The sequence below is a fragment of the Clarias gariepinus genome, chromosome 10 (assembly GCF_024256425.1).
Source record: "Clarias gariepinus isolate MV-2021 ecotype Netherlands chromosome 10, CGAR_prim_01v2, whole genome shotgun sequence".
NCBI classification, from domain to species: domain Eukaryota; kingdom Metazoa; phylum Chordata; class Actinopteri; order Siluriformes; family Clariidae; genus Clarias; species Clarias gariepinus.
Genome location: NC_071109.1, coordinates 11,043,982 through 11,115,625, shown reverse-complemented (window position 1 = coordinate 11,115,625; position 71,644 = coordinate 11,043,982). Strand labels below are relative to the sequence as shown.

General features: G+C 38.2%; 3 protein-coding genes, 1 long non-coding RNA gene and 2 other non-coding genes across 8 annotated transcripts; 3 read left to right on the top strand and 3 right to left on the bottom strand.

Moving 5' to 3' along the window:
• Window positions 1–14,025: 14,025 nt before the first annotated feature.
• On the top strand, window positions 14,026–31,230 carry fhdc2 (FH2 domain containing 2). Its single transcript, XM_053505074.1, has 12 exons — window positions 14,026–14,159; window positions 17,545–18,045; window positions 18,258–18,319; window positions 21,016–21,118; window positions 21,981–22,066; window positions 22,300–22,400; window positions 22,735–22,805; window positions 22,978–23,085; window positions 26,032–26,102; window positions 27,079–27,196; window positions 27,325–27,489; window positions 29,580–31,230. The coding sequence occupies exons 2-12, from the start codon at window positions 17,611–17,613 to the stop codon at window positions 31,059–31,061; spliced, it is 2,802 nt and encodes a 933-aa protein (XP_053361049.1). The 5' UTR covers window positions 14,026–14,159; window positions 17,545–17,610; the 3' UTR covers window positions 31,062–31,230.
• Window positions 31,231–35,766: 4,536 nt separating this feature from the next.
• On the bottom strand, window positions 35,767–38,111 carry LOC128532078 (uncharacterized). Its single transcript, XR_008361261.1, has 6 exons — window positions 38,013–38,111; window positions 36,921–36,991; window positions 36,561–36,608; window positions 36,419–36,464; window positions 36,217–36,246; window positions 35,767–35,967 (listed from the first exon to the last, which is right to left on the bottom strand). It is a non-coding gene; the product is annotated as an uncharacterized LOC128532078 (long non-coding RNA).
• LOC128532398 (small nucleolar RNA SNORD63) lies at window positions 36,310–36,379 on the bottom strand. Its single transcript, XR_008361305.1, has one exon. It is a non-coding gene; the product is annotated as a small nucleolar RNA SNORD63 (small nucleolar RNA).
• On the bottom strand, window positions 36,676–36,878 carry LOC128532397 (small nucleolar RNA SNORA74). Its single transcript, XR_008361304.1, has one exon. It is a non-coding gene; the product is annotated as a small nucleolar RNA SNORA74 (small nucleolar RNA).
• Window positions 38,112–40,130: 2,019 nt separating the features above from the next.
• On the top strand, window positions 40,131–44,567 carry slbp (stem-loop binding protein). 2 transcript variants are annotated; one of them, XM_053506082.1, is made up of 8 exons: window positions 40,131–40,275; window positions 42,146–42,265; window positions 42,773–42,877; window positions 42,966–43,028; window positions 43,109–43,249; window positions 43,360–43,509; window positions 43,940–44,045; window positions 44,159–44,567. In XM_053506082.1, exons 1-8 carry the CDS (start codon window positions 40,220–40,222, stop codon window positions 44,210–44,212), a joined length of 795 nt encoding a protein of 264 aa, XP_053362057.1. In that variant the 5' UTR covers window positions 40,131–40,219; the 3' UTR covers window positions 44,213–44,567. The 2 variants fall into 2 exon arrangements, with proteins under 2 accessions (XP_053362057.1, XP_053362056.1); XM_053506081.1 differs by having other exon boundaries at window positions 40,132–40,275; window positions 42,972–43,028.
• A 1,893-nt stretch (window positions 44,568–46,460) lies between these two features.
• Window positions 46,461–56,398, top strand: ccdc142 (coiled-coil domain containing 142). Of its 2 annotated transcripts, none has more exons than XM_053506635.1 (13): window positions 46,461–46,597; window positions 46,727–46,847; window positions 48,147–48,217; window positions 48,416–48,479; window positions 49,042–50,604; window positions 50,700–50,786; window positions 52,087–52,248; window positions 52,375–52,535; window positions 52,631–52,753; window positions 54,123–54,237; window positions 54,368–54,545; window positions 54,674–54,885; window positions 55,954–56,398. In XM_053506635.1, exons 2-13 carry the CDS (start codon window positions 46,769–46,771, stop codon window positions 56,202–56,204), a joined length of 3,066 nt encoding a protein of 1,021 aa, XP_053362610.1. In that variant the 5' UTR covers window positions 46,461–46,597; window positions 46,727–46,768; the 3' UTR covers window positions 56,205–56,398. The 2 variants fall into 2 exon arrangements, with proteins under 2 accessions (XP_053362610.1, XP_053362609.1); XM_053506634.1 differs by having other exon boundaries at window positions 52,372–52,535.
• The last annotated feature ends 15,246 nt before the right edge of the window (window positions 56,399–71,644 follow it).

Below are 71,644 nucleotides of genomic sequence, written 5' to 3'. Positions count from 1 at the left end.
TCCTGGGATGGCCTTTATGAGAGCCAGTTTCATTACGGTGCTTGACGGATTTTGCAAATGCACTTGACAATACTGTTCTTGCAAGAACTATTACAGAAAGGCTGACCTCTGTGTCTTAAAATAACAACTAACTGTTGTTTTTCTTGTTGTTACGTAATTACCTAATCCCATATGTGTTATTTTATAGTTTTGAAATCCCCAGTATTGTTGTAGAATGTAGAAAATAAATCACTAAACGAAAAAAAGAAATTAGCAAGTGTTCTAAAACTTTTGAACGGTAGTGTATGTAGAGAGAGAGATAGAGAGAGAGAAGGTCTATATTAACACATACAGTCGGGCAAAAAAGTATTTAGTCAGCAACCAATTGTGCAGGTTCTCCCACTTAAAAAGATGAGAGAGGCCTGTAATTTACATCAAAGTTATACCTCAACTATGAGAGACAAAATAAGAAAGAAAAAAACCCGGAAAATCACATTGTCGGATTTTAAAAGGATTAATTGGTAAATTCTTCAGTAAAATAAGTATTTGGTTACTTACAAACAAGCCAGATTTCTGTCTCTCACAGACCTGTAACTTCTTCTTTAAGAGGCTCCTCTATCCTCCACTCGTTACATGTATTTATGGCATCTGTTTGAACTCGTTATCAGTATAAAAGACACCTGTCCATAATCTCAAACCTCAAATTATAGGCCTGCACCAGGCTGAGAAGACTGAATCTGCAATAGGTAAGGAGCTTGGTGTGAAGGAATCTACTGTGAGATCAATTATTAGAAAACAAAAGACATACAAGACCACTGATAATCTAAGGCTCCACTCAAGATCGCACCCTGTGGGGTCAAAAAGATCACATGGAGTGTGAGCAAAAATTCCAGAACCACACAGGGGGACCTAGCGAATGACCTACAGAGAGCTAGGACCAAAGTAACAAAGGCTACCGTCAGTAACACACAGCGCCGCCGGGGACTCAAATCCTGCAGTGCCAGACGTGTTCCCCTGCTCCTGTTTACTAGAGAGGATTTAGATGATCCAGAAGAGGATTGGGAGAATGTCATATGGTCAGATGAAACCAAAATGAAAGTTTTTGGTAAAAACTCAACTTGTCGTGTTTGGAGGAGAAAGGATGATGAGTTGAATCTACAGAACACCATACCTACTGTGAAGCATGGGGGTGGAAACATCATGCTTTAGGGCTGTTTTTCTGCAAAGAGACCATGACGACTGATCCGTGTAAAGAAAAGAATGAATGGGGCCAGGTATCATGAGATTTTAAGTGAAAACCTCTTTCCATCAGCAAGGGCATTGAAGATGAAACGTGGCTGGGTCTTTCTGCATGACAAAGATCCTAAACACACCGCCCGGGCAACGAAGGAGTGGCTTTGTAAGAAGCATTTTAAGGTCCTGGAGTGGCCTAGCCAGTCTTCAGATCTCAACCCCATAGAAAATCTTTGATGGGAGATGAAAGTCAGTGTTGCCCAACGACAGCCCCAAAACATCACTGCCCCAAAGGAGATCTGATGGAGGAATGGGCCAAAATACCAGCAACAGTGTGTAAAAATCTTGTAAAGACTACAAAAAGTATAGTAGTAAGACTATAACAAAGTATTAAGATAAAAATTTGTTATTAACAAAATACTTATTTTTCACCATAATTTGCAAATAAATTCTTTAAAAATCCTACAATGTGATTTTCTGATTTTTTCTCCCTTATTTTGTCTCTCATAGTTGAGGTGTACCTATGATGAAAATTACAAGCCTCTCTCATCTTTTTAAGTGGGAGAACTTGCGCAATTGGTGGCTGATCAATACTTTTTTGCCCCACTGTATCAGTACAGTAAGGTTGTAATCTGTGTTTCTGACAACTGGCAGACTCAATAATAATTTATCATTCTCCTGTATGACTAAATTGGAGATTAAACGGTGGTGTTTGGCAGTCTCTACTCCAGAAATCTTCTGCATTAGGAGCTTGTTGTTAGAAATGGCATAATATTCACTGGGACATGTTCAAACAATATCCTTCTAATTAACTCATCATAGTTACTTAATCACATCAGTGGATGCCTGTGGCACTGCTGCAATCTTCTTAGTGTTGTTATTGGCAGCATTATTCTAGATTAAGGTGCTGACTACAGCCAGAAATAGCAACCAAATTCAAGACAAGCAACAACAGTTTTTTTTTTTTTACCAGTCCACCATTAAGCACTTTAGAGTTCAGAATTTAAGAACATCAAAAAATGAATAGGAGATAAGTAGAACATGCAATGAGTGATATTTTGGAAAGTTCGAACACAGAGGAAAGTGTCCATTCCAGAGGAATCCATTTCAAAATGACCAGTGCAGGTAATATTTAAGTCTCTTTGAGGAAGAATAACAGAACACACTTATAGGAGTACAAACTCGCTTTACATGACACTGTTACACTGATGCTCTTATCCCAGCATTTCACTAGTGCTTGGATACAAGTGCTTGGATCAAAGTAGAAAAATTTTTTCAGTATGCTGGAGTCATGATCGTACTCGCTGCTTCATGTCTGAAACGCTGGTTTCCCAAGAACTCCTTCAATGGCACAAACATGTGGAAGTCACTGGAGCAAGGTCAGGACTGTACAGGGGATGAGGCAATAACTCATAGCCAAGTTCCAGTAATGAGCAAGAGGTGCAGTGGATAGTACAGGGTTAACAGAAAACCTTTATAGATTAAATCATTAAAGGAAAGGGTGGGAGCGCAGGGTCAGCCATTTTTACGGCGCCCCTGGAGCAGACAGGATTAAGGGCCTTGCTCAAGGGCCCACAACAGCAACCTGGCGAAGCTGGCGCTCGAACCACGGATCTTCTGATCTGTAAATCAGAGCCTTAACACGCTGACCCACCACAGTATGTGTATGTGTGTGTGCCTTGTGATGGACAAAATTGATATCGTTGCTGCTAGCCAACCTACCAAAGTAGGTTTCCAAAGTATAGCCCATTTAATGATCAGAAATCTTATGCTTTTTTTTTTTTTTTGCATTCAAAAAAATATTTTTTTCCTCATCAACATCTATATTTAACAGGGTTTTTCCAAACATACACATGCATATCTATGTGGTGTTTCATGATGCATCGAATAGGGCTGACCAATATACGTATTCCTTAAGGAAATGTCCTCCGAATATCAGGTTTATGTAAATACGAACATGTGACAATGCCTAGGCTGTGTTTGGGAAAGGATTTGCATTGAAGGACCAACATGAAAGGGCTTTTGCAGAGTGCATCCCCTTTGGTGTTACTCATTAAACCCTGCCCTGTGGTAATGCCTGCATTGTAATAGGAATATAAGGGAGTACTCGAGCATGATTCAAGCCTTGCCTATGTCTCCATACTGTAAGGCACGCCTTAAAATGTTGTATATGTTGTCCAATTTTTATTTGAGTTGCTTGTGACTGAAATGTTCCCATACAAGAACTTCCTGATCTAATCAAACATAGGCATCTCTTTATACTGTGTGAAGTTGTCTGAGCCGTGATTTGGTATTAAAATACAGGGAAGTCAAAATTCCTACATTCATAGTGTTAGTGGGTACTTATTATAGCACCAATGACCATTAATCCTGTTTTGGAAATTAACTAAACTTAATGTTTAAACAAAATTTTTTTTGTTTTACATTTTATATTTTCACCCAATGCATTTCTGTGAAAGTTCTAATCTTGTGTTACTGGTCCCCATTTTATATAACAATGTTGTCACCCTGGGTGAAACATGTAGACAATTCCTCCTGTCTGCCACCACATCAGAGGGCATACCTTTGTTTTATAGGTCATGTTTATCATGCCAAGTGTGCTTGAATATTTTGTTAATTGGCGATCTAGCAATATAACTAAAGAAATGTCTAGACATATTTTATTACAAGTGATAATTAAAGACATATGCACCTAAAAATGACGGTGGTGAAAGGAGATACAGTGACTCAGATAATCACTACAGAATGATAACTTTGCAAAGCCTATTTTTGACCATCTGCTGCCAGATGAAGTGGTTTCCATTCACTACATCTGTAACCGGCACTGTTTTGCATCACTAGACAAACAAAATCCTTTATGCATTACCAATATACCACATTGTAACCATACTAAACAGAACTGTCTCTTTTTACTATGAACAGACAGGTGTGGGACATCAACAACAGGATGACTGTGATCAACGCCTCCCATGTCTCCTGCTGACTTCCTCTGTGTGACGCATCCAGAGAACACCCATGCAGGAGGGAGGCAGGCCCTGCTGGGTCTATTCCTGGTTAAAGAGCATCAAGAATAATATTTACATGACACCAATAGTTGGGCTCGATAAATGACCACTCTGATGATGTAGGCCATTGGAGATAACCTGAAACTTCTCAGAGTTAATCTTTGACCCTGCTTCAGCCTTGGAATGCTTCATTTTTTTTTAAGCTAAGCTTAACCAGAGCTGGATCTTTGCTAACCTCTTGAATCTGATTTTGCTTGACCAGCGCTAGCTTTTCAGATCAGATAACTGTAAGTGTATTGTGTGCACTCATGTAAATAAGGACACAGGGAATTGTTTAAAGTGATACCAGATGGGGCAACCTTGCCTCATTCTGATAACATGATACAATCCACACGTTGACCCTCTTTCCTCTTTATATGACAATGAAACACTGTGCAATTGTATTTCAGGACCTCACGTTTTTATTTTTTTTGTCTGGGAAAATTACATTTGGCATTCTTTTGGTTCTAGATAGTCCATCTTATGTGTCTATATATTATTATTCTGACAAAACAAGCTAAGGGACTTTTTTTCTACTCCACATCCTGACAAAGAGAAACAGCACGAGAGTAAGAGTGGTGTTGATGTATTTGAACGGGGGGCCAGATGAACGTGAGGCCACAACCTGCGGGAGGGGCTCTGCTCTGGTTTCACTTTTTTCACATATTTTTTTCCACCGTCAGGGGCCACACTACGAGTAGACTGAAAACAGATAGGAATATCGTGTGGGGATGGAATGAAAGCAAACTGAAGGCAAAATATAGACCAGTTGTTTTTTTTTCCCCTGACGAGAAAGAGACTCAGTATATGTCTCAAGTGTACTTTTTCCTGATGTTACCATTATGTACTTTTCCCCAAAGTAATTTCATCATGACATGTAAGTCATCAAAATACGAATATATATATATATATATATATATATATATATATATATATATATATAGGTACTGTATATTAATACATATATTCCATTTTTTTATGTAAAACATAATGAAATCATCTGATTGTAGGGAGTCCTAGTATTAGGCAAATGTAGACGAACAACTGTGCCTTTATTTATCTAACCAAAATGAAGACAAAAAAGGTGAAGAAAAATAATGTATGGAACACTAAGTTCTCTCTTACTGCTTCCACAAAATTTTTGGTTGCAGGCAGAATTAAAAGGGGGGCACTTACTTTTACACATGCTGTATAGTTTTACAGCATGCAAAACTGGTCCTCATAAATTTACAGCCCTTCAGAAAGTAATAAGTGTGTGTGTGTGTGTGTGTGTGTGGAGGTTAATAGCTGATAAGTGCAATTTGAATGAGGTGGTGGCTTTATTGAGAGGGTTTTTTGTTAAACAGAGCATGGTCGCTTATTTACTCAAGCACAGACAAAGCAACCTGGCAACAACATGTCCAGTTTTCACTTCACGCTGACCATCGCTACCCTGCCAACACTGGTCAACCCTCCCATTCTGCATTTTCCCTTTCTGGCTGTGCCAAGCACATTGGAGCTCTTTTTTGGTGCAGAAAGAATGTCTACACACACTCACAAAGTAGAATAACTTGACCCAAACCCCACTCCCAGCACTGTCACTGATTTTATTGACTCAAACAGCACAACATTGTTGTAAACCCATTTCCTTTCCTAATATATCATGTTGGCTATGTAAATGCGTCACCAAACTGTGTCGCTAAAATGTGCTAAAGATTCGTGTATGGACATTTTTAAATTGCCAATTGCCACTTTTTCGTAATATAGAATTCTACAGTATGTACAGGTATCAGTTTCCCATCAGATACTGGCACTGGTTACTCACTGGTTATAACCTTGGACTTCTGATGAAAAGGTTGAGATAACAGACCCTAAACCTTCAACTACTGGTCCTCTCAGTAAATTTACCACTCTTATCATGCTGCACTCTAGAGAAGTGTTAATCATCATTTGAAATTGAAAGAGACTTGGCTTAGTTCCTTTTTTTAAATTGCCGTATTATATAGCAGCATAACACACAATGTGCACGATGTGCCAGCACAAGCTGATGAAGCAGCACAGACACATAAGGGCTTGTTTAACCAACATGTGGTGGCTCAGGCCAAAGGCAAACTGTATTGTTATGCAACATTTTAGTGCTTGTGCATGGAGAATGGATAGTACTAGTTGAATGGAGGGCCCTGGAGGCAAGAAAAAACAAGGAAGCCTGAATGGGTTTAGACCAGCAGTGGCCCATCCAAGCCCTGCCTTACATTTCTTTTGTATCTCATTCAATCTTAAGCTTGGTGGAACTCCCAAAAATGGAGCAGGGTGAGCTAGTGGGTTTCTAATTTCTGATTTCCCAAATCTTGTTGAATCATAGACACTGGTGACAATTATTGGCCTCCCACAATGCCCTGCTGTGGCCCTTCTCCAGGATGACCCCCAACCGCCCCCCCTCCCCCCCAATATGCCTCAATACAAAGCATCTTGCCAATGGCACCATGAAGTATGACATCACCACTTGGCATGCAAAGACTGTTGATTGAAAAAGAGGAGTAATGAGGTCAAAATGGCCATGGCAGCGGAGTGTACGTGTGAATGACTGTGTTAGATGAGGCGACAGATCAAACATGAATGCGAGGCTAGGCTTTATGTGTAAAAGAGCACAAAGATTTCCCCAACCTCCTAAATTAGGGACTTGTTTGTGTTTTGGTGCTTTTTTTAAATGAATGTGTAGAAAAGAGAGCATTGGACCATAACATCCATTTTTTTCAAAGGGTTTAACGGCCTAGCAATTCAGTTAAATGGAAATGCATGCAGATAACATATTGTGTGTGTGCACACATATAAAATCCATTTTGGATTTTCAAGTTTGATATTATAAGCCAACAGAGCCGAACAGTAGTCAGGTAACACAGTGTCAGATACAAACTGCCAGATCCAGTGCTGTAGTCATTTCAACAGGCTTATTATTGACCATTTTATTAGGCATGTTAAATCACTAAACAGTGCCATGGGATACTTTTTGCAGTATCTACAGGCTTGAACAAATTTCCCACTCAGAATATTAATCTTATTCCAGTGCTTCGATGGAGAGCATGCACCATTTCTGGGTGTACACTCTGCTAATTGTATGCATGCTGATAGACCACTTCCACCCTTTCTTCATATTGTCATATACTTCATTTTAAAACCTTTTCCCCTGCAGTTTTTATTTAACACCAACAATCTTCATATAAAGCCCACTATTATATCACACGAGGGGCTTTTTCTTTTCATAATGTATTACTTCTGAATAGAGAAACTAATAGAGGGGCCCAGTAAATATATAATATAAAAACAATATTTTCTATTGACTATAAACACATAGGATTCACATCATCTGGTAATTACAGGGTGTCCATAAACTATCCATATATAAAGCAAATTAATTCCATTTTACTTCTTTTTTTTAATCTAAAATGTAACTTTTCTGACCACACAACCTCAATGTGATTGCAATATATTTGTCTCTCCCACTTATGGTGATCATGTTTAAATGCTTTTGGTGTTATGCAGGCAATTGCATTTTCAGTGCATTTCTTCAACGATCATTGATCCAGCCATTAGAATGATTTCAGTGCTTTCTTCTTTTTTTTTAAAGGCATTCTTAAACATGAGAAGAAAATATATACAGTAATACTGTATATGAAACGTATGAAACATTTCAAAGGGTATTTTGCTAAAAATTTTGAGACTTATGTGAGTTATGTTTAATTATTCAACTAGGTTAGATTTTCTTAACTCATTTTTGTGCATTTTTTTCTGCTATCTTTGTTCTTTGTTGTTTGCTATCTTAGTGAACCCAACGTTAAGTATTAAGACCAAAACCAACGTTTTGTTCCTTATATCCTTCTAGTATTATACTGCCTAGTTTGGTTGTTGGCAAAGGCTGAATCTGGGAAAGGGGTGTGGCCAATGTAAACTAAACACCCCCCTCGCTAGACTGTATACATGTACCAAAGCCCTCTTTTTCTTTGCTATATACACAGCCTATTTAGTGATGTCTCATTGTGTGCTGGACACGCTTTGTCAGGTTCTTTTAGAAGACTTCCTTTACAAGGCCCTAGCCTTTGAATATTAACTGTGTGATCATTCTTGCCACACAAGGAGCCTCCATCGAGCCCTCAGTCAAAACTGGTAGACGTTGACTAGGAGCTCGGCTCTGCGCATTGTGCTGTCAGTGAAGATTGCATGGGTAATTATAAAGAAACTCGAGTAAATTTGATGGTCTGCAGCTTCAGTTTCGTTACCTACAAATGCAAAAAGTTCCCATCTTTATCATAGTAGATAATATACCATTGCATTAAATAGACACTGCCATTGACTTTTTAAAGTTTTGTTTGTATTAATATGGTGTAATCACTAGTTCTCTATATATGGTAGAGCAATTTAATAAGGAAACAATAATCTTTGTGGACCTTTTAACTGGTCATTTTTAGCTCTTAACATTACTATTAAAGGCAGCAGCATTTGGAGTGTGATCCTGTAAGACTCATAGAAAGGGATTATACTATCTACTATCTAAAATGATAAAATAAAGGGTGTTTAAAACATTTAACTGGCGTTGTCTTTTATCTTCTGTAGCTCTTTACCCTGATTATGAAAAAATCAAAGCGGAATTTTACTGTTATCATGATGCTTTTATGTGATCTTTCAAAATCAATTAAATTCCAAGGCAGCAGAAGCAGGAAGGCGACTTTTGGGTGGAGAAGTTTATTCTGGTGTTTTTTGGGGGTGTTTTTTTTAGTCTAATAAAACCTTTTTACTGGATTTCAGGAAATCCTAATTGCAATTGGAAGGGCCTTGTCAGAACAAGATATTCAAACACAAATCTAAGCCAAACTGAGGTTTATTGCATATTGGGGAAATCTGGATATAAAGAATATGAAAGCTGCTGTGTCACCTGCTTTCCTTATTGTTACAAACCCTTTTGTGTCACTATCTCAGGGGAAAAAAACATGTAAATGCTTGTATTAGAAATCCAATGAGCAGCAGGCGCCTTTGAGGTCTCCTGGTCACAAAGTACTCCTTTATTATATATAAGTGTAGGATACAAAGCCTCAAGGATACAAAGTCCCAAGGCTCTGGGCCAAGAACAACTTAGTGGAGTAATAACGGAGTGTGCAAAAAAAGAAAACAAACTTGTAGTTTCTGAGAACCGTTGATGAGCCATGCAGAATGATTTTTGTTAATGATTTTCTGCCCTGATGTTATGTGCACTAAGACTGCATCTAACAGTCATCTAACAGTCATCCTATTCACTAATCTCATCCTCTAAGAGGTCATTTTTACAGTCTCTTTGTCTCAAACTTTGCCTTAAAAGCAACTCTATCCTCAAATCAGGACACATGGGTTCTCTTAAAAAAACCGCGTTGGGCTTGCCTGTGATGTGGTACAGGTGTTCTGAAATTCCCTTTTTCATGATTCTGCATGAAGCCTCCAAAAGCCCCCTAGCAGAGAGGAAATGCAGCCAATGTTGGACTCCAAACAACACCTAAAAGATCAGCTGTTGTGCATTTCCCCCAGCTGGCAACCTGCTCATAATTGTAAACACTCAAACTCAAAAAAGATATTATTATAGATTAAGCCATGCATTCACTAGAATTAGTTTCGGTAAGGTTGTCATAGATGTGTATAAGAATCAGATCAGGATTTGGAACACACCGTTTTTTGTTTTTTTTGCTGATCTGATTACTGCAGCAGATGACAGCTCTTCCTTGTAAGTGCTTTTATGTTTTTGTTGCTGTTTCGCCTTGTTGATTTTTGGCAAAATCTATTTTTAAAATATGCAAACATAAAAAAGACTCATAACAGATGTTGTACAGTTAACACTGTATACTCCGTCTCTTGCCCACCCCTCTTTTTACTCATTTTATTCATATGAACATTGATTCTAGGGGACGTTCCTGACGCTCACTGTATATAACTCTCCCATGACTTCAAAGTGAGAATAAGATTTCAAAAGAACTGCTTCTGACTAATCCACCACGCCAGCCTCTGCCAAGCAGCCTCTCGGCACTACGCCATTAGCTACCAAGCCCCTATGTGCATACCTGGTGTCAGGAAGGAGGAATTCTTTTGTGAAATCACAGAAGTAGTCCCACTGGTTGTGACTCACTCCATCATTTCATCAGTGCAAAGCCTGCATTAATACTGTAATGTTGGGCTGTTGAATTACAGAAAATAGTTATCAAGAATTGATTTATCTGCAAGCTGAGATCATTTTACTACTCTCGATCTGTTGTGAGTACATACACATACCTACAACTCAACCATGTGCCAAATATTAGCCAATACTTAATGACCCACATTTGCGGACTGCTTTGGTTGTAGCTCAAGAAATTTTGCAAAAGTTCTCCCCGTCATGGCATTTCATTACATTTTAAAACACCACACAGAAAGCAAGGTTTCCTACTACAACTAAGGCTGTTGTGGTTCCTCGCGCCCTCAATATCCTCCATGGTAACCTAATCACAGAAATACAACCTATGGGGGCATAGCCTTCCTCACTTGACACACTTTTCACCAATTCGCATGAGTAGGTGGACTTGAAAGCAAAGCTATCATGGCATATCAGCACCTCTGGCACCTTCTGTGAAGTGATATTGTCGTGACTCAACATGCAAACTGCAATCTGATAGCCTTACTTGTCCACACATTTCTTGACTTCAGGGGTCTTGGCTTTCCCGGCTTTTTTCTTTCACATGGAAACACCAGAGTTTGAATGCTCCTCTCCCTGTTTCACATGATCTTGTGTGTTTGAAAGTTACCTGACTTTCGGCACTATGAAATCAAGGGTTTCTCCTTGGTCCGAGGTTCCACTGATAACGATTAAAAGAAGAACAAACTTCCAGAATACAGATGGACGACTAATGATCTCATCATTGGTTTCTCAAGTGGACAAAGTCCGGATTATGTCACACATTGGCTGTTTGAAGACTAACACATGTGGGTTGTTGGGATTGTTAAAGGAAGAAAAACCCACAGTGTTTACTGAAATCACTGAAAATGACAAAAAAAAATTAATAAATAAGGATGTAGTTAATGAACGTTGAACAATGAAAATCGGACATTGCTTTAAAGTAACCAAACTAATGAGACCAGCCTTGATGAAAATGATGGGATACGTAAGCTGCTATTTTGTTGCACAATTTTTTGAGGCAATCAAGCCAACTCTGTTGTTCTAAGTTAGACCTCTGCATTTCCTGATTTCCTGAGCAAACTGCTCCAGCTGTCTCGGGTTGAAAAGGTACATTCTCCAGACTACATGTTTCAGGTCTTTCCACAGATATTGACAGAATTTAGATCAGGGGTCATAAAAGGCCATATCAGAATAGTCCAGTGTTTTGTTCTTTGGGATTTTTTAAACTATGTGTTTGGGTCACTATGCTGTTGGAGGACCCATGACCAAACTTTCAAACACTGGGATGTATGTTGGCTCGATAGTCTTGAGATTTCATCATACCCTGCACAGATTTAAGACACCCTGTGCCAGATGCAGCAAAGCAGCCGCAGAACACAGCCAAGCCTCCTCCACAGCAGGTACAGTGTCACAGCAGGTACAGTGTTCTTTTCTTTGAAAACTTCGTTGTTGTTTTTTTGCATCTGTGAACATACAGCTGATGTGACTTGCCAAAAGGTCTAATTATGTCTCATTTCTCCAAAAGACATACATTCTCAGTTAAGCATTGTTGCTTGTCAGTGTGCATTTAGGCTTTTTATTATTTGCTTTAAATAGCGAAGTCTTTGTGGGTCATCTTGCATTACGTCCACTTTTGCTCAAACAGTGATGATTTTTGTGCAATCTAACACTGATGTACCTTGACTTTGTAGTTCAATAGTAGCTGAATCTTTTTGGAAGTTGTCCTTGGCTCTTCATGCACCATTCGTATTATCCTTCTGTTGTATTTGATGTCAATTTTACTCTTGTGGCCACATCCAGGGAGGTTCGTACAGTTTAGACCTTAAACTTCTTAATAATATTTGCAAACATAGTAAAAGGAATATGAAGCTGTTTGGAGATCTTGGAGGTCTTATAGCCTATACCTTTAACATGTTTGTCAAAAATACACACCATGATACCCAACAACAAAGAGGATACTCTTGACCATTTAAATAGGTTGGATAACAAGATTGAAGATACCTGTGATGCTAATTACAGGACACACTTTATTTAACAATTGAAATTCCACATTTTCTATTGTTTCTAGGGGTAACAATTAATTTGTCCCTGGCTGGTTTAAAAGGTTTTTATTAGTCAATGTCTAATAAAATTATTAGCTATTATTAATAACTATCTATCTTTTTTTTTAATGGAAGGGGACCAACAGTGTGTATAAAAGACATGATAATAGCACACAGGCTGATAGTAGCCGTGGTTAAATATCATAGAGATTATATAGAGATTAATGTGTTAAACATTCACAGGACCGGCATTGCAAAGTGACACCTTTTGTGGCTGGATTTCAATGCTTTGCACACTATATGGAGGAATGTTTAGTTTTCCCCTTCCTACAGTCTGCCACTTCAGTTGGAATAAGCTTTTCCTGTTTGGTCTGGGAAATTTATCAAAAATCTTGGCATGGCAGCCAGGTTTCCTGAAAGTTTTTAACACTTGTTTCATAACCAGGTAGATGACTATATAGTATGTATCTTGTTATCTGTAGTCATCAGGCTTAACTAGAACTGTCAAAGTACCTCATTTTATATCATGCAAAGATTAAATGACAGACTTTTTTCCCAGAGAAATTGAAATAGAAACAGTTACTGGAAACCTTTCCTGAATTTTGTCGTAGGTGCAATTGAGCTGCAAAGATTGGGAGAGATTTTGAGAAATATTGTGCATTAGCAAATCACCAATAATCTTGACTATCATTTGGCACAAGCCACAACTGCACAATATATGTGATAAATATTTATTTTTTTTATATTTGTGTTGTCTGTCCCAATGACACGGAGTATAAACTGTGTATGCTGGTTGTCCATTGACTTCTTGAAAATGATCATTATTGAAGGGAACATCTGGAAACCTACAAGTGTACACAGACACATGCTATGCCACCATGCCAAATAGATAGATAGATAGATAGATAGATAGATAGATAGATAGATAGATAGATAGATAGATAGATAGGCGGCAAAGTGGCTTAGTGGTTAGCACTGTCACCTTGCACCTCCATGATCCGGGTTCGCGTCCCCTGTCCAGGGTGTCCCCACACCTCATGCCATAAGTCTCATAAGATAGACTTCAAATATATCCTCTATATAGGACAAAACAGTATAGACGGTAAATAAATGAGTGAGTTAGATAAATATCTATCTACATACATACATACATACTTTATTGATCCTGAAGGAAATTCCAGATATTGAGCAGCAATAGAGACAGTAACACAAAGACATGTTTGTAGATGTGATTGCACACTGTATATCTTACATATCAGTAAGATATACAGTAGACACATAGACACATATTAATGAGAGAGCTGACCAAAGTTATTAGTACAATGCTAAAAACAAAAACAAAATACAAGATATTTAAAAAGCATATAAATAAAATATATAAGTCAAAATAATAAACAAAAGGCTGAATGAATACTAATAAGTGAAATGAAGTGCAACTTTGATGTGCAAACAAACAAATAATAAGCTACTCCACTATAATGAAAATCATCTCTACTGTACAACTGTCCTGGACTACAGTACAGTTACCTGGATGAGCGCGAGACCTGGAGTGCATACTGCGCATGCGCATGCAAGAAGCGTTCTTTACCGCTGGTTGCGTCCGACGCGCGCTTCACGCAGTCGGAGAGTCAGTCTGTGCGTGTCTCCAGAGTGACCGCACGGGGTGATTACACGGCGTGGACGGGCGAAAAAAAAAAATGTTTTTTACACTAAAACGTGAGTATTTTATTTTTAAGAGTTTTGACTAGTTTGTCATTAGGAGCTGGTGTGTTGGTATGCTTGCTAGCAGTTTGCTAAAACGGCTTTTTTTTTTAGAAGTACTCTGCAAACTTGTTTCTTTTCTAATAACATGATTCGTTTCTTTCTCAGGAAATTAGATAATTAGATTTTTTGACATTCTTTTCGGGGATTCCGTTTCTCAGGATCTCTTTCTTATCCAGAGAAAATTGTGTTAAGTGTAAAAGTGATGATAGGTTAGTTTTGCACGGATGGGATGACTCTATAGCATTTTACACTAACATCTTATGAGTTTTTGTACCATTTCTCTAAATTTCATTCAACTTAAGTAAAAAAGTAAAAAAAAAAAAAAGAGAAAATAAATATGGTGTGTGACATTTATCCTCGGAGTTTTAAAGTCACCAGCAGTGATTAGTCAGAGGGAGTTTCCACTCAGTGATCAGTCTATTATATATAAATATGACCTACTGATCATCTTGTAATGTAACATTAGATTGTTATTTTTGCACAATATATTCTGTTTGAGTGCAAAAACAATAACAATGCAATAACTTCTTTTCTTTTTTTATCATTTTAATTAAACCTAACCAGAATTATTATGCTAAGAACAGCGCCCTCGCGTGTTCTCTTTAGGAGTAACGTATCTGCCAATGATTTAGAATGACGTTCTCTCAGGTAGCTGACGTCACTCACCTACTCGTGAGGGGGAGACTAGAAGATACTAGGGTATCTTCAGTGGACTACGGTTTGGAAGGTTCCAGGTTTAAACTTTACAATCACCAAGTTGTCACTGTTGGGTCTTGAGCAAAGCCCTTAATCCTTAATTGTTCAGATGTATAATGAGATAAAAAAATTAAAGTCACGTTGGATAAGGGAATCTGCCAAATGCCATAAATGTAAATGTGCCAATCCATTGCAGCACACACACCTAAACACACTCGCACGCTCATTCGCACACTACAGGCAGTTTGGGAACACCAGTTAACTGAATCTGCATGTCTTTGGACTGTAGGCGGAAACTGTCATGATGTCGTGTTGCTGCTCCTGTTTGGACATTTGCACGTGCACTTTGTTGTCGTGTGGTTATCTTTTGTATAGTAATGTCTTTTGTACAGTACTTGGGTATCTGTTAATTCATGTTACATGTATTTAGCACCTTGGTCCTGGAGGAATGCCTTTTCGTTTCACTGTGTACTAAACTGAATATGGTTGAAATGACAAAAAAAGCCTACTTGACTTGACTTGCTAACCACTAAGCCACCGTGCCGCTGGTAGCTGACATGATCTCTCTAAACAAAGGTCTACATTAACGCTGTAGTTTGTTTATTTACATATAATTATATTTAATCTATCTACTTTTTTATTTGTGTAAGTTATAGTCTGTATAGACTTTGCAGTGTTTTCTTGTCTTGTACTGTCTTTTCTGTTCTTAAATTTGCCATTTAAAACCCCAGTGATTTTAGGTCAAAACTTGTCATACTTTACTTGTCAATATGGTATGCAAGGGAGTCCAAAAGTTCATAGAAAACAAAACCATATTCAATTGCAGAAGTGACCTGGTGTAACAAAATGTTTAACACTGATATTACACACAGAGATTATTTCCTCCTTCAGTGCATTAATGGTGCCTGTTAGACTACTGACTTCTTATGACCCCAAAAAAGTCAAATGGTGTCAGGTCCGGTCCTATTCAGTCGACTGTTGTTAGTTTTAAAGCCATCTTGTTAATAGTTTTGAAGTCATCATTCTGCTGACTTTTGGGCTATCCTGTATAATTAATAGATATACTTTTTAGTCTGTTAATAAGCTGCGGCTGTTGCACCATAAGGACCCCTGCCACCTTAATTCAGAGAATGTTAGATCAGGATAAGCATTTTACCTCCTTTTAATATTCATACCCGCTTTAGCTCATCAGTTAATTCTTTACACTGGCCTCCACACAAATGTTGTTAGGACCTTGGCATATCCAGGACCAGATTTTGTCGTGCTGGTCTTAATTAGAGTAGAAGAGTTGCCAGGTGTTTGAACACTCGAGCGGTAAACAGGCTGAATGGCATGCTGACCTTTTCCCACTGAGCATGATGTCATCTCTTCTAGTTTTTTTTTGGCTTTTTAATACCGGTAGTGGTAATGCATTATAAACCAGATGCATTGGTTTTGGGGTCTGTATGAGTACAGCTGCTCAGATAAAAGAGGCACAGGTTAGTCATGGCCGATACACATGTGAAAATAGTTATTTCATGGTTTTATGATGATTGCTTCATCTTTGATCATGATCCACACTATTTAAGTGTTATAACTAAAATGTTTTCTGGACATTTACCTTAGCCTTCTTATTAATCAGTATTTTAACTTATTGGTATTGGGTATTGTCAGTCCACGCGACAAATGCCCTATCAGAGGAACGGATACTCCTCACCCTGGTGATATAGCCGTCGTTTCTATGGCAGTTACTTAAGGGGTGGGTTGCCAGCTCAACGGCCAATTGTCATTCACGAAGTGCTTGCAATTTGGGAACAGCAATTATTTTAACCTGCACGTCTTTGGACTGTGGGATGAAACTTACCAAGCACGGAAACACCATGCAAACTCCATGTACCCAGTCCTCAAGGCAGGAAATGAACCCCAAGGCGACAAAGCTAACCACTTAGCCGCCGTGCTGCATTTTAACTAACCCATAACTTTTATGGAACCTTAACATTGGAGTTACATGTTATACTGTGGTCAAATTTCTGAGGCTGCACAATTTGATTGAAATTTACATTGTTTTTTTTTTGGCCCTATATAGCGATTGTGATTTTAAACTACAATATTTAACTCTTAAATGTAGCATAGTATAGAAACTTAGTCATATAGATTAAAAGCAAATAAGGGAATTCAAAGTAGTTGCCTGAAGGCTTCTAATATTTTCAGTCTCATTTGTTTGTAAGTATTTGAAATCCTTCTTTCACATGTAACATGATTTTGTCTCAAAAAGCACCAAATTAGCCTTTCCTGGTCACTGACCAGTGCGCTGACCTCTGACGAATAAGGCTTTTGATTTGACAGTTTATAGTCATGTTATGTATACTTCATGCACTTCACATGAATTACTGACTGTGCATGCATTACCTGTAATAAATTGCGGTTAGGTAATTGCACATGTTCATACATGTGATTAATTGTGCAGCACTATAATTTTCCATTGCAGGATGCTATTTTTGTCCATTTTGTGAATGCCCTACTCAGCATCTCATTCTCTACAATACTATACATTATGTACAGTCAAACTCTACCAGTTTTTGGTAGTGTCAATGTTTTGTCACTTTCATCACAGCTCACTGATTTTCACCAGTTTCACTCTAATGCTGTTTTACTCCAACAGATAAGCATCAAATAGAAGGATAGTAAGTTACTGTGAAGGCACGGTTGCTGCAAAAGCACCACCTCTATGCGCCTTCATCCCCGTGTGGATCCCAAAAAGTCTCGGGCCTTTCATGGACCACTGCCTGGAAGTGACAACCGGCAGGAAGTAACAGCCATGGATGTTGCTCCCATCCCTCCACCTCTGATTCCTCCTCCACCTCCTCCTCCACCACCTCCACCTCCACCACCTCCACCACCTCCAGCTCTGGTGAGCCGGCGTGGCTCTGTGCAAAAGCAGCGGCTTCGCAACCTGAACTGGGAGCGCATTCCTAAGGAGCGTGTGGAAGGTCGGAAGAGCGTGTGGAGCGGTGCGCTGACCGCCGATGAGGACGATGACTTCACTATTGACTTGCGTTCCTTGGATGAGCTGTTTTGTAAGAAGGAGGCACAGAAAAACGAGAGTTTTTGTTTAACCGCCGTGCGCCACTGCCGGTCCTCACAGAAAACCGGCACTGAGAAGGTGAGGTTTATCACAAAGTCACATTTGCCATTAGAATTTAAGAAGCCAGTGAAATCTAAGAAAAGCTTATTTTTTATCATTAACCTACTGTTTTACTAGGCATTTTATTTTAATTGCACCACACATAATATAACTAAAGCTACCAAAGTGCCTGATTTATTACTTTCTATATTTAGTATAACAGTCTCATCGCCTTTGTTACCTATTTGCAGGTTTCCCTGCTCGATCCAAAGCGCAGCATGAACGTTGGAATCTTCCTCCGCCAGTTCAAAATGTAAGGGCACGGTAGATTTTTCACACTTCCTACGCTTGTAAATACAAACTCACAGCGTGATGTTTTTGTCTGGAGATAGAGGAACTGGAGGTGTCATGAATTGCACGGTGAAAGGAAGAGCTTTACAGTTGTGACGGGCAGCAGGGTGGTATGTTTGTTTTGAGTGGATGATTGCCCACTTGAGGAGTGACAGGAGTGTGAAAAGGAAGGGGGAAGGGGGAAAACCAGAGCTGAAATGTGTATTTTTTTTTTTCCCCTCACATTTGACGTGAACAGCTGGGTTTGACACTCGCTGTGGAGGTCGAAGGTTTTATCTTTTTTTTTTAACCATGAGCTTGTTTATTTTATGAGGGAAGTAACAGGAAGTTAAAATTATTGACCTGTTAAGTTTGTTTCAGTATTAGGGTCACTTGTCTTAAAGTAATAGCACCCTTTCTAGGCATACGTTCAGAAATTTTCTTCCATAGCAATAAGTCAAGGTGAAGTTTTGTAAGAAGTTATTTATTCCACGTGTTAGGAGTAAATGCTTCTTTTATTGTATTAGTGAGCTACCAAATTCTCAACTACGGGCTGAACAGGACTGAACAAGACAGCGTTTCAAATGTCAACATGCATGTAGAACATAGAAACTGGCTTTTAACAAGGATTTAAAGGCATCGTTTTTCGTTTATTCTGGAAAACGAAATGGTAAAACGGTAAATTCTTGGAACACAAGCGCATTCTTACTTTTGTGCTTGACAAGAAAACATCTTGTTTTGAAAAGGCAGGCAATACACCATGTAATTGTTAGTTTCTTTCTAGCTACTGGGCTCAATCATAGGTTTAGAGTGCTTAAGTTACATTGCAATCAAGGAACTTGTTTAACACACAGTTGTTAATACTGATGACTGAATTGTGAGTAAGAAAATAACCAGCAGAGATTACTCAGAGTCAGGATGAAACACTTTTCCATTTTCCATTCCAATAAACAGTGACCATCATAAGTCAATAAAATCATTTTAGGACTTTGTAGGTTTGTATGCTTTCATGCCTACACTTGTACACCAAGTGTGTATACAGTCTTAGCTAACAAAGTCATAATGGCAGTGCGGCACTAGTAACACTGATCTTTGCCAGAACTTGCTCTGAGGAGTATTGTGAAGATGTGCACGTGCAGGCTAAAACATTGTCTTCGTTCTCTGCCTATTTATCTTCTCTGCCCCCAGAAGCTTTTGTGTAGTGAGGTTTTTCTTCTTAGGATTCAGAGCATTATGAGTTATGTTTCCTCTCATGGCCAGTGAGAGCACCTTTTTGTTCTATCCTTGGATCTTTTTTTTATGATGTCATGTTACCTGCTCCTGTGGCTCACTTGTTTTCTGTTACATAAACAATTACAGGCTGGAAGGTACAAAAAAGATGAGCTAATGCTTTTTTCTTTTTTTTTTTGCTCAAGGCTCTTTGGGAGCAAAATGAAAGAGCCACCTGCATGTACTATCTCACGCAAAAGGGGAAAATTGTCTTTACTAAGTAAATTAAAAATAAGTCAGTGTGCAGTCATAATGCTATTTATATGTTCTATTATATAAAATGGAAAGTTGTACTTTAAAAAAACAGACTGATTTTAGATTTTTTTTTTTTTTACCATTCAGTGTCCGTTCCTGACATGTCTGTCTTACTTCTAAAACATGTGTGTCCCCCATGGCCCTGACATCTCAAGTTCATGGTTTCGTTTGGTACAGGAGCCAAAGGAATTTTGCTGAGATTTAAGTATTAAATAGAAAAAAATATTGTGGCTCCCCAAAACAGCCTTGCACTTTGACAAAGCATACAGTCTCTGTAACAGGAGAACCACATCAGTGACATGATGTGGCAAAAACTGTTCTAATGTTGTCCAAGGTCACTTCACTTCATGAAGGAGACGTCAGTTAGCAGTAATGCACTAAAGTTTCCATGTGATGGTGCATCAATAGCCTGGTTTTACATGGCATGTATGCTGGTAAGCTGTTTTTTTAGGATGTAGCATTTACAGTGCAGTATATGGCACTCTGCAAACATGGCAGTACCGTGCAGTCATGTTGATACACAGGCTGTGTTTAAACTGCTGCCAAGCACACAGTTGTATCCTTTATGTTCTGTGATAAATATTTCCCTTCACTGGAACTAAAAGGACTGATGCAATTATGTTCCAGCATGAAAATGCCCTTGTGCATGAAGTATGGTCCATGAAGACATGACGTGCCAAGAATACGATTGTTTTAATCTTTGGGTTCCTCAAGCTTCAGTGTTACCCACATTACTGACACACAACCTCCTGTTACATCCTGCTCATGGACACACTTGTGGAGTTTGCCCTTTCCTTTGAAACAGAACCAGTAAGGACATTGGGTCTCATTGATGGAGCGCTGTATGTTTGTACAGTCCCTTTTATTTATTTTTCTGCCGCCATTGTGACGACCAAAAGGTTTATTCTCTATCTGCCCCTTTGATAAGTTCGATAAGCATGCTCGTGTTCAAAAGAGACTAAATCAGGTGAAATGTAAATGGAGGTCAAGCCTTTGTGGTGTTCTCCTTGTCATGCTTTTACTGTTTAAAAAAAAAAAAAAACCACAACCTGACGTAGTGTTGTATCCTCAGGATAGAGTTCCAATTCTTTAGCTACAGAAAGACGGTGTGCAACAGTGATGCTGTGACCAAGTGGTCGTTTTCTTTCTCTGCAGAGCAGCAAATGAAATTGTGGAGGATGTGAGGCAAGGAGCCGGGGAGCGCTATGGGGCAGAGAAACTGGCCGAGCTCTGCAAACTGCTGCCTGACGCTGAAGAGGTACTGCACTGCTGTTTGCCCCTAGTATGACTGCATATCCTCAGCTCAGTCTGGATTACATTTGCAGTGATATCGCAGAATTCTTACATACAAGTCTTCCACACCTTATAATTATTATTATTGTAATTATTATTAATTGTCCCACTAGGCTTGCCTACTTATCACACTGCTTATTGCTTCCTAGTGTTAGCTAATCATGTTTTTTTTGGTACGTCACAGGATGTTTTTACTTTGAATTTAACTTTGGGGTAACAGTTTTTTTTTTTGTTTGTTTGTTTTTGCCTTATTGAACGACTTATGGGGAAATAATAATGACATTTTTTATACTTACTTGCTATATATTTCAAGCATTTTGTGTTGCACCTGAAATTTATTACAGAAAACTGTATACAGTTATTACCTTAGTACCATTAGTATTAAATCATGAATTAATTTATACTTCAAGTTCAAGTCAAACTGGGACTTTTTGATTCTGGTGCAAAATAACTTAAAAGTACATTTATTTCTCTATATAATCCCCTGCTACGCTAACGCACTTATCCTAGTATTTCACTTGTGCTTCGGTACCATCATGGTAGAAAATTTGCCATAGTATGCTGGAGCAATGGTCTGATTGCCTGCTCATTTACAGGCCTACGGTGTCTCATCATTCTGTAAATGTCAACTGGTTTTTACGTTTGTTCAAATCCCGGTTTGACTCGAACGCCCCTTGTATATCAAACTTATCGCATTCCACATGTCAGTGTTATTTATTTTTTCACTCGCTGAGATTTAAATTATTGAAATGTCTTGCTTGACATTATGGGTGCAATATTATTAGCTTTATATGTTTTTCAATATGTTTGTTCTTTTATTTTTCCAGGAAGCTCGATTAAAAAGGTTTAACCGAGACCGCAGTTTGCTAAGAGAGCCAGACCTCTTCATCATTTTACTGATAGATGTAAGAAAGTAAGTATTTAACTCTGTTCAACCCTTTCACTACCTCGCTTTTCCTAAACTGGAAAGCGTTAACACATTCTTACCTATTTCCTAAGAAACTGTATACCAACCCCCCCAGCAAATACAGTGCACCCTATCAGCTCCTAGTGTCCCCTCATCTACCCCCACTTAAATAAACACAAACCAAATGCAGTGCAATTGCTGTTCATTGATCAGTCTTTCTCCTTTCCGGTCTCTGTTAGTGTCCGCTTGCGTCTAGATGCCATGATCCTGCAGCAGGAGTTCGACCCCGCAGTGACCTCTCTGTGTGTGGCGGCCAGATGTCTGGGGGAGGCAGCTCGAGGTAAGCCATCAGCAGGGGGGCCTTGGCTCTTTCCTTTCAGCAAACTTCATCCACATTCATTCTGAGTCACTTTACTCAGCCTTGTAAATCACATTCATGTGTCGCTCCCCATTACAAAACATTCTCCACCAGCATTTAAAAATGGAATGATTTAATGGACTGCATAAAAGGAACAATTAACAAAATGTTCGAAATGGTCGAAAAGAACCAAAGCGCACAAAAAGTTTTTCATGTTGTGTAAGGTTAATCATACTGATCAATAATTCTATTATTCAGTACTTTCCAAACACACTGTGTATCCAAAAACATGAGCTAAAATGACTTGTGCTTGCAGAGCTTCTCAGTTGCCACAAGCTACACTCCATCCTGCGTCTGGTGCTGAGGGCAGGGAACTACATGAATGCGGTAAGTATTCACTTCAAAGGTACATAAAAGCCTCTGGTGTGTGTGTTTGTGTGTCTTTGTGACTTTAGTGGGGATATCCATGCTGTGAGCCCACTGGCTCTGATATGCTCTGTTTGTTTAAGAAGTCATGCACCATGCGACACAATCACACTGACTTCACTTGTGCCCATAGGGAGGCTATGCAGGGAACGCGGCTGGCTTTAGGATCGCCTCGCTGCTCAAATTGGCCGACACCAAAGCCAATAAACCAGGCATGGACCTCCTACATTTTGTCGCCATGGTGTGTATCAAGTCAACTTCACTTCTCATCTTATCTTTTATCTTACTGTATACATGTCCATAGATAAGTAGTCAATTTGCAAGGACCAATTTTGCACATCAAAGGTGTCTGTTCTTGCTAAGATAGATGACAGTTCGAGTTAAATTTGTTTTCATGAGAGGCATTAAAATAAGACTGAAAAAACATCACAAACAGTATCCAATGATCTGAAGATTTAATCTGTTCATTGCACTGACGGTTATAATTAACTAATTAGCAGCGGCTACCAAAAATGCAAAAATTTATTTTATACGAGTTAAAAATCTTGTATTTCTTATCTTGTGTGTAAAATCATAATCAATGTACAAGGTAAATTTTGTTCAACTAATTTTTTTAAACTCCCATTTTGTAGCATGTTATAGTTTAAACCTCATACTGGTAAAGCTGTGGCTATATTGGTGAATGAAATGTTTGCTGGTACTCTTAATTGTGCGTCAGAATTGCAATCCTACATGAAAGAAAAACGCAGAGGGAAAAAGATAAAGAGATAAGTGAATCAGAACTAGGTAGAATTCCCTAAGGAAATGGGCCTTTGTACATCAGTAGTGTGCACACGTCTATTCTGACGCAGCTCTGATTCGAGCGGCAGGGCCTTGTTAGCGAAAAAGGCATTACATCACTGTAAGCATTGTCCGCACTCAGCTCTGGGACACTGATTTGCAATCGAAACTGTATGGCATGATTTCATTGTGTTTCTCTGTAAAACTCTTTGTTTCTTAATGAGGTTGACAGGTTTGTGTTACAGAAGTGATGAAGAAACATAGATAGTCGTGTGAATAGTTCGCCATTGTCTAGCATATCTTTGTTCAGCTAGGCAACACAAAAGAATGTAAAAACACTTTCAGGTTTGAGTCTTAGTTCTTGATGGGTCCTTGAAACATTTCAGAAGTAGAGATGCATAGATCTGATCCTGTGTATCAGAATCAGGGCTGATGCAGACAGACTTGAAACATGAGATGAGACTAGTATCAGATCAGAGTCATCATCTGAGTTATTTTCGAAAAGTGAATAAGTGTAATGTTCGCTAACAACACACTGTTAGTCTTTTAATCTTTGGCTTCCTTTAATGAACAAAAATGCTTAAACCTTTGCAACATCGGGCGAGAGCTGAACCCGTAGAAATATGGTAAGGATGTAAGTGTTTTGTAGACTGTCTATTTCTTTTTGTTTATTTCTTTGTAGGGATGCACCGTATGTTCTGCAACCGAAATTATTCGGCCGAAAATAGGCAAAAAAGTAAAAAGGCCGAATAAATTTTGCCAAACAACGATGTTTTTAATGACGCAATCAAATAGTAACCCGCGTAGAGTGAGAGGCGCCCGCTTTATGCAGCAAACATGTCAGCAGTGTGGAAGCACTTTAAAGTGTCAGAAAAAGAGGCAAAAACGGCCGTTTGCAGATACTGTTCTGCTGAATTGTTCAGAGGGGGTGCATCTGCAAAAACGTAAACCACTTTAGGTTTAATTTATCACTTAAAATCAAGACACCGCGAACATCATGCAGAGTACGAGAAAGGCACGGCGGCGGCTACGGCAACAGCAGCAGCGAATCCACATTTTTTTGCACTATTTATGCACATTTGTTGTTGTAGACATACAGAGTTACATTCTTTCAGCAGTCAGTTATAGCCCTAACATAGGCTATTCATGAAGGGGAGCTTTAAAGATGGCCAAAAAAAAAAAAAAATTATTTTACTATTTTATTTATTTTAAGTTATATTGTGCTTTGTTTGTATAATATCTGCTGAAATGTTAAAAAAAATGTTCAGTGTTAAATAAGTATTTTCAAATTGTATTTTTGTTATTTGATTTATTTTTCTGAAAAGCAACACAAAACAGTAAAAAGCAAATTTTTACTATTTAATAAATAATTAATATAAATTGGCAAAATAAATGGAAAAAATGCGAAATACCGCGCTCGGTATTCGGCCTTCGGCCAAGCATTTCATTATTGTTTGGCTTCGGCCAAGAATTTCATTTCGGTGCATCCCTATTTCTTTGTTATTGTTGCTTTTATTAATTAAGCTTCTTAACTTTCTCTGTAGCCACTTAAACATACTAAATGTGTAGTTTATTAAGCTGAAAACTATGAAGGTGACTAAAAAATGATGATGACTATACAAGATGGTGACTATACTGTAGGAAGTTTCTGCTGGACCATGCAAGGTCACAGATCAGGCAATATCACAAGGCACTTGGATAGCAGTCCTCTGCATTCAATTAAAAGTTTAGGCTTTATCTCTTCAATAAGCATTGTTGCAATGTTGGTTGTTGAACTTTTTTCCTGATAATGTTCCCATACTGGCCTTGAGAGTCCCAGAAAACAGCAAGACTTAGTTGTCCAGCTGATGGTTGACTTTTGAACTTTTTCTCGGTTGGCGATTGAGGAAGTTTCCGTTTCATACTCTGGGATTTACTTTCAGACTCATAGAGATGAATCCATGTCTTGTTAAAGTTTCTCTTTAATAAACGTTTACATTCCTTAGATTATCGGGCCAAATTTTGTTTACAGATATCCAAACACTTCTTCTGTTTATGCTCTCCTGTAAGGTGTTCCACACTCTCAGAAGACAAAAAATAAATCAATCAATCACTGCATGCTGCTCTTCTTCTATGTTAATTATATGTTATAATTATATATAATTATATTTTGTTTATATTTATCTTTTCTGGAAATTATGTCTTGCGGCATTAGACTGTATTGTGTCATTCAAGAAACATTATTTTAATTTTTCTTGATGCCTATGACCAGATACAGATACTTTTGTGGCAGTACAAGCCTAACATGTACCTTTTCTGATAATTTTTTTTTGACCCTATTTAGATTTTTGCACAGATGTATTTATGTAGAGTATTTAGACCTTGAAGTGTATCTTATATTTCACTGTAATTTATTTTTATGCTTCAGGAGGCTGTAAAGAAAGATGAAGATCTACTGACGTTTCCCAGCCAACTAAGCCATGTCAGTGCAGCATCACGGTAAGTTATTAAATCAACCTGTAAACCATATTTAAACACTTTCGGTTATATATTATTACTGTAGCGCTATGACGATTTGGTGGGGAGGAGGGAAATCAATTCAGTTATGAATACATATTCCTTTGTGTGGTGATTCGCGTATCTCCACACTAACTTAAAGTGTGATTTTTTTTAATTTTTTTAATTTTTATTTATTTTTTAATGTTAGATTACGTATATAATCGAGATAAACCGGTCGATCGGCAAATGACTAGACTCTGCTGGTTTTCAGTTTGATTAACCATGACACAGCTGATAAGCCTCAGTGGTGCAACAGAAACACATTTTTATGGTATTACGTCATCAAAAATTCCATGCATTAATAGCCCCTGATCTTAATTAGTCTAATTAGTTTTAATAAGTTAATTAGTCTCAAACCTACTCACTACACACTTTTACCAGTCTCAAAACACCACAAGTGCTAATTGGTCAAAAATCGAGTGTGTTAGAAGCCCCACGTGCTCGCAGCCACTCAACCCGGATGCTCACTGTCAAATTATGAGACTTCAGAGGCATTTGAGGAGCTCCCCGTGTCTTTATAATTCTACACATGGTGCTCTCTAAACTATTTACACATTTCCATCCCGTGTGGTATAAGTAAATTATTTGCTAAGTAATTATATTATTTAGAAATATTAATTATGGTGAAGGACAGAGATACATGCTGCTCAGTTAAATGTTATACTCTTGTGTTTAAGTGCTGCCCTTGTTTTTTTTTTGTTTTTTTTTAAGTGAGAAAACTAATCGTTATAAAGAATGGGTTGCACTTAAAATTGTCAAAAAAAGAGGAAAAATTTAATATTGATTTGGAATATTTTTAAAATTGTTATAGAATCACAATTTTAATCAAATCGGCACCTGGGTATCATATTGTATCGGGAGGTAAATGGTGTTTTAGTCATGTTTAATTAAAAAGAAAATGTTACTTCTGTCTTAGGCTATCAGAAGAGACTGTTCTGGAGGACCTGTCTCGTCTACACAGTAGAGTAGAGACACTGCAAATCAGCGTCCAGACAGATTTAGAGATGGAAGAGCAGATGAGACCGTTCCTAGAGGTAATTTACAGAACAGTTATATTTTAGAAATATACTGTATAATAGGAATTCTGGGCTGCGTGTGTGTATATCTGTGAATGTGTACTTGTATCCAGGTAGCCACTTCAACACTGTTTTCCTTTATCTAGACAGCCAAAGTGAGGCTGATGGAAGCTGAGGAAGAGGTGGAAAGCTTGCGCAAGACCAGCCAGGCCTTGGTGGAATTCTTCTGTGAAGATGAAAGCTCCTTTAAATTGGAGGAGGCCTGTCACATCTTTCACTGCTTCAGCCATCGCTTCCAAAAAGCTGTACGGGTAAGTCCTCCATCTGAGCCGGAGGTTTCCAACATGCGCTTAAGGAAGTTTCACTAAAACATTTTCCAAGTTAACGTCAATGTACTGCTTTTCTGCCATATGTGGGATAAACAACTTTTTTTTTTATTTTTTTTTTTACCAGTACTAGAAAATAATGTTATTGGTAATAAAATAAAAGAAGGAGGAAAATGCTCTTTGGTTTGGCCCCTATGAGAAAATTGCCTCAGTCGACATAGACACTATAACCAGAACACTTCCATACACTCATAGCTAGTATTACCTAACCTAGCTTGCTATCTAGTTGAGATTTGTTAACAAAAATGAAGACTAAAGATTTCTGTGGCTTCAGAGGCGAAACAATCAAGATGAAAAGGGAAGCTACTTATATGACCTGACTATATGCAGCCACATTAATTCAATAATGTCAGTAAATATCTAAAAAATTATTCACACAAACGCATTATGCCTGGTTTACAATCCATTAAAACTGTTTGGGAGAAGCGTCCATAATTACCAGATGGAATAACTTTCGTGTTTATAGTCAGAACAGGAGGATAATATTAGCTATCCATCAAAATAAGATATGATCCGTAAAAGTGTGTTATTGTTTCCCTTTAAATAAAATGGCAGGAGTTTGACTAAGATGAGAACATTAGGTTTTTGCTGTGACATCATGCAAGCAATAATGCATAATCTGTAGGGCCAAGAATCACCACGGACCTCTCGATATATCATGATACTTGCGAGCCGATTCAACTTGTATTATGTTGTACGATTCACGATTTTATAAATATTATGATTCAATATTAATTTTTTTCTCAGCTTTTTGTATAATTTTAAACAAACTTGGCAAATAATTTTCTCCTACCACACAGGATGCTGTTCTGTGTGAATAGTTGAGAGAACACCACCTGCTGGATTATAAAGGAATATCAACATTTTACCACTACTTCAAATAAAAAACACGTATACATTTTTTTATATATATATTTTGGAGTCAGTGTGGGGATACATGAATTGACACACATCACTAAAGCCCCCTCCATTCACAATGTCTAATAATTCTATTATCTAAAAGGAATCAGTTAACATGTCCAACTATTTTCATCACTGAAAAGTGAAGATCTTTGTCTTTTTTTTTTTTACCTTTTTTATGCATCCATTTGAAAAACGTTGAAACTTCCAGGAGAGTCCCCAGTATTGAGCAAGCCTTTTTAAATAGCTTGTTTATTTTGCTAATGTCACTGCTTCTGATGCTGCTGCCCCGGTAGATAAAAGGAAAAGAATGTTGCACTTGAAACAACAGATGGATAAAAGACTTGGAACATTTTGCTGCAGACATTACAGGACCTAAGCTTTCTCGAGAAGTACAATCTGCTCTGTCCTTTCCTGTAGACACCATCCGTGTTGCATTTCCAGTCCAGCCAGGTGTCATGGTGAACTGTGAGGTACATGTACTGTACAGTAGCTCTCCACATCCTCTCTCTGCAAGTAAAATATTTGGAGTACTCCTCCTATCACCATCAGGCTGGTGTGGCAAACTGTAGCAAGATGCTAACCTGAAGTCAGCTAAAGAAGGCTAGTTTAGCCATTGGCTGCTAACAGACAATGCCTAACCTAGCCCGTTCCAGAGGCTAAATATTACTAGGTAAGCCTTTAGCGGTTAGCCTCTAATTTCTACCTGCCAATGGCTACCTTTAAAGCTACCTGGTAGTCTAGCTTTATTTACTATAGCTCTAGAAATGTTGTACAAAGAATGGCAGAGAGTGTTAGTTCAGTTTACAAAAAAGGGAAACTCTGATTTGAAATTAAAATAGAAATAAAAATTGACTTAAGTGTTATTTTTTATTTTTTTAATAAGGTAGTGTTCATCTGGAATCGTGAACCGGAGATCATTTTGCATTTACGTTTTTCTTTCAATAACTGCTACTTTTTTTATTAAGACTAAAACAATTTATAGAAGTTTGAGGGGACTGTTTACATCTGGTTTATATTTGATAGAAGATGTGTTCTAAAGATATGAATTTAGAAAATGAATTTTATTGTTCTCTTACACACACTAATACTAAGTGTTTCATACTGTGTCTCAGGAGAATGCTGAGCGTGAGCTGCAGGAGCAGAGGCGTGCAGAGCGGCAGCGGGAGAACCTGGAGAAGCGGCGTTCGCTTCCAGTCTGTAGCGGCTCTGAACTTGACGACCTGGAGCGCACACTTGAGAGAAACCTGAGCTACACTTGGAGCCGCCGAAGCCTCCGCCGACAACCACAACGCTTTCTCAGCTTTCAGGAAAAAACCTCAGACCCCGGTTCCCTTCAGAGCGAAGACCTCCAACAGGTCCTCGTTTCAGAGGATAACAGTACAAATTCTCCGCTTAGAAGTCATTCACTGAAGGAATGTATTAATACCACTAGTTATTTAAATGAAATTAAAATGGACTCCATGCTAGAGGAATGTGTGTTGCAAACTGACGTTGATGGAAATACGGCAGCTATGCCACTTCCTGTTGTTACAACACGAGAGCAGGGAATGGACACGTCACCCGTCATGAGACTAAACTCTAACAAGGTAATGAAAGTTGAAACACAGATTAACAAAGCTCCTGAAAGGGTAAAGCATGTAGAGACGGACACAGTAGCAGAAACTAGCTGTATTAAAGCTAGCACACATGAACTGCCATCTGACAGAGTGGGCAATCAGTCTAAAGACAAGATCTCACAGGGATCCTGTCATTTAGAAATCTCACCTCAACTGGCACAGGAAGCTGGGCCAATCAGCCCAGAGAAAGAGCGACTCTACCCACGGGTGGGAGAGACCTTGGAATGCCATACTCTAGTCAAGGGTCTGCGCTCATATGAAGCTCTTTCACCCACAGGACAACGGACAGCACCGAGCCACTGCTCAAAATGGAAAAAAGAGCTTGAGGCTGAAGAAAGAGATGGTGCAAACCTGCCCCAATCTAAGGATGACTTGCATGCTTCTAAAACACCTAACAAAAGTCCCTCGAAAAGGGGACTGGCTTCACAATCCGGGTCTTGTAACAGCTCCGGCATTCCAAAAGCACGTCCCAAGCCAGAGCCAAGTTCAGCTGAGGGACCAGCAACACCTCGTGGATTGCGTTTAACCCCAACACGCTCGGTCTCCTTACGCTCGTCACCGGTCACGCGGCCCAGCAATGTCCAGGCTGAGTTGAAGCGCAGCATTAGCACTAGGGATAAAACAAGTACCCAGTCTGATACACTGGGAAGGCAGAACTGCCCAGTTGCTGAAAAACCCAGCCCAGAGAACAAGAAGACACTTCCCAGTCAGCACAACCAGCAGTTAGTAAGGGGTTCACCCTTGCGCGTTTCTAAGCGGGTTGCGCCCCAGTCAGAATCCCAGAGCCCGAGTCAGACCCGCACCATCCATAGTCCAACTGCAGCTATTAACAAAAAGGCCGTCCGGACTGCAGTCATCAATGCAGCCAAAGCCAAATCAGCCAAGAATGCAGACACTGTGTCCTCTAAGACAACACCAGGCACACGGTCTCCTGGCCCTAAAATTCCACGACCTGCCGCCCAGCCCATGTGGAGATGATGTTTGACCTCCCAATGTTAATCTTTTTTTTTTTTTTGTTTACCAAATGACTGACTGCTAGACATATCTGTGTCTGTTTGTGTCTTTAAGGTGATTTTAGGGTCATTCTGTATACAGGTATTTGTACTAAAAGCAAGAGGGATTGAATAAACCTGTGTTCTTTGTTGGACTGAAGTGACTCCAATGCCCCCCCCACCCCTCCGCCCAACCGTCAATTCAGTCCTGTCTCTTAGCCCTGTCTGTCCAAAATGCCATTCAATAAAGGAACCATTCATTCAGTTTGCTTGGTAGGGCCTGAGACTAGGGCATGGAAAAGGATCCTTAGTAGGATAGCCACTCCTCTCAAAGTCTTCCACTGAATCAGGTGTCTCTGTGTCTCTATGTCTTCACTTTTCAGCAGGGTGACTGTTAAAGATGGTGAAACTATTTGCAGAGCTGGATGCAAAACTGCCTTTAGCTTTGCTCACTACCTCTGAACACTAGCATGCTCTGTGCAGGCTACAGAGCGCCTCTGGAAAAAAATTAAAAAGGAATTACTGCTAGGACATTGTTGTAAGGGCTATTATTTTGGATCAGAGGATATTTGTTATTCTTTTTTACAAACGTCTTAATGTTTTTTGCCTTAGTTTTTTTCAGTGCATCACGTGGCATTAAGTGTTAATGCCGAACAGGTAGAATGAGACATGGCACTGTGGTGTAAGGACCTAAATAGGATAATTATTTTTTTTTATACTAGTTTATGGGTCGATTCCACATTCTGCCAAGTGGTCCTAACCCCTAGCTCAGAGCAAGTTTAGTTTAAATTAGGTACAAAGTCATGCCTTGGAAGATGAAAATCTTTACATAGGCTGTTTGTAGATCTTAATTCAGGCCCAAAGCTACACGAAAGGTAAAGCCTTACATGATATACTGTCTCTGTTGGACAGAGGTGTATGTGAAATGCTGTTTATATTGGTATAATCCTTTATACTATTTCCTCAACCTGATGCACTTTAAGAGACCTGAGAGATTAATAATGAAGTTTGTTTTTGTGTTAAAGACTATCTATTGTAATATTTGTATTTGTAAATATTAAAATATGAAATAAAGATAAAATTGACATTTATTCTGGTGTGTGTCTTGGGAACACTGGGTGTGATTCCAGTCTGTCTCATGGCAGCATGTTCACACTTGTTCACATTTAGTTGCAATTTGGACTATTTGTTCCTCCTACTAGCATGTTTTTGGCAGGTGAAAAGAAACCCACGTGGACATGGGAAGAACATGCACAGCTCCACACTCAGCAGGGACCCTGAAGCTACGCATCATTACTAAATGTTGATCTTGGGTCGATGGCGCCTTAAAATGTTAGAGCTTATCTCTTGCTGTATTTAAATGCTTTAAAATTCTAAATCATTGACCAAAACAGGACAAATCTTTTATGTAAAAACAAGCCTAATGTTTGAGTCATCTGGAATGTTGAGCTTTGAAGATTAGAAAAAGCCAGCCTGTATCAGATCATATCCAGAGCTTATATTGGCTTATATCAGAAGGCCTGTGGACTTACTCAATTCCACATGATCCAGAAGATGTTCGTGAAATCATTTATCAAATATTGCATCTAGTCCGAGCGGAGATAAATGAAGCAGACTAATTCATTTTCAAGGTCTAAATACTTCCTATTTTGCTTTTATGCTTTTAATCTGCCTTTGTGCCCTGCCCTTCAGCTCTGCTTAGTGGCACATTTAGCTCTCCTTCTCCATCTCTTGACACCCTCACCCCCGAGCTTTTGAATGTTGCCATGGAGATGCTGGGCCATTCCGGAGAATTTCACCCCACCAAATGTGGGGACAAGCATCCGTCTGGGGGTCTCGGTGGGAAAGTTCCTGTGATGAGACAGAATGACGCCAGCTCTCTGGGGAAAAGCAATAAAACTTGGTGTCTCTTCGTGTGTAAAAGCCTGATCATCAGTCAGAATGACTTCACAGGCTTGATTGGCCAGAATGTATTGACATCAGAGACTGAAAGGATGAGGAGGTGAATGATGGGATAGGAAACATTTCTAAATTTATAGTAAGTTAAAGACTGGTTCGTGTCACTTGGAGAATGGAGATGAATGTGATGTGTAAATTAGGTTAAGAATTTAGGGGATGGGTTTATCTTTATAAAGCCCTGGAATTACTGAAATGTTATTTACAGTATTTCTAAAAATGACCACTTGGTGTGTTTAGTTATTTTTTAAAAAGTGTTTTTGCAAATAAGTAAAGTGATAGTTTTTGATTTTCCACAAGATTTTAAACAAGATGTAGACATTTTGTGATATCATTTTTACAGCAAACAATGACCAAATCATTAGGTTTTTACTGTTAAATAACAATCATAAGCATGGGTTTAGTTTGTTTTGCCTTAAGATACAGTGATTTATCTTTTGAATCTAGGCAAATTATTGGTCCAACAAACTGGAATTGATTTAGGAACATAGAAGGACAGTTTTAACTATTTGGAAGAAATGGGTTTGGACAAATAAATGACTGGAGGTCACCCTAACCCAGAGTGATGGCCCCTCAGGGTAAGAATGGAGGCGATGCACCCATCATGCATAGTGCCCACTCCACAAGCCCCTACAGGAAGTGTTATATTATTCAGTTGGTCAGTTCTAGACTCAGCAATGTTATGTGGCTATAAAATGAAGTCAGCTGATGACCTGAATTGTATTGAATTACCAGGTTATCACATCTATGCATTTTTTTCTTCCCTGATGGCATGGGCATTTTTCAGAACTCAAATTGTGAAAGGGTGGTTCTGGGGGCATGAGGAATCATTTCCACTTGGATTGGCCTCCACTTTGTGTCTTAAGACATCTGAACAAAGTCTTAAACTGTTTTGTGTTTAATGACATGCTGAAAATTCCCTTATTAATTCAATTACAGATAAACAGCTTCATAATGAGAAGCAACATTATTATGCATTCTTGTATGATGTCATAATGTAACCTTTAATAAGCAAAATTGGCTTGTCAATGCAATGAGTTGCTTAGTTTACTTACACACAGTTAGTCAGGTTTCTAGTGCCATCTAGTGAACACATGCACAATCACACTGAATATGATCTGGCATCACTAAGATAGGAATAAAAGTCTCACACAGAGGCAAATTAGACACACAGAACCCAATACTATTTATAATTATGAAAAGGACTTGTATAAGCTATAACATGATTAACAAATGGAAAGAATTTTGATTAAATGCCTGGCACATCCCATGGGAGCTTGATTAGATTGGGATCAGGGGAGTTTGGAGGCCAGGTTGGTGGCTTTCAGCTCTTTGTATGTGCAGATTGATTGTGACTAAATGTCTGTTTGAGCCCTGGGTTTTCTATGAAAAGACTGAATTTCTCTTGAGTTTTCTCCTGTATTAAAAGATTTGTCCATTAGAAAAATCAAGCCATTTTAGTGCAAAAAAAAAAAAAAAAAAGATTCAACCATTGTATAAGCAATAATTTGGTAGTAAACCAGTGATGAGGGCAGAAATATTAACATCATGCCACAAGTTCTTTGATTATCTCTACCAAGATGAGGGAAAGGATCTGCGCATGATCCAAAAACCTCATGCATAATGAAGGTAGCGTCATAGCATAACTATTGACGTATGAATTGTAAAGCCTATAGAAAACAATGTCACCCAATTTAACTGAACTTAGATTAACCAAAATTACCAAACGCATATCATGTAAACAATTAGGTTTTCCTGGTTATTTACCACAGCAGATGAAAATCTGATTAACCAACACTTGTATTAAAACCCACAACTTGTACATTTCTCGATCCCATTAGGGTGCTGTTTAAAATGAAAAAAAAAAAAAAGGGGGAGAAACTAACTTTTAGTCAGAACTACAATAATGGACAGAAGTTACTTTGGTGTAAAAGACTAAACTGTTGAAATTAAATATGCAGGTTGACAATTGGGCAGATTAAAATGCAAACAAATACCCAAAACAAGCTACGGATAAAATATCACAGGGTTTCTTCTAATCACTAGTTAACAAATGTCAGCATTTTAGACTGTATACATAGTCAATTACTAACAAGCCTACTCCAACTAAAACGCTTGTTTAAAGGCAAGAGATTTTTTTCCTTTTCTTGGGACCACAGCAGGAGGGTTACCAGAGTTCAGAAATAGATTTGTGGTTGCCAGTAGAATGGTCTGGCATTACCCATGGCCTACTACATATACCCTTTAACACTATTGGTTTAATATTCATTAATTTACCATATTGTAATGTCACTAGTCCTGTACAACTCCCCTTTCTCTACATGAGCGGGCTGGTCACTGAGGGGGTTTAACAAAGACCCACACACTAGGCCTGTCTGATATGACCTCAGTAATCATTTAAAAACATAAATCAGAGAGAATGAGTTCCATTAATGTTCAAGTACATTTACTTAGCGACTAGCATGAGGTAATTTTGTACACTAAACAAAAATCCTCCTTTATCATCCCAATTATTTTATTGACTAAATTTAAATAGTGCAAGAACACTGCTGGACCGGAAGCAATTTGTTAAGTTAACCTACACATGTGCATCACATCGTAAAGGAACTATTGATAATCATACTGCCCATACAATACCCTACTGCAATTTAACCAATAGGGAGGACCAGGATTTGCAAAGTGCTCCAGTTAAGCTAAATGAAAGACATACAATTCCCAGGGTAATGCAAAACAAATGAATTTCAATGTTTGAGTTTATTTCAGTTTAAATATCTTTACATGCAATAAATAGAGGAACTCCTGCATCCAAACCCAAGTGTTATCCCGAGGGCCTGAATTACAGTGAGCAAACACTTCTTGCAAAGGTTGCTCTTCCTTGATCTTTCACAAAATTATCTTGTCTTCACTGTGGCAAGGCAGCCATCTCAAAGGTCAACCTAAAAGATAACCATGTCATAGGTGTGCAGGTGAATACACAATACTTTTACATCACTTAAAATTTAAAACTATTATACATCTGTAGCAGGCCTTCTTGTCAGGTTCTTTTAGACTGTACACAATTAAAACCAGTGCCGGTCCTGCATATACTGTCCCAAGGTAAAAAAACATCACGAAAACACACAGTTTGTCATGATGGTATCAACTTGGGGTTGAGAGCTTTAAATCAAAGTGAAGAACTGACTTACCATGTTCCTTTTACAGCTACTGCACAACACCTTCAAAGGGAAAGAAAAGTTAGAGGAAACAACAAACAGCCAGTAGGTGTCAAAAGTACGAATTATGCTCAGCATTATAGTTTCTTCACTTCACAGTAAGAATGATGTGTTGAAGTTTGATTCGTCACAGCATCATTAATGCAGTGTTGCATCAAGAACAAAGTATACTTACCATACGCCATCCTACGCTACAGCTCAAGGCCCACAATGCTTTCAGACTGTAATAAAAACAGGCGATACAAGATTAAATTTACATTCAAGTGGCACGGTCTCATCACAGCCAATTTACTGGCCAAAACAAAATTGCCCCTCACCTTTCAACTTTGCAGGACCAGACTGCACATCTTGGAATCTCTTAACATCTGCAGGAGAAGACAATTAAAATCACCTTTCATTTTCAAAAACAAAACATGCATTTGTATATTAACAAATGTTTGCCCACAGACTAGGGCTGCCCACATGGGTTCAGTGATCAGCCCACTCTCAGGAAGGCAAGACACTACCACGGCCATGCTACAAGACCGCCAAAACAGCAAGCCCCGTTTACAGCCTAAACGGCAGTGCCTTTCTTTTCCAGCAGAGTAACACTAGCTCAAGCACGGTATAGGCCTGCACAGCTGACTGCCGCTGGATAAGAGGCATATTTAACACTAGAGAAAATTTACTCAGCTTACCTGGGGTGCATCAGTACAGTGATCCAGAGTCACAGACATAAGCCTGGAGCAGCAGTGCACAAAAGAGCCATCTGAGAATACAACAGAAAACATGTTGCTGTTTACTTTGAATCGATTATTAAAAGACAATAAATCAGAAGCTTCTCACGGCTTTGTTTGACAGTAATATTTTATCATTTTAAGTCGAAATACCTTTCAGACTGTATAAACACCAAATTCCTACTTTAAATGTGCATGATCACGCCACAAGAAAACTTGCTTAAGAATTTCAATGCAAAGTGTGCAACAATCATAATCGCTTGTCCAAAGTAAATTTCATTAGTGTTCAGGGCTGCATTATGTCTCTTTTTTGCAGAATGAACATGTTTGTTTAAGGGGCAAATAGGTTACATTACCACTAACCACAGGCCACATTCTACCTCATCTTCCCGACCTCTTAGACAATTTTTTCAAACTAGCCTTCCAAATGTCTAATGCTCAGGTCCCTGAACTTCTCTGCTTTTATCCAGCACTACACAACCAATCTTCTCCACATGAAGCTCTCTCTGCACATCTAGTTGGAGTTCTGTAGGTTGCACCACCACCAACTATAGACGTGCCTCTCTCTCCCCAGCCATCTGTCCTTTAAAGACTATGTTGGTGTTCACTCAAGTCTCTTTTAAACTGTGGGTCAGCCATGTTCGTGACCAAGCACACCATCCAGATTAGGAATAATAATAATATTCCAGTTTTTACTGGAAAAGTAACTGCTCTTAATATACTTTATTCAAGGACAAAACAATCTCTACATCTCTGTGGTAAAATAGGTAAGTACGGCACATGCGCTCTGCATCAGTACAACGACTTGCACAGGCACGACCACGTGGTGCGAGCAGAACGCCGTCTCAAACCCACTCAGCACGAACTTATCGTTTTACACTCACACACGGACTTTTCCAACCGCCAGTACAAAACTAACTAGTCACTATTTAAAAACAAAAACCTCACTTCTCAACAACTGCGTTAATCCGCGATTTTAATGCGCTTTATTTTACCCCAGCCTTGTTAAGACGCTAAAACTAAATCATCGTCATAATAAACTAAAAATCTCACCATAGCGCTCCTTAGGAAGAAGTCTTTAAACGAGTAACAGCAGCGCGCTCGCGCAGAGAAACACCGTGCAACGTCGCCATGACCAACAGGAAAGAACGGAAGTACTCGCGCAACCGGATTTATACACCAGCGCAATGCATGCTGGGATGGAAACTTCATTATCGCTCAACAGCGCCTACCTCCAGATATGATGTATCACCATGGTTGTTTATTTATTAAACGTCTTTAATAAATTATTACTCAATCCCACATCATCTGTCTTGAGTGCTCAAGTCAAAACGGGACTTTGTTTTTTTTTTACGGAACACAGTTATGCTTCTAATCAACTCCCACACTAGTGTACTCGATACCATCAAGGTAAAACGTTTTCTCAGTACATTTCTTATTGATTTCCTAGCATTTCTTCTGCCATTTGGTGGCAAGTTATCCTTCAATTTATAAGTATCAGGCGTTCCAGGTGTTTCACCCGCTGAATGTTCATAGACCAGTAAAATACTTTACGCCCACAATCACAAAATGTAAATATTAAATTATCTTTATCTTTAGCTTACTTGCACATACGTATACCTTTGAAATAATGTTTTTTCTTCTTCTTTTCTTTTCTTCTCTTCTTATATTTTTATATTTATGTTTATGTAAAGTTGGGGAACACGGGTCTAAGAATTTCATTACGGTAATGATGCCTCATTGTTATCTGTATATGACAATAAAACTTGAAACTTGAAACAATCCATAGACATGCAGATTAGAACAATTGTCGCTGTCGTTACCTGTAGTGTGTGTGTGTGTGTGAGTGCGTGAATGTGTCCTACAATAGATTGTCAGGCCCCCACGACCCTGTAATATAAACATAAAGCTCAAGGCTCAAACTCTCCAGATTGCAATCAAATTAAGCACCTATGGGGTGCACGAGACAAACAGGTCAGATCCACGTTTGGTGACAAACAATAACTTTTCCAGCATGATGAACCTTGCCACAAGGCAAAGGTGATAACTAAGTGGTTCAAGCAACAAACATCAAAATTTGGCCAGGAGCTTTATCCCATTTAGAACTTGTGGTCAATCCTCAAGAGACGGGTGGACAAAAAAAAATAAAAATTCTGACAAATTCCAATCATTGATTATGCAAGGATGAGCTGCTATCAGTCGGGATGTGGCCCAGAAGTTGACTGACAGCATGCCAAGGGGAATTGCAAAAGTCTTAAAAAATAAGGGTCAACACTGCAAATAATGACTCTTTGCATAAACTTTATGTAATAATCAATTTCGACACTAAAATGCTTGTAATTATACTTTAGGACTGTATACTATAGTAACATCTGACAAAATGATCTAAAATCATTGAAGCAGCAGATTTTGTAAAAAGTAATATTTGTTTCATTCTTATTATGTATGGTCGTAGATGTGACAAATAATTACAATATTAAAGGTATAAAAGTACAAGATTTAGGTGTAAAAATTTAAATAGACAAACAACTATCCACAGTTAAAGAGAAAATATATAATATAAGCAAACCTAACAAAAATATGCAATTAAATAATAACAGTAGACAGAGTAAACTATCAACTAAACAGACAAATATATAACTAAAAGAGAGGGACAAAATAAAATATGAAAATAAAATAAAAAACTAAATAGCAGGGAAAAAGATCACAACAGCAGAGAAGATTTATGATTTTCTTTTAGATTTAAAGAGCTAAAAATGTTGTGTATTTCAAAGAAAAAAAGGTGATAGCTTAGGAAATTGTTAAGAAAATTTATATTTAGCAATATAAAACTTAAAATATAGAAATTTTAACACCTCCAAAGATTAGTTTGTCGTACGTAGTATTTCACATGAACTAAGATGAGATTTACAAAGTTGTAATAAGCCATTAGGCATACTATTAAACACTAATATTGTCTGCCGAGGTGCTTGTGTTACCAGGGTAACGCACGTAGGACGTGACGTCTGCGCAGGTGACTTTGATCACAAGGTGGTCCAAACGTAGGAATTTTGTCGAAAGACGTTCCCTTAACCCGCCATTCCCTGTAGAGTAGTGAGCACACTGTGGAAAGGGACAGGGCCCCGCACTCCCACTTTACCCATAATGCTGCTGGGTGTCATGTGATCTGATTGTTGACGGGGACTACAGAGCGACTAGCGCGCGCTTTGTCAAACTCTCCGCAGCTGTTCATCTCGACACAACTCTCAGCGTCACGAGCCATGTCTTACCGTCATAAACACCGCGGTGTCGACGACTACAGGGCTGAGGAAAACAGGTAAACTATGTGAAACCCTGGAAAGTTTACGTGGGTGTAAAATTAGGTGTAAATTTGTATGATTTGTGTATATTTTTGAGAAAATGCTCGTAGGCGCGCGCGCTTCACGTCAGCTCGTGATTCGCGCGAGCTTCTGCAAAACCGCGGGATTTTTATTTAACAAAGCGGAAAGCTAGTAGGTGCTAGCCGGCTAATCACATTATTATAGTTTACGTCTTCGTGTAAACGTGGGCTTCATTTACTAAAAGAGACATTGAAATTACAGAGTTTGTTTTTAAATAAATTTTAAAGTTGCAGTTAATTTGGCCATAGCACCAGCTAAACCACAGACATGGCCTGGATTGTAGATTGTAAATTAACATTTAGCTGTATTTATTGTCAACTTTTTCTTCACAAATCGTGTAAGTTCTTTTAAAAGGAGAAAAACGCAGTGACCAGGTTTTCCATAGCTTAAATTATTGACTAAAATAATTCACGGAAGTAAAGTTACACCCGCTAAATAAACCGTTTATTTATAAGCTGACATTTATCCAGGTTTTTGTTTCTAAAAGCACTGCTGTATGATAAGTTAAAAGCTCTTTGTGATATTTTATGGCCTCAAAATGGCGCTAAAACAGTGAAGTGCTTTTCTTAAGAGCCTTCTTGACCCTGGGTCCTCCTGTACATGTTTGGGATTATATATGCTTTAAAGAAATCAAGAAACTAAATGATAAAAACTGAAATCAACAAATGTGCCAAAAATAAATTATTAAATCAAAGAAAGGGTCGAAACCTAGATAAAACCTTGCTTTTGTATGTAGCTTTTCTTCTTACTCCTGTTTTGGAAATAATGAGGTTCCTCAGAGCTTACTGAGGTCTAAACTTTTCTGGTCCAGCACCTCATTACCTATAAAATAAATATAACAGCTTTGTTTTATAAACATAATCCAACTATTTAAATCCAAGGCTGTTTATTAAGTTTTTTTTATAATGGTAGTTTTATTTACTAGTGCTGTAGAACATTAAATTTCTGAGGGCACTAACATTTTAAAACTTGCAATTATTTTAAAATCCTGATCATGCTAAATTGATTTAACCCAGAAAGTGTAATTCCTCAAGTTATCTCAGCAGATTTTTAGAACAGGTTCAGTCTAATTACCATAGTTACCAACCTTAGCTCCACAACTCCTCAAGAGGGCGCCGGGGACCACATGGGGTGCCCGAGCCTTTGTGTGCTCTGAGGCTGTGAGGTTATCTAAATTAGATTCACTTGTGTTAAATTACATCATAATTAAACTTACAGTATCATTAAAGGAAGGTCTTCCTTACTCATTAGATTAATGGCATTTAAGAAACACAAAGAGGAAACAACTATTTTAAAAGGTTAATTTATTCATTTGTGTATATGGGCTGGGTGGTTGTGGCTCAGGCTCATCTTTTCTTCGATACAAGCAGAGAACGCCCCAATGGGGGGAAAAAAAGGCTCTGATCGAATAGATCCTGGTTCTAAAACAGCTTCTGTTTGCACATGCCTGACATTCAGGTTCTAGAACCTGTCCGATCATGTGCTCCCTGTACAGACACACTAGCAAACCCACACACCCCAAGAGCTAAAATCATCAGTATGTTTCATAGAGCAAGATTGGCATATACATTATTTTGGGTTAACCTTTTGAAAATGGAAGAAACCAATGCATGCAGTGAATGGTTTCACAAAAATGTAGAGGATAAATATAACAAATCTGCAAATCTTATTTCAGAATTTTCAAGCAAGAGAATAATTGCACTGACATTGGTGTGCAGTAATTTATTCCAGCTTAATATTAAGAGTTTTGCGTTAAGCCCTCTAAAGAATGACATTAACTATTGTTAAATCCAACTTTTTTGATAGGAACAAAGGACCAAGGTGGTCCCACAGCAGGAAACGGGATGCTGACGGAAATGTAAGAAGATCACGTGATGAGTCTGAGACCAACACTTCAGATAGAAGAGGATCAAACAGGCCAGAATGGTAAAGTGTAATTTTTTTGTTTGTTTGTTTTTGTGTGTCCCTGTTTGTTGGAGAGATCACAAGCTCATTCGACTAGCAAATTGTGTACATTATAACATGTTTAATAACATTTTATAGCTATAAGGACTACTGCTGAGCTGGCAGCATTTGTGATATTTATTTATTGCCTCTTATTATGTTGATGCATAAGGCATTTATAACTTTCTGATCTGCTTGGTCTGACCCCTAATTTAATGAATGCGAGTCTATAGAAAGTCCTGTTCAGCTTGTAAAAAATGGAGGAGCTGCTAAACTTTAAGTAACACTCGCACTTGATTTGTATGTTTTAATTTTTTTGCTGTTGCTTTAAGCACTTTTTGGGTGTGGTGTAGTAAATACAAAAAAATTAATCTAACCTGGAATGTTTCCATGTATGCACTGATTGTGGACTTTATTTTTATTTTCTTCCAAATCTTTACTTTTATAAAACGTTGTTTGAAACAAAAAGTTCTTGATGTTTTTGTCTAGTTTCACAACTCCTGAGAGTGAAAAACCTGTGTCGAGAGTACGAGACTGGGCAGAGGAGGTGGAGAATGATGAAATGCGCACCAATGTTCGGCGGGACATGGAGCGGTCAGTTGCTTTTAGTTCATAATTTTTTTTAATTAAGGGTGCTTTATTAACAGGTTGTGTAAGATACTAAAATTAATTATTTCTCTAGTTACAGACGGCGGATACTAACTGGAGATTGTGTTCAAAGGGAAAGAAAAATGTCATCTGGCAGGTTTGTTATTTACAGCTTTATTTCATTATATTTGTGTTTCTACAGTAATCGTGAATAACACTGGATGTTTGTGCCTACAGTTCAGACTCGAGAGAATCCAGAGATTCCCCCCTACCTGGAGACATTGAGACTGATGAGACTGTCCTAATGAGAAGACAAAAGCAGATTAACTATGGGAAGAACACAATCGCCTATGACCGATACATTAAAGAAGTACCAAAGTGAGTTGAATATAGTGTGTGCTCCAATTTAACCTTGGGAAAAGCTGGGAGTGCTAAATGTGCAAGAGATAAAATACGAATATCTATTACTCACTCACTTCTAATTCCAGGCACTTGAGAAAACCTGGGGTTCATCCACGTACTCCCAACAAATTTAAGAAATACAGTCGCCGTTCATGGGACCAGCAGATAAAACTGTGGAAAGTCAAACTTCATGCCTGGGACCCCCCTGCTGATGAAGACAGCGATCTGCAAGCTGTGTATGTATATATGTTTTGTTTTCTGTGTTAGTTTTGTTTAACTTTATGATTATTTTTGTTGCATAAACTTTCAAAGTAGAAAAAAAAAAAAAGAGAGAGACCTGCTAATAAAACAAGATGCATCACAGATGAGCTTACAGCACTTGTTTGTGGGTTTTCTAAAAACTTTTTACATGCAAACTTGTGCATGCAAACCTGATTTTTATTACTCCCCACTGGGTCTGTATCGACCCATCAGGTTGTAAGATGCCTTTTTGTAATAGCTAATTTATCTCCTTTTTAAAATAAAAATATATTCATAAACATAATGAATAACATAAACATAAAAAAAAGTAAAATGGAGTATAGTCTTAGAAAGTAATGCTTTTCAAATTTCCCCTCCCATACTTTGTGTTCCGAAATTAAACTTTCTTTTGTTTGACTTGTTCAGAGATCTGGGCGAGGTCATGGACTTTGAGCTAGATGTTGAGTGCTCAGTGGATCCTGAACCAGAAGCTTCAGGGTCAAAATCTAGCAGTTCATCATCATTCCCTGAGGTATGTGTGAAACTGAGCTAATGGAAGATAGCCGATTGTGTTTTAGTTGTATATAGCAGATAAGTAAATGTCTTGTTTATGCAGTTGTTCATGCCCATGTTGACTTGTTGCAGGACTCTGGAACCCCTCACAAGATGATGAAAATAGATGAAGCTGAGATGTCTTAGCTGCTCTCACTGATGCACTGATGTGAGAGAACTGTTAGCACTGATCCTCGCATGATTTTATTGTTAATACTGTTCTTTTTTTTTTTCTTTTTTTTTCTTTTTATTTTTTTTTAAACACCTCCATTTTTTCCTGGTGAATTCAGAAGCTATGTGTTGTTAGTTAAAGATTACACTGATTATAAGTTGTTCTCCATATGAGCAGGTTTTTCACTTCAAGGTGTTTGTTTCTCATATGTGATTGTAAAGTATTGATTTTATTTTTGTGGTATTGTAAATTTGACATTTCTGTTTAATATTTAACCAGTTGTTTTATAAATACTGCTTTGAAATAAAGAAAAGAATCTGAAAACACAAATTTTCATGATACATTTGGGTAGAGAATGTGTTCTAACCTTTGGACTGAATTTCTAATATGTCTAATTTTTGTAATTGTGCAATTTATACAGAGGGGTCCTAAAATGTATACACACTTTGAGTTATCTATGTCCCTTTTTTAAAACTCTAATTGAATTATGGCAGCAATGTGTAGTACATCGTTTTCTCTAAAGATGTCAGCAATCACACCATGGTTAATGCCACCATGTGACTGTGATATGAAAGGCATACATTTTTGTTTTGTTTAAGTGTGTAAACATAATTTTTTAGCCCAAACATTTGGACTTCTGCTCATCATATCCACATTTAAACATCCCATTTCAGATTTAGTTCTCTGTACTGTTATGATGACCTCTATTTATCTCAGAATGATTTCTAGTAAATTTTAAAACACAACTGGGGATTGGCTCATCATCTGTTTTACTTATAAAACTGCACAAATCTATTACTGCTTATTGTTTTCATAAAAAGAGTTTTCACACAATTTTTTTTTAATGTAGAAATGCTTTCAAAGGCATCTTTGCTTATGGCAGTTTTTTGTGTTCGTGCCCAAGTTTGTACAGATATTTGCTGTACTTTGGAGTGGATAAAAAGTAAAATGGATTCTCTAAAACTACAAGTACAGTAGAGATGTGTGAAATAGGTACTTGTATACAAACTTATACTTTACTACATTTATGATATTAAAAAAGAGCATAACAAAGACCACTTTTCAGACAAAAAAAACAACACAATGTTTCTAAGACTTTTGCACAGTACCACACACAATTATACACAGGTGGGAGGTGACTGAGAACATGTAAGAACATGTAAGAACTTTTCCTCCACTCCAAAGTAGTGCAAATATCTGTACTCGTACTTGAGTACATTTCTGCATGACTCTGTGATGCCTAACACCACTGTTTGGCAGCACGGTGGCCTTGCACCTCCAGGGTCTGGGTTCAGTTCCCACCGTGTGTCTGTGTGGATGGAGTTTGCATGTTCTCCCCTTACTTGTTGGGTTTTTCACACAGTCCAAATTGTAGTGTGTAAATAAGCATATGAATGTTGACCGGAGGTCCTATGAATAAATATGGTAATAGGAATAAACATAATGGTAATCCCCGTTGGCCTCCATGGTCCCTAGGTGGACGACGGATGGATGGATGGAACCACACTATGAAAAATACTACTATAAGTTAGTGCTTGAAGGCGAGAACATCTGTGATTTTACTTAAGTACACTAATAAATGAAGGACTTCCACATGTTGAGTAATATTTGCTCTAGGGAATCTCTACTTTTTACTCAAGAACAAATCTTTGTTTCATACATTGGAGGACCAAAAACCTCAAAACTATTTCTGTCTGTCCATATGTATGCCTGTCCAGCCAGAGTTTGTTACAGTATCATGAAAAACTGGTCAGAATTTAATGAAAACAATATATACTCAACATTATTTTTTATTAATACGTTAGTCAGAGAGTTCTGCCATACAGACAGACAGACGTGTGGGAAGGCTTAAACCTGAAATAATAATATCACTGTTTACCTTAAAGCTGATCATTATATATTTTTTTAACTTCAACTTATTATACAAACTCTTTACGCTACAGTACAGTATAAGACGCAGTGTAATGATGTTAATATAAGACCCGCCTACTTTGGTGACTCCAAGCACATATCCAATCATTTTCCAACCTCCGCTTGTCATGAGCAGCAGCTGCGCTCTCATTGGGTGGCCGCGGCTCGTGCGGGCTCTGTCCCAAACAGAGCAGACAACAGAGAGACACTATTCGATATAGGTTTTTCTACCACGGTGTGGAAATCCACAAATCCGAGTGTGGATGTGGAGGATATAGGGCGCTATTTGGGACAGGGCCGTAATGTTTCTATGTTTTTCCTGCTTCTACACAAATAGGGCTTTGAGGTGCTCCCTGTTACAATTTGGTTTACAAACATGATGTTCAAGAAGCTGGGCAGATGATGGTCACGTGTTTATATTAGCAGCAAACGTAAAGTCCAGCTAATTGGTTAGTTGGTTAATTGTAGATACACGTCTGACAGACACATAGCTAAAATGTTAGCTGGAATTCGAGCATTAGATAAACGTCTTTCTCAGTAGGTGTGTGAAGCTAACTGTCGCTTTGTGTTTTTTGTAGGTAAAATGGGAAAGCTGAGGTAAGTTAGTGAGCTGAGAGAGAATGCCTCAGGCATCCAGTAGCCCTCAGGAAGCACACAGCGAGGCTAAAGTCAACACACAAACACATCCTCATGCTGCAGGTGAGAGGATTTACTGCTTATAGACACAAGGCACTTCCTCCAGGATGAAGTGTAATGTTATTCCACATTTCTAAGACTTAGTACATTTTTATCAAATATTCTCTTCAGTCCAAACTCCATTCAGTCTGTATTGGCTCTTTAAATGTCCCTGAAACAACATGAGGTGAAAGCAGCTATACGAGGACGAAGTTTTACCTCTTATGAAGAAGTGAAGATAGCAAGGAAATACAAGAGCTTGTTGACCGATGGGCAAATTGTAATGAAAAGCAAAGAGATTTTGTTAAGAAAATGATGTATTTGTCATCTTTAAAAGTTAATTTAAACAGATTATACAGCCAGAGTGCGGATAATCTTCGACTCACCCTTGTATATTGTAAGTCCTAGGATGAGCACGGCGACTGTGTGTGTTTTGCAGTCTTTAGGGTATGCACAAAGGACCATCCATAACCGCCAGAAAGTTCAGAATAATCTGAATTGTGACATACACATACACTAATCCAAAGCAGTTCAAGAATCTTTGACAATCTTTTAAACTTTTTCACAGATCACCAAATACACCAATCAGCTATAACATTAAATTATTAACAGTAAAACCACCTAGATTTTGGATTCCCACTCGCAGGGCAGCTCTGGCCCCTCAAGATAGGAGAGCCTCTGAGGGTGTGCTGTGGTGTCTGGTACAGGGATGTTGGCAGCAAATCCTTTGGGTGCTGTGGGTTACGGGATATCCTCTGTGGATTGGACCTATTTGTTTGGCGCATCAAATGAATGGTTATTTGGATTGGGATCTGGGAAGTTTAGAAGCCAGGTCAACAGTCTTGGGCTCCTTATCTTCTGGACCTCTTTCTTGTTGGGCCGTCGTGCACTGGGTGTTTTGGTGCCTTTTTACCATGGCCAGCATTGACTTTTTTGAGATTTGTGCTGCATCGGATTTTCTGTGGGATCGGATTAGACATGCTGGCCTTTGGTCTTCATGATCCTGTTACCAGTTTGCTGGTATATAATTAATAATCAATGTTCATCAATTCACTTGTTTGTGGCCTTAAAGTTATTGCTAATTGGTGTATATAGGGGAATATAATGATGCTAGTATTCAACTGGTCCAAGCAGTTTGAACTGAAAAGCTAAGAGGTTACCTTACCACTGATAAGAAAGAAAGAGACGTAATTACTGTATTCTGTTCTTACCAATTTAAGTCACCCTGTTAAAAATTTCCACTTGTTTTATTCAGAGTTTATTGCTGTATTTTAGCATGCCTGTAAAAACATCTAATATGTCTAGCACTTGTTTTCCATCTAGATGGCGCACAGCCATCTGCTGTAACTGACAGCACAGAACTTCAAACCTTTGATCCTGACCAGGTCACTTTGGTGAGTACCGAACTGATAGCCCAGGAGGAACCAAACCTGTTTCCTATAGAATAAATGACTATATAATCGTTTTTGCTAATAAATAGATGCAGAATTTTTCTGTTTAAAGTGTTCATCAATTAAATATTTAAATAATAAAGTTTTTTTTGCCTTTACGCCTCTCTTTTGCTAACTTTAGATCAATACTTTTGTTCACAGAGAAAACCAAACAGCAGTCCAGAAATTCTTCCTGAAAAATATCAAATAAAAGACAAATGTGAAGGTAGGTGTTGTAATTCACTGTATTACTCATATGATAAAAATGTAGTGCAAGTTATTTTCAAGAGTTCCTTGTTCTGAACAAAAACTTATTTTTATATCGGGGTTGTCCTTTTCTTTTCTGGTTCAGTGCATGATATTTAATTTGTCCTGGGTATGTGCAAACTTTGAAAGGATTGAACAAAACCTCCGATTTGTGAAATTCAAATTTGATATTTCCAAACCTAAATTCATTATGCTTTCGCTGTGCACACGATCTAAATCAGCTCCAAAGCATTGAAATAACGGCATTAGTAAATAAACATTCTTTGGAATCCCACATACCTCAAAAAATTTAAGGTAGTGTGCTATGTACAGCAAGATATAAAGAGACAATTTAGAATGGCTTAGAAGCAATTACGAAGGAGTCCCTTTGGTAATTTAATAACTATAAAAAAAAAAAAACTATGCAATATAAACTACTTTCACTTAGAGTTTTTTAGTTGCAACCCAAAATATGGCACAATCCTGAAGAATCAGATTTCTTATTCAGAAATGTATATTAATACCACCTCTTGTGTTCTTAGGTTTTCAGCACCAGGGCTCCTTTGCCCAGTCTCGTCAGAAGACGGATTCTTTGTTCCAGAAACACTTCAGTCCCAATCTTAAACACCTCTTTGGACAAAAGAGTGACCTTTCCAATTGGAACTATGAAAATGAAGATCATTTTGTGGCATTCCAGGACCTTACCTCTCGCTCTTCCCGACGCCTCCAACATCTAGAACAAACCTTACTGAGTCTCAGGTCTCAGTGCCGTGTGCTGCATGGATCAGGAGGCTGTCTGAGAGGATGCATCACAGGACTCTCCACTTCAGGAGAAGCAGAATTTTACCACCACCCACAGGCAGCAGCCTTTACCCAGCACTATGCTCAGCTCCAGCACCTTCTTGAACAACGGGCCGAGCTCCTCTTCCTCCACGAGTATTTCCGCCGATGTCGCGCAGCTAACTGCTTCATATCACGATTAAGTGATGTCCTGGAGAAAGCCCATCTCCTTGCCAGTAGGAGTCAAAATTCAAAAGTACAAATCAGCAATACCTGGAACCTGGATCTTGGAGCTATGTGTGAGGAACTGCGTGTTCATATCAGCCACTGGGACATGCTCTACACCCGGTTGCGCTCTGACCCCTTGTTGCGAGCTGTTATTTTCAGTCGCACAGAGATGTTAGGCTCAATGCAAAGAGGATTGTGGTTGCTGGGACAGCAAGCCATGCTGATGATGGAGAATTGCATATACAGGGTACTTAAAGCCTTAGCTGGTGCTCAGCTCGTAAGTGTACCCAGAGATTCCTTGGAGGACTTGCTGTCTGGTGTGGAGCTATATAATCATGTCATCATGAACCAAAAGTCCCAGAAAAGAGCTGCACCACAGAGTTTTCAGAATTTCATTACCCCTGATTGCTCTAATATTAGATCAGCCATGCCAAGGAAACATGTCGGACTGAGAGCATTGTCAGTAGGGGAAATCATGAGCACTGTGGCACGGCATCGAGCTCAGATTGCAGCCAGGCAACTTTACAGCTGGACATGCCAGCAGACTAAGCTTCTTTCTCTTGCAGGACAAACCAGAATGAAATGGGGGGACTTGGCCTCTCCAGATCTTCTTGTTCCGTCTTCAGATTTATCCGAGTCTATCCTGGATGAGACCCCTGAAAAGCCACTTGACAGATTTTGGTCTTCCAGGCTACCATTGTTCATGTTTGCGCACCGGGATAGAGAGGACATTCTTGAGACTCTCTTTCAAGTCATAGTGTCCTCTACAGACCTCTTGGCCCCACACATTCTCAAAAGACCTTACTTGGCTAAGAGTGTTTTTGCAGAGAGGAGCATCAGAACTAGTGGCCAAAAAGCAAATAATAATCCAAAAATGACTCCTTCTTGTATCCAAAACAGTGTTAAGCAGATCAACTCGGACTCATGTGACGCACTTTTTTCTCAGTATAGGGATATGCTGTGGAGCGAATTTGGAAAAGCAGTTATCAGACATTTTTATTACCCGTCTCAAAACAGTATTTTGGGTGGCATGAACCAGTGGAATGATCAGATGTTGTTCCTTCTGGTCAGATGGCTAAAGCAAGCTTGTAAAGAAGGTACAACTATAAAAGATGGTACATAAACATCAGTTTATTTGATTGTTGAATTGCTTGACTGCTGAATAACTTTAATTATAATTTGCTCTTTCCAGAATTGGTTCCATCTGAATGCAACGATGCCTTGAGTACTTTCTCCTCCCATATTTTATTTGCTGCTGCCTTTATGCACTGGGACACAAGTGAGTTTGTTAACTAAACTGGAAAAGCTTTACTGCATGGTGTTCTCAATAAGCTTTGCAAATTCTCTAATGCAAATATTCTGAAGTGACAATAATAATATTTATATTTACGAGGAGTGTTCAAGTCGAACCGGAACTTGCGGTGAAATTTCTCATAAACGAAGGTGTAAACCAGTTGACATTTACAGTAGACTTCGGGCACAGAGACTGAGATGAGACTCTCAGCCGCAGTAAAGCATTTGAAGCTGCAAACTTTTTAAAAGGCTGCGAGGCTGTGCATGACGATCCTGGCTAAGGAGGCTTATAGCCCATTTCAGTCATTCCAATGAACATTAAGTGCGTGGAACTCTGGTGGAAAATCTGGTTTGCTCACTAAAGGTGTTTTGGTTTTGCACAACCTCATGCACATTTGCATGTTACAGAAACACAGTACATTCCTGACCACGCTCCAAGAGGTTTCCTCATGTTTGGGCCATTAAAGGAGTTCCTGGGAGGCCAGTGTTTTAGCTTTAAACAAGAAGTCTAAACATGGCTCTGGCACACTGAGAAAACTTTTTACCTTGATGGTGTCCAAGCAACTGTAATACGCAAGTCCATTAGTGTAGCAGGAGATTATAAAAAGAAATAAAAGTAGTTTTTGCCCTTGTAGAAACTTTTTGTTGTTCTGCACAATCAAAAGTACTGGTTTGATTTGAACAACCCTTATATATTGTTTGTTACAGGTGAAAAGCTCGATCATATATCCTGATTAGTTGATTTCAGCAACTCTGACAGTAGTTTTATAGGTTTATATTAGTGCACTTTAACATACTGCATTTGTATAGACTTTTAAAATGACGAGTCATTCTTGTCAGTATTTTACTTAATGCTGTGGCGTGAGAGGATTAAGAGCATTTTGAGAAATCCTGTTTATAGGGGAATATTCAACTTCATGTATAATTCTGCATGGGGCTGTATCACATTGGTGGTTATTTTCCTGTGCGCCCTATTGTCTTATTTCTAACTTAATTTTTTTTCTATATATTTTAACACTAATTGATGCAGAAATGTATACACAATATCCGATCACTACAGTGTTTGATGTTTTATTAAATATTACCAAATACCTGTACCATGTGCTCTTCTATTAAAGGTGTCAGTATGACTCCAATGCTACATGAATACCTCGTTAAGGGTTTACTGCCAAGTACTGATTCCTAATTAAAGTAATTTATTGGCTTATATATAACAAATAATTAGCAGAACTATAGTTCTCAGAAAAGAACCTTTTGCAATTTTGTCCGATATGTTTGTGTTGCAGCAATGTGTGAGTCACTGGGTGTAGGAATGAAGGATAAGTGCTTACCGAGAGCCATGACAGAACCTTCAATAGTGAGAACCGCTACCATGGAGATAACGCTGCAGCTTTTCCCACTTCTCCTTTCTGTGCTCCAGCTATTGCAAACCTCACACACAAGCTTTGGTACACCTATTTCCTTTGACAGTCACTGTTTTGTTTTAACTTCTTAAGGACATGCAGTCTTTTAAAGACATGAGTCAACTTTTTCACAGTCATAATTCATGATGTTTGTCTTTCTGTGCCCAGGAGAAAAGGGAATCAGGAGCCTTGGTTTTTATGACCTAGGATTGCTGTTTAGGGCCCAAGCCACTCTCCAGTCATCTACTTTTTGGGTTGTGAGTAAGGCCTATCAGTTTCTGGCCTCGTGGTCGCTTACAAAGTTTGTGCTAGTCACACAAGGAGACCTTAAGGTATAGAGATCTTTTTTTAAACATTATGTTATACTCATTTTCAGCCTATACATGAAGAATATGCATTGATATCTTTGGTTATTTGAATTTGCAAGGCTCTCAGGGAGGCAGTGGTGAGTTTAGTGCAGCAGCTGGACACTGTAGTTGGAAATAGTGATCATCATCCTCATCTCATCATGGAACCTGTACAATTATCACATGCAGTCTCACAACTACAAGTAAATGTTATCAAATTTATCTGAAGAAAATATTAGTTTTGATTGCTACTATTTTAGGTTAGGGATGCTGATTTTTTTTTTTGTTGTTGAAAAAATACTAAAAGCTATTTCTTTAAATGTGATGTGTCAAAAAAACTGTTTTTATTTGGTAGATTATATTGATAAAACAACATTCAACTCTAAACTTGTGCAAACCATTTACACTGATGTTGGGGCTTTTTAAGGAGCAGCATGTGATATGGCATAAAGCACTACATTACTACATTTTAGAGCGACCCAGAAAGATTTGCATGTTGAGATAAAAAAAACTACTTGTATAAGTAAGCATGTTCATGCTACAAATGCAAACAAACACTGGACATTAGTGGCCCTTGTTTGTGGTCCAAAGCATGTAATCTGTGTAACAAAAATGACCCAAAATATACTGTCTATGAAAAAAAAAAAAGTCCCCATTTGGGTTTACATAAGCAAATGCCTTAAGGGCTTTTGTTAGGTAATTATTGCAGTGATTAATATGTTTCAGATGCAGTGAGTAGCCTCTCATTTTTAAGCAGCTGTGGATTTTTTATTTTATTTTTTAGTTAGTTAAATTTAAAGTTACATTTCTGTAATTGAGTTAAGAGCTGCATTATTTAAAAAGTGGAAGGATAACTGTAAGCCGTCAGCTTTGCTATGAAGTGACTTGAAAAAAATCAACAATACTAATTACAACTATGTTTAATAGTGTAAGTAAGTGCGTTTTCAATGTCATGCACAATGACGAGAACTCGTCAAGACTGACAAGGTTTCAATTGACTAGGAAGCATAAATGAGTTCAGGTTGACCCTATTCCAGGCGTGTTGGTGTACGAAGAGAAGCACATAAAGCGATGCACCCATCATGCATAGTGGCCACTGTTTAAGCCTCTGGCGGCATTGTTACGATCTGGGGTTACTTCAGTTGGTCATATCTAGGCTCAGCAACGTTTTGTGGCAATAGAATAAAGACAGCTGATGACATGAATGTACTGAATAACCAGTTAATTACATCAATCAAAAGTCCCCCCCTTGGATCCACAAGTCTTGTGGATATCCTGAGAAGACCTTGTGGAGTGATGAGACTCGCTCATCATAAATACAAGACCTTGGCCCAAAATTAATGCAATACTGTATAAAAATAAACATCATGATGTTGTTTAAAGTTGTTGAAGCAATGCCATTGTGAATTTGTGGCACAATTTAAAGCTAAAGGTGATCATATAAAATGTTTGGCCAGGCAGGGCTGTTTGGTAATTAAATATAGACCTAAAAATTATTAAGGTTGTTTTTTCTTTTTCTTTTTATAAACAAGAATTGAGACTATGCTGATGCCATCTTTTATTAAATCATAGGCCTACTCTGAACTTTTTCTGAGGAGCTTTTCAGTGGACTGCAAGAAAATGTCAAAGGAGATTTTCGAGCAAACGATGCCATCAGCAAAACACTGGAGAGTCAACTCTAGAACAGGTCGGAAGGCAGACAACTGATTTTTAAGGGTTTTGAAAATGTATTGATGTTTTCTGTAAAACCACTGTTACGTACAGTGTTAATTAAAATGAATTAGCATAAATTAATTTATTTATATGAATTTTCTTAGAATTACCTAGCGCCCCGAGTGATTACGCAGCCTTTGCAGCTCAAAGTGTGCTTGGCCAGGTGTTGGAGGGAGTGCAGCCCTTGCCGGATGAGACTCGCATTCCAGTGCTAACAGAGGCCATGACTGCCTTCATGGAGTCCTGGATGGAGCACATACTCAAACAGAAAATCAAGTTTAGGTCTGTGGGCAATGTTTATGATTAAACAATATTGTAGAGATTAATTGTTAAACCTAATCTTGGTAATACAAATATGCATTAGTTATTTGGAAGAACTTTGTTCTATGAGACAAATTCTTTGATTACAGTGTTTATGGAGCACTGCAGCTGAAGAAGGATTTTGACCTGATTCGAGATTTGATTCGTTCTGAGAAGTACGGCATGTCAGAGGAGCTGCACCACCGGCTCCTATCGTTGCGGGTATTTCATCAAGTGGACAGCGCAATAGTGTGTCTGCTACAGCAACCTGTGAACAAACCATACATGCCCTCTCAAAGATGGAAGCCGTTCCGACACTGCTGTGAGTTACTGCTGGGACTAAAAAAAAAAATCTACTGACTTTCTTTAACCTTACATTTCCTCAGTATTAGTCTGTTAAAAGGCAAAATTCTTATTTTTGATTGATCCCAAAGAAGAAGAAAAATTAAGAAATATCACACGAGAAGAAGTGCTGTTATACTGATTATCAGCAAGATTGTGGTGCAGTCGTAAAAAAGAAGGCGCAGCCCAAGATATAAGTGCCAAGATATCAAGTGTAATGTTGCTTTTATAGAACAAACACCATTTATCAACAACAGATTATGATTTGTTTATTTATTTAACAATTTGCTCTGCCAACACACATCCTTTCAGAACTGGTCGATTGACAGTTAGTTTTAATCAACATTGGTAAAAGTAGTTTTTTTTTTAAATTCTTACCAGTTTGTAGCCAAGAGGTAAGGAGATGAAACCATGTAGGTGGTGTGCATGGAGTTTGCATGTTCTTCCTGTGCTTGGTGGGTTCCCTCTGTGCCCTAAGTCTTCCGCGACCCTAAATACAGGATAAAGCGGTATAGAAGATGAGTGATGAAGGAGTGAGTAATGTAAATGTAGGGTGTAGCTCCTGTTAGCTGTAAACAGAAAAACACAGACAGATCACAGGCAAATCGGAACAACTTAAAAGCAGTTACTAAGGAGACTAAGATGTGCTGAAAGTGCTTCAGTGATGGGTTTTAAATGTGGGTTTTGTCAGGCAGCTACTCTTTCCTCTTTTCATTACTGCAGACAATATAGACCACATTTCACCCATGCTGGTGACTGATAGTTAGTGTAATTAACGATCATCTCCGTGCTGTGATGCCCTGTTTCACCCCTTGTGGAATGTCTCTTGTCCAAACAGATTGCTCAGATTGCTGATTAATTAAAATCAGCTTTTCATTCCTCTCACATCAGCTCCAAGCAGTCAGAAACGTTATAAGAGGTTATGGTGAAAAGTGTTTTTATAGATTTTTTTTTTTTTAATATAAAAATGTGCATAGGAAAACAGTGCCTTGGCTTGCACAGCAGACATCATCTGTAAGTAAAATAATATTTTTTATTGTTATTTTAGGCCCAAAGAGAGCCCAGGTGGTGGATCAGGCAGTTGGAAGCCTAAATAATCTGGAAACTATAGACATCCAGGCTGCATGTCATCAGGCCTTGACTCAGGCAGAAGGCTCAGTAAGCCCTGAGCTCTTCTCCACAGCTGCACCTGAATCCTACTTAGCCGTGGCACAGCAGGAGTGGCTTGACCTGCGCATCCACACTGGATCTCGATGGAGGATCCCTGGTCTGCGTTGTTTTACTAAACCCGACCCCTGAAAAACTGTTATGTGCTATGTTTACAACAGTGTTAAATCATTGTGCAGGATTGGACTATAAACCTGTACTAATATGATCTTTACAAATACCATGTTGACTGATGCCATGCAGAAAACAAATGTTTAATTGTCAAGCTGTTGTCAAAGCAAAACTTTCACAACTTTTAATTTTCATTCATTTAATTATCAATATTAAAATACATATTTGCAATGTATGCAGATTAAATAGATAACCAGTAATGTTTAAATCTATTAAATGTACTAATGTAGGTTTCAATAGTCTCTATACTTTAATACAATAAATTTATGGTTCATAACCTACTATTCATAATCTAAGTTTTAAATGTACAGCATGAACAATACTAGTTTATTTTAATAAACATTTGCAATGTTTTTATTATTATTTTTGTATCAGTTTCTATGATAATGTAACTAATGGTACAGAACATTAATGTAAATGTACATATTGTTATTTTGTGTAGTTCAGACCAAAGCAGCTCACACACCTGGTGTATTGAGAGAAACTGTTATATGAGACTTAAAAAGTGCCTTTTTGTGTGCCTGGTATATTATAATGAAAAGATGTTTCTGTTTCTATTTATTTATAAGAAAAATTTCTCAAATTCGTAAGCCGCTGTTTTTTTCCATCATGACATTGAATAAAAATGCTTTATTTTTATTTTTGTCAGTGTGTTTAATTTACAGTAGCAGCTCTGACAACTGGACTTGCCACCATTCAGTTTGCCCAATCTAATCTGTTATGTATATATTTTTTATAGTCACAGCTTTACAGTAATTCACAGGTACATTTATACTGGACATGTCACATGTAATCTTAGTAATAAATTGGATTTTAATTATTTAACTAGGAAAATATTACAATACTTGATACAGTGGAACATGTAAGGAGCTTGTAAGGAGATGTTTATTCAACATGCAGTACAGTACTCTTCTGCCTTTTTGCTAGGTTTTGGAATTGGGGCTTTCCGCAATTAGCCACAAGAGTGTTAGTGAGGTTTGTCAAAAAGTTTTCACCATGGAGCAGTCTTCAGAAAGGAAAACTGTCTGTTTTCAAGTTTTGTTATTTTCATTATTTTCAAGCTTCATTTTATTCAAGAGTGTAAATATCCAGCTAAAGGGTGCAACAGATGTCATGTCACATCACAATACCATCCAAGCAACCATTCTCTGTGCTGGTTACCCTGTGCATGGTCACACCTGGTCTGTAATCTGTCACTGATAACTTGGGCACAAGGTGCAGTACATACATGAAACAGGTGCCAACCAACTGCAGGGCACAAACACTACAGGCAATTTGCAAATGCCAATCAACCTAGATCACATGTCTTGGGACTGTTGGAGCAAACCAGTCTACTTGGAGTAACCCACCAAGCACGAGGAAAATATGAAAACTTAATTCACATACACACAGAGTGGAGGCTAGACCCAACTGTATTGGAGATGTGATGTGTCAGTGCCAACCCCTAGGCCATGTGGCACCTAATTCTAAATATTATATGCATTAAGACAGTGTGTCTTTCTTTATTAAGAGACAACTGTAATTCTTGACATTTGAAGTGGTTAGCAGTGTCGCCTTGCACCTTCAGGGTCAGGGTCTGTGTGTATGGAGTTTGCATGTTCTCCCTGTGCTTGGTGAGTTTCCTCCCACAGTCATTTCCTGGGACAGGCTCCAGGCTTTCCGTGACCCTGTACATGGTAAGCATGAGAAAAACTGTATGAATGAAACAGCTTTGGTCTCACAGTGGTGTAATGGTCATCACTGTGGCCTTCAGGGTCGATGGTTTGATTCGCACCATGGGTTTGTGTGCGTGGAGTTTACTTGCTCTTCCCATGACTGTAATAATTTATCACTGACCTTTGTTAAACACACACCCAAGGTTAGTCTGTTATAACCCTGACAAACAAATGTGTATATGTGATTTCATCACTTTACTTTTTATGTCTAGCTTTTTTTTTTGTGTTATCTGTATTATATTTAACTCTCTTGCTCTCACAGAGCTCCAGGACAGAACAGTTCTGGTCATGTGACCAACTACATACAGAAATGTCCACATTAGAACCTTAAATTTGATGTATTTCTAAACTATGGGAAAAAATACTACAACAGGAACAACCCTACAACAGGAACAAACCTACAACAACGATATTTGAATATTTAAAGAGTAAACACAAAGGTTTTGGTCTCCATCGAAATCATTGGGATCAAACTGGTTTAAGGGGCATTTGATGTGTTTGCTTTTAGACGTGTCTTACTACAGTAAGATCGCTAGATGGCGCCCAAGCGCTGCTCTCCGACTCGCGTCAAACACATAAACGTGCAGCGCTTTTTGGCGGGTTTTCTATGAGGTATTCACACTAGGGTAGTTTTCTACACATTTTTAACATTTTTAATGTGCATTATATTAAATTTGTCGATTTTTTTTACTTAAAAAAAATAATAAATCAATCGGAATTATTCATTGAAACCCTTACAATAATATAACGTTTACGGTGTGTGTGTGTGCGTGTGTATATATGATATTTATAATTACGTATATACAGTATAATATGATGATATTTATCATTATATAATTTAATGATATTTGCCTTACCCTTTCCATCTATAACAGCTACAAGGCTATTTTGGGAAGGCTTTCCACAAGGTATGTGAGTGTGTTTGTGGGAATTTTGTCCATTCTTCCAGAAGTGCATTTGAGAGGTAAGACACTGATGTTGGACGAGGAGGCCTGGCTCATAGTCTCCACTATAATTCATAACAAAGGTGTTCTATCGAGGTAAGGTCAGGACTCAACCGTTCAGGCCAGTCAAGTTCTTCCACACCAAACTCGCTCACCCATGTGTCACACATTCATGTTCGAACAAGCTAAGGGCCATCCCAAAATTGTCCAATATGTCTTGGTATGCTGAAGCATTAGGAGTTCCTTTTTACTCAAACTAAGGGAATGATCCAGAGAACCCCACACCAGTTCCAACATGACTGCGCAACAGTGCACAAAGCAAGGTCCATAAAGAAATGGCTGAGAAAACACCTTGAATGACTCTTTGCAGGATTGCTGTAAACTTGCAGAATCATGTCAAACATCTCTGTGGCATATTTTCAAGGTTCCTGCAGAATTTCACGTTCGCTCTTTGTTCTAACTTGCTGATGCACATGGTCAGAACGGCACCAGCTGCACAGCTCCCGGTGTATACAGGACAATGTTTTTTTTTTGGCACACTGACTTATGAAGTGTTCTCTCTGTGACTGTGTGTGTAGGGTATTGTGCTGCCATCTGTTGGTGTGCTACAAAACTAGTCTCAAAACTTTTTGGTACCACCTTGTATTTAAATTTACCTTGTAGTAAGACATTACATTGCAAATGTTTTGCCTAAAGTTATTTTTTTAAAGTTAAACACTTTGTTGTTAATTCATTTAAAGAAAACTCACCACATAAAAGTCAATGAAACCATAAAGTAAGCTGATGTGTCTGTACTATCTAATACCATTGTTATGATATTTTTTGTTTTTAATGTGGAAACTGATTTTAAATTGATTTTTAAACATTAATATAAAATATACAAAAAAATGTCAACATTTGATAAGTTCATATGAATTATAGGTATAAAGAGTGAGAGAGTAGAAATTCTCAACCGTATGTGCCTCTCACCCATAAGCCCTACCAGTTCACCAGCTACACTTTGGCAATTAATTAATTTAAAATGACCATTAAGGCAGTATAAGGAACTTATGATTAATTTTTCCAATATCAGCCACTCCACAGAAGGCCTGTCGCACACCTGGGAAATGTATGATAATGTCCGATTGGACGGGAGGGGTTCCTCAGCTCTCCTCCCTGCGTGCACTGCGCCTGAGTTATAGCCACTGAGGCCACCTCACTGTTTGGTGGTGTGTAATTTGAATACAGATTAGTTGGCCTCAGTGTTCCAGTGCTTTGGCATTACCATTACCGGGGACAGTAATTTGACTGATGAACACACAGGTTATCACAAGGTCATCACCTTCACCAATGCAGGAGGGGGAACAGTGCGTGGGCCGACCCTCTTTTGGTGCCACCCGCTAAGCCTTTCGATAGCGTAATTAGTATCTTTAATTAAAGGGTGAGCTAGCTGATTGAATAAATCCGCTCTTAATGAAGCATCTGATCGTCCATGCTCATACCTGTGTAGCAGTCTCGCTTTTTAACTTCTCCTAGTGTTTTTTTTTTCAAGCATATGTGACCATATTATGTAATTAACATGAAAATGTGTAATAAACATTATCTTATAATTTATATAAAAATGTAGGTGGTAATATAGAATAAACCTATTTTATACTGTGTCTTCATGCTGCACTTGCTTGAAGGTGAGTGAAAAAAATCGGTGCAAGGGACACCTACCAAAAACAAAAAACAAAAAAAAGGATCTGTACTGATTTCCACTGTCTAGTTAGATGTCACAGGGAATGTGCATCTCAATTACTAGTCAAGTATTGCCCCATGTGTATCTTTCCTAATCATTTCTTCATTTCATAGCGTTTAACACACCTCTTGACTCAGGTGATCTTTTAATCCCCCTGGGCCATTATGTGTGCCGTGTAGACTCTCCCTCCCTCCCTTTAGATTATTTCATCAAGCGCTTTATCAGTTTAAACGCTAATGGTCTTCTCAGTTTTGTTCACATCCTTTGCAGAATTTCTGTCATCTTTTCTTTTGTTTCTTAACATTAAAATTGTGAAGCATTAAATTTCATAAATATGGAACAAAATATTATTCAAAATGTAACCATTACCAGCACGAGCACCTGGAATGCGACTTTATCTTTTTGATATCCTTTCTATCCTTCTTACTCAGAGATAACAGCTTGTTATCTACTCCAAAATCCACCCCACATAATTAAACAGAAATGATCAACTGATAGAAATAAAAAAGTGGCCTCCTTGAGAAGCATGCCCTTCATTGCCACTGAAGCAAGTCATCTCAGCACTTTTTTCTCGTGTGTCCAAGCGAGCACAGCCTCCAAGCCCAAGTGACCTTTTTGCTTCAATTATGTGATTAGAGCTCAAAGTTGGTATGTTCACCCATCTCGCGCTGATCAAGTACCATTTGGCTTCAAATTGACTAGCAGGTCACATTCAGTACATTTGAAATCTATTATTATTATTATCTAATTATTTATTTTTGGGAGATTGACATGCTGTTAAAAAATAGTAATTGTTCCTTAATTCTAAATGTATAGTAGTACACGTTTCAATTGTTTTTTAAGCTTATCAGAATGAGAAGCAAGTTACTAAACCCATGAAAATACATGCAGGTAAGTGCTGCAGTTGAAGATGGAAAGACCTTGCTTCTCGAGAGTTATGTCCTGCTTATTGTTCTCAGTAAAATGTACTTGTGATTTATTTAACAGACCTTTCATTGCATTGAAAATCTCATTTCAATCATAAATGGCAGATCATGATTTAAGAATGCATTCTTTAATGGGCTTGCAGTGGTCAAATTTAAACTAGCTCAATTAATCAGCAAAACACTCAATACCCCCTGTCTGAAACTCACTTAAGCAAACAAAGATCTTTTAATATAAATTTTCCACAAGATTTCTTTATTGATTTGGTGCAAAATGATTTGTGCGATACATTCTGTGCAATCAATAAAGGCCAAGTCAATAGTGTATATAAAAAATCATGACTCCATGGATGAAGTGTCAACCAACTTCAGCTTAGCATTGACCTGGAGTGTATACTACATAAGAAAATATGGTCATAAAAATCCAGCTGGAAAATGATTTCCTGAATGACCTGTTTGATGGGTCTTGCCAATACAGTGTATTTATTGGTTAACTAATAATGCAGACCTTTTATAACCGTAATGGTCTTGACAAAACTAAAGCTACAGTGGAGAAAAAAGCCAAACACCCACCTAGTACGCTGAGTTTTTTTTTCTGGGCTATCTGGTCTTTCTGCCAGATAGCGTCCTTCACTTCGAGATTCAGGATGGCCCACTGAAGTCTTATGCATTTTAGCATTTTTATTTAGTTGGATGATTATTAAGCCATTAACAAGTCATATGAGATGTGGATGTCTTACAGTACATTCTGTGCTAGTTTTCTGAACTGAAAAATTTTATATGGTCAATAATTAAATATTATGTTTGTATTTATTCTCTTAATTTGCATTTTTTTGCATCAGTTTGTACTATATCATACAGTGCCTGGTCCCCAAATAAATCAGTTTCGGAAGGATTACATTTTCGGATTGCATTAAGCAAATAAAGCATTAAAATTATTGAAATTGGGTTAAGAACTGTCCATTGCATTAATATAACCTAAACCGATAATGCTAAACCATCAGCTTCACATAAGAAATGTCATCATGAATGGTAGAAATCATTTAAAATCAATTGTAGAAATCACAGATATGTTTAATGGTAAAACCATATGCCAAAGGATCTAACATGACTAGGTATAAAAAGATAGAATTTTTCAAATTTAGGAAATTTCACTTGTTAGTAAGGTTGTTTAGAAAAAAGGAGAGTGTCAGGATAAGAACTGAGATGCATGAAGTGATGCACCCATCATGCATACAGTAGTTCCTACTGTATGAGCCTCTGGAAGCCTTGTTATGATCTGGTAAGGTTTCAGTTGCTCAGATTGGTCTAGGCTCAGCAATGTTATGTGGAAATAAAATGAAGTCAGACGAAGACCTAAATGTACTGAATAACCAGGTTATCACATCAACTGAGTTTTATTCCATGATGGCACAGACTGTTGTCAGACTCTGAAATTACACCTTGTTATGAACTTGCACCTTCAGGGTCCGGGTTCGAATCCCAGGTTCGATTCCCCTCGATTTCCTGTCTCTATGCGCATGGAGTTTGCATGTTCCCCCTGTCTTCGGAAACTCCGGTTTCCTTCCACAGTCCAAAGATATGCAGGTTAGGCCAATTGGTTGCCAAATTGACCGTAGTGTGTGAATGAGTGTGAATGAGTGTGGGTGTGTGTGTGCCCTGTGGTGGGTCGGCACCCTGTCCAGGGTGTACCCTGTCTCGTGCCCTAAGTCTCCTGGGATATGCTCCAGGTCCCCGTGACCCTGAATACAGGATAAAGCGATATAGAAGATGAGTGAGTGAGTGAGAGCATAGGGAATCATTTCACCACTTAAATTTGCCAACCGCACGTTGCTATGTAATAAAATAATCCAAGCAAAAGGGAGTTGAATGAAATATTAGACGAGCAACATTTTTTTTGTACCATGCAGTGTACATTTCTATTTAAAAAGCATATTTACTGATTACTAAGAAAAAAGGAACCACACTTCTAACCACTAACTACCCTTTTCTGATAAAAAAAACCTAAAAAACATTTAGAATATAATTTATTAAATATTATATATAGATATTTTACCCTGGTCGGTACCTGAAGGCAAGTCGAATAACGTATGTAGAATTCCTATCATAGGACCAATTTATACACTGATCAGCCAACTAATATTGGATAAGTCCTTCTTTTTTCCTACCAAGACGGTAATGACCTGTGTGTTCTGATACCTTTCTATTAGAAACAGCATTAACCTTTCCCTCAATTTGAATTACACTAGAATTTCCTTCCTTGGATCACTTTAGATACAGTATGTCCTGACCACTGCAGACCAGGAACATTCCACAGAAGCTGCAGTTTTGGAGTTGCTCTGATCCAATCGTCAAGCCATCACAATTTAGCTCTTCTCACAGTAGCTACAGTTACAATATTTTGTTACAATAATACCTGAAAGTGGATGGGATATATTAGACCTTTTTTTCCTGAAATTAATGTGTTGAAAGCAGAAAAACTGGGCAAGCCTAAGGATTTAAGATTGTGATGGCTAGAGGACAACTGGCTGGGTCAGAGCAACTCCAAAACTGCAGCTTTTGTGGGATGTTTATGGTCTGCAGTGGTCAAAAAGGAGCTCCAAGGAGGAAAAAAAAAGATTAATTGGGGACAGGGTCATGGGTGGCCAAGGCTCATTGATGCACGTGGGGAGCAAATGCTGGGCATGTAGTCCAATCCAATAGAAGAATGACTGTAGCTCAAATAGCTGAAAAGGGTTAATGCTGGTTCCAAAAGAAAGGTGTCAGAAAACATAGATCATCACTGTTTTGGTGACCAAGGGTTGTTCGGTGGGTCACAGGAACATTCCATTACTTAAACAAATAGCACTATACCTCTGCTGTTAATACTTACGCTAAAGCCACTGTAGACTGTCATTCCTTCATGTCTCTCTGATTTTGTTCTCTTGATGTTAAGGACAAAAAAAAAAACTAACTTTCCCATGACAGAAAAACACTGAGTGTTCCAAAGTGCTAACACCTAAGACTCTTTTTTAAAAGTTAAAATAAATGTCGGTTCGTAAAGAACTTGCAAATATATATACTGTATGTATTTTTTATTGTTATGGTACATTGCTTTTTCATTCCATGGCATGTTCATGATGCAGGCCAGGGTGAAGGATCTGTTACTGTAAAAAAACAGTAATGTATTAGTATTAGTGTAATAATTTATTGTGATACAGTCAGAGCGGCTGTTTTAGAAGGTTAGTCAACACCTTCTGACCAATCAGAACCAAGAATTAGAGTGTAATGGTAAATCTTCACTGGGTTTCTTGCTCCTTTTGAGATTTGAAAGCATTGACCTTTTATTCATTTCTTCAACTTTACTGTTGGAGAGTTTAGCTGAATTGGATGTTGGTGTGTGTGGTCTGAAGCAAGTAGAAGACCCTTTTGGGGTCTGAGCCTGGCCACTGAGCCAGTTGATCTGTGCCTGCTTGGTTGGCTGTCCTAGGGTAAAGTAATGTCAACGTGAGGAGGATGATAAATTGCGTTTGTTTAAGCCATCATTATATTGTGCTTTTCTTTATAGAGGTCACTATTTAATAACACTTGAAGTTGATTGAAGAACGGGTGTGACCCACCAGGCGTCCCCACTGGTCAGCTGGGGTGACAGGCCATGACTGCAAACATGAAGATATTACAGAGCCAAGACTGCTCCAGGATGTTGTCGTAATCTCACACAATCTGGTGCCTGCTCTAGTGTGTAATGTCCTGCTGAAAACTTTCGCTGAGGGAGGCCTGCGAAAGGGGAGCTCGGCCACAGATCTTGGGGCTAGTTGTTTTAAATTACAGCCGACCGGCACACTAAGTGAATAACCTTTTCCCCCGGCACTTTATAAACTTGTCAGGATTATTCGGTCCTGGCTGAAATGAATGCAATTGTCAGTGCCCAAGTATCATTGACACCATATGCTAAAGTTCCAAGTAGCAAACTGCACATTATATTTATTATATAATATGTACTGTATATGTATATTATGTTAAATGTAATTTAAATTTGATGTCATAAAATGTTTTTGGGGACCAGGCAAATTGTTCATAAAAGTATATAAAAATTCTGAGTACGATGACATGCTTACTAGCCTATTTATTCCTTCATATTTTATCTCGTGAGTAACAGATATTTTTACATTAGCACATTTAGCACATGAGTTATTTATGTTAAAGAATTATTAATTGATACACAGACAAATGGCAAACGTATTTTATGTAAAATCACTCCCCATGTTTCTAGAGCAACATTTACACACTTGAACATCATGTCTGCCATGTAGCTTCAAGAAAGCCAACACAGTAACCCACCTACTTCCCACATGTTACTGCAACAATGCAAACACAAGTTAAAGGGGTAACTGGGGACTAATAGAGGCATCTCCACAGGAAACGGCTGTCAGTGGCCTGTCACCTGCTCTCGATTCCATCACTATCTAAACCGTGCACCTCTGCTGAGAACATATTCTCCGCCTGAGTGGAGGGTGATGGAGATCTAACCGAGTCATCAACTTCCCTAGAATGATGTGACCTGCAAGATATCCTGTAGTACCTCCACAAAAGGGCCTCACATAATGGTCATCTGCCGGCAACAAAATAAACAAGGAGATATCAAGCTGTATTAGGAGGGCTATTGCTTTGGTTTTAGTGCAGGAAAGTGATTTCCTTGAGCTGTCAGAAAAAATCAGTGTTAGTCCGTCATGAGAAACTGCAAGCACACCCTTTGTTTATGACGGGTTTAGGCAGAAAAAAATGCTGAAGGATAAGGTGATGTACGACAAATGGGAGTTGTCTGCAATTAGCACTTTTGTTTGGTCCCTTCTACCCTATAGGATAGAGCTTAGACTTAATGGATAGTGGCAATTATTTACTTGTAGCTCTTTACTGTTTACAGCATACAAAGGAATATTTTATCTCATCTCGTACCCTGGAGTACATATGGTATATCATGGGCAAATAAATAAAATGTAGATACATCGAACCATCTAACCTGTAAGTTTTATGACAGCACAATCCAACATAATAAATACTTAGTATTTTAAATCATATTAACTCAGTTACAGCTGTATGTTTTACATTTGCTGCCTTCACATTTATCACAGTGCATCACAAGGCAGTGAAACTATGGCACTTCATTAAACTGCTCCCCTAGCAAGGTACTCAATCCCAATACACAAGAGACTGCACGATTTTATCAAAAGCCCAGGAAATTGAAGCCATCACTATAAGATGTCTGGGAATTAAAGCAGCAGAGCCAGCCAAAGAGATAGACCTCCTACAACATAGATCTGTTTTTTTAAAGACATTATGCATTAAAGGCATCCTATCTTGAAAGATACTGTTGAGTTTGGAAAAAATCCGTTCTGAGAAATGTCCTGCCCCAAAAAGGGTTAGAAGTGGCTTCGATGTGATAATGTGTGTTCCTGCCCCCACTTTGTCAAATGTGCCTGAGTGTCTAGAGAGCAGACACTCTTGGAGCTGTTACTACTGGATCATTTTAGATATATACTACGTATACGCTTGTTCTTGTTTCCTTCATAGTTTGTTTCCTTCAGGTTTATTGGTTTTGTGTTTGTTCAATGTAGAATGTGAAATGGAAACTGAGAAGTGATTTTAAATTTGCATGTCTAGACAATTGAAGTGGAATGGTTTAAAGGCAGTCATTTTCTTCTAGCAAACTGAATAACTATGGAAGTGGGGATTCTTTTCTTTTGTGACTCACGTGCACAAAATTTAGATTAGCACATGCAGAGTTGGATTTCTATAAGCAGTCCCAAATTTTGACATTTTGCAAGCAAGAAGCAGATCAGAAGCAATCACAGTAGAGGGACTATCCAAAACACAGATCAAAGTTCAAGGCCAGTGACCTTGGATGGCATAAATGCAGGATGTAGTCAGCTGTGGAAAGAGGGGCCATGTTCATTAACATGGGATTATACTAGGGACTGTGCAATAAATTCCCATGTTCTTTCATTTTTCCATAGTGATTTCTTTATCATGGTCCCGATCACATTTGTTTAAATGACTAATTAATCTATATTTTAAGGAATAGAACTAATTAAGTTTGTTAGGATCACAGACAGCGGCAAGCATAAATATTGATGGGACAGACAGTATTAGTCAGAATTCCTTCAGGAGGTAAGACTGAAAGCAGTTGGACACAAACTTGTGATTTAAAAAGGTCCAAATGCAAATGATTATAATGAGTGAAACTATTGACAACCTCTGTTGGACAGGTGGCGTATGAGGTTGCAAGTCTGCCTTAACATGACCAGACCCCTCACTTGACAGGACCCGATTCCTGAATAAACAGAGAAAATGGTTAAAGTAGTTGATATGTGTAAGTGATACAAACGAAAAATTATTTCTTCTTATATATTAAAAGGATCAGTGAAAACCTTTCTGAAAAGAAGTTTCAGTCTGAGATATCATATAGGAAGCCATATAATCTGGGGTGGGCAGTTACAAAGGTTTGAGGCTGTCATTACTAATAAAAAAAATTGTAATTGTAATATATTAATCTGTCTTAATGATGCAATAAGAATAGCTTCTGTTCTGGCATTGGGTTGAAGATTAATATGGGGATGCAGATGCAGCCTTTTTTTTTTATTACAAAACATAAGCATAATTTACAATGAAACAGGAACTATAGACATGAAGTAGAAAATAAACAAGTATGTGCGATAATACATAAACATAACTTAGTTAACATGACAAACACAAGACAATTATGTATTAAAAATCTAGAGCTTAAACACAAAGAAGATTCATAAACAAACCAAAGAAGATCGCATGCTATAATGACAAAGACAAACTACTAAATTTAGAAACTTAAAGGTTACGTAAAGTCCTGAATTAAATCTCATTATTATTACTATGTGAATGACAAAAACTAAATAATTTATGCTGTTAATGGCAAATGTCCTAAAAATACCAAAACTATGGCTAAAAGCTTTGTAGACCTATGACCATCACTCCCATACGTGGACAATAGAATGACTTTCTATGCTGTATCATCAAAATTTTCACCTACTGGAACTAATGGGCCCAGTCTGTTCCAACTTGACAATGTCTACATGCACAAAGTGAGGTCCATGAATACATGGTTTGCCAAGGTTGTTTAGGTTGGCGCTAGAACTTGAGTGGCTCAAGCTTTGCCTTGAACTTAGCCCGACATCAGTGCCTGACCTTACTCATGCTCTTATGGCATAATAAGCAAATCCCCTCCAAAAGCTTGTTAAAAGTAGAATTATAGTAGCAATATGGATAATGATTGGAACTGGACTTAATGTCCATGGCTTGGGAAAGAGCACATATCAGTGCCTATGTAATGTATTTTCTTTACAGCTCTTAATGCTACACACCTATTTAAACAGTAAGCGATAGTTCTGAGAAATGCACTGTTACAAGCCATGTATTTTCAAAACATTCTTATTTCAGAATGTTTAATATTAATTTTTGCATCTTCAATACATTGCTAGTTGTGGTACTGACACCAGTATCAAATTATCCCACAAAAATCTTCCTTCCTCGGCTTAAAGTAGTATAAATGTGACTTACATATACTCTGATTTTAAAGGGCAACACAAGGTCAAAGTCAAATGAATAAAACGACAAACACATAAAACCTCTTTTCAACACTTCATAATGTGTTGCTTGTATTAACTGAAAAGGTTACAGTGTTCTCCACTGATTTAACCACCTGACCTAAGTGAATATGCCTATAATCCAGGACATACATGTAAATTGAGATCAAGTGGATGATGCATAAAACCACTATGCAGAAAAAAAGCCTGCCTGTAGTCTCACACGAGGATATGAGGTCCTCCTTCCGGAACAATGACAAGGAAAATTCTGAGAATGGGAAGTATTATATTCCTCATCTAAATGAAGAATGGCCAGAGATGCATAGGTGGCAGCATCAATTCATGTTCGAAAATACACACAGGAATATTTAGATTTATGGTTCATTATTAATTGCTGGGTTTAACTTATTCATATTTTATGAGGCGGAAAAATAATAACCTAATAAGTTTCATCTGTCTAGGTAAGGTCAGACTGACATGGGACTCTCCGTTTGATATTCAAAATAAAGATGAGGCTTTGTAGTGACATCTCTATTGCTTTTATATTTACATATACATGACTAAAATATGTTTATCGAAATCCACAGCTTTCAAAGATTTTTCTTCAAATTTGTTGCTTATTGACAATCTGGACATCATTCTGTATTTTCATCATTTACGTACGTTAGGTATTATTCTTTCTAAAAAAAATTTTTTTTTTGGTGTCTAGTGTCCTTGTTTAAACAGCAGCTTAATGCTGGTATCATAATTCTTCATTTTTAGGCCTGTGATCCAACAGGTGAGATTGTACAATAGTAAAATGTATCTCAATTATTATTTTTTAAAGTTTATCTTTGTCTTTTTTTTCTAGCTGAAATAATTTTTATAATGTTTAATTGTCAATAAATTATTTATCCATCTTCAGTAATAATTGCTCACATTTGATCGAAAGCTGTTGTTGGAGAACACACAAGGCAGGAATTCACTCTGTGCACTATATGCAGATACATTTTCACACCTATGGGCCATAAAAAGTGTGGCATATTTAGAATAATCACTTTTACAGATACAGAAAAAACATGAATCATACTCAAAATTCAAAAAGAATTTTTAAGGCTATTCTTATTAGCTGAATTTCTAGTGACAGTTGGTTATTTTCCTTGCATTGGATTGATAATTTTCTCTTTAATTGTAGTATTTTAAGTATGATTGGAAATGCAGTGGTAACATGGCGGCAGAGTGATTAGCAATGTGGTCTTGCATGTCCAGGGTTCAGGGTGTAAGGTCTGTGTGTGGTATATTCATGTTTCATCCCTTCAAAGAGTAGGAGTGGAGTCACCAAGATTGGACGTTGGAGCAATGGAAAAAGGTCATGTTTTCTAATGAGTACAGACAGACCCTATACCAGCGTGATGGGTGTGTCAGGGTTAAGAAGGGAAATGTATGAAACAATCCATTCATCATGCATAGTGGCCACTGTACTATACTCTCAAGCAAATGTTATGATCAGGGGTTACTTCAGTAGGTCAGGTCTAGGCTCAGCAATGTACCTAGCAATATACTGTTATGAAGTCACTTGGCTCCCTGACTGTCCAGGGTATGAGATCAATGTTTTTTTTCCTCTCTCCAGTCACCTGAGCATATTTGAGGACTCCTAGAGAGAGGTTTTGGAAGCATGAGAAATCATTTTCACACATGAACTGGCCACCTAATTGCACACTTGTTTTGTTTTATTTTTTTTGACCATGCAGCATAGATATGACTGGTTGCTTCAAAACCATAATTAGGCTGCATTACAGGTACTGCTTGCAAAGAGATCTTACATTTTCTGGAACCCAAGTAAAGAAATATCTGGTTGGATAATTCCGTAGATAATTATATTAGTATTCTGGTCCGGCAACAGAATAAATCCTTTAACGTCCAAATTATTTGAGGAACCTGAGTTAATTATATTATTACTGTGTCTGATGTCCAGACTGTTGCAACTGTGCAACTAAAGGTGAGCATTTCAAAAAGGTGCGGATTTAGACCTGACTATTGTGTGAACTGAAAACCAGTGGTCATTGTGTGTGATGGTTTGTCTGGAGGCCATGAGTTATGCTCGTATATTCTCTTCGGAATTTAATTGTTCCGGCTCTGTTGCCCCCACCACTGTTAAATGGATTGGTAAAACTGTTAATTTGATCAATACTCAATTTTTTTCACCTGTCCCTTTTTTCTCTGCTAAACAGTGATAAGCAGTGGAGGGGGGCATGTGGAGTGAATTGTCAGATTTTTTTTTCTGCTCTCAGTGGGCCCCTCTGCCATTTGAACTGATGTAATTTATACCACAGTAGTGGCTCTGCAATTACCCTGTCTATTGCTGTCGACAGTATCTCCCTATCTTTTAAATGGATCCAGCTTGACTCTTCCAGCCAGGCAAACAGTACAAATGATGCCATTCCTCATGCTGCAAGTCCTAAAGAGATAAGTTCCTTAAAGAGCGGCCCATTTATCAGCTGATACAAGCAGGATACTTACAAGCC

What these genes read in the sequence shown, in the direction of transcription:
- ccdc142 (XM_053506634.1), top strand. Translation starts at nt 46,769, where the DNA reads ATGCCTCAGGCATCCAGTAGCCCTCAGGAAGCACACAGCGAGGCTAAA. An exon ending in AACACATCCTCATGCTGCAG is followed by an intron (nt 46,848 to 48,146) that starts GTGAGAGGATTT and finishes TTTTCCATCTAG; the next exon opens with ATGGCGCACAGCCATCTGCT. An exon ending in AAACAGAAAATCAAGTTTAG is followed by an intron (nt 54,546 to 54,673) that starts GTCTGTGGGCAA and finishes CTTTGATTACAG; the next exon opens with TGTTTATGGAGCACTGCAGC.
- fhdc2 (XM_053505074.1), top strand. Translation starts at nt 17,611, where the DNA reads ATGCGCCTTCATCCCCGTGTGGATCCCAAAAAGTCTCGGGCCTTTCAT. An exon ending in TTCCTCCGCCAGTTCAAAAT is followed by an intron (nt 18,320 to 21,015) that starts GTAAGGGCACGG and finishes CTTTCTCTGCAG; the next exon opens with AGCAGCAAATGAAATTGTGG. An exon ending in TCTGGGGGAGGCAGCTCGAG is followed by an intron (nt 22,401 to 22,734) that starts GTAAGCCATCAG and finishes TTGTGCTTGCAG; the next exon opens with AGCTTCTCAGTTGCCACAAG.
- slbp (XM_053506082.1), top strand. Translation starts at nt 40,220, where the DNA reads ATGTCTTACCGTCATAAACACCGCGGTGTCGACGACTACAGGGCTGAG. An exon ending in GGATCAAACAGGCCAGAATG is followed by an intron (nt 42,266 to 42,772) that starts GTAAAGTGTAAT and finishes GTTTTTGTCTAG; the next exon opens with TTTCACAACTCCTGAGAGTG. An exon ending in AGAAAAATGTCATCTGGCAG is followed by an intron (nt 43,029 to 43,108) that starts GTTTGTTATTTA and finishes TTGTGCCTACAG; the next exon opens with TTCAGACTCGAGAGAATCCA.